Source organism: Phocoena sinus, chromosome 8 (genome assembly GCF_008692025.1).
Source record: "Phocoena sinus isolate mPhoSin1 chromosome 8, mPhoSin1.pri, whole genome shotgun sequence".
NCBI lineage: Eukaryota > Metazoa > Chordata > Mammalia > Artiodactyla > Phocoenidae > Phocoena > Phocoena sinus.
In genome coordinates, this window is record NC_045770.1 from 96,025,798 (window position 1) to 96,087,066 (window position 61,269).

General features: G+C 50.5%; 2 protein-coding genes across 4 annotated transcripts; both read left to right on the top strand.

Moving 5' to 3' along the window:
• Positions 1-7,591: 7,591 nt before the first annotated feature.
• Positions 7,592-14,870, top strand: SLC35C1 (solute carrier family 35 member C1). Of its 2 annotated transcripts, none has more exons than XM_032641871.1 (3): positions 7,592-7,688; positions 9,307-9,833; positions 13,080-14,870. In XM_032641871.1, the coding sequence occupies exons 1-3, from the start codon at positions 7,657-7,659 to the stop codon at positions 13,637-13,639; spliced, it is 1,119 nt and encodes a 372-aa protein (XP_032497762.1). In that variant the 5' UTR covers positions 7,592-7,656; the 3' UTR covers positions 13,640-14,870. The 2 variants fall into 2 exon arrangements, with proteins under 2 accessions (XP_032497762.1, XP_032497764.1); XM_032641873.1 differs by lacking the exon at positions 7,592-7,688 and adding an exon at positions 7,940-8,059.
• Positions 14,871-26,462: 11,592 nt separating this feature from the next.
• On the top strand, positions 26,463-60,076 carry CRY2 (cryptochrome circadian regulator 2). 2 transcript variants are annotated; one of them, XM_032640158.1, is made up of 13 exons: positions 26,487-26,707; positions 34,361-34,469; positions 36,845-36,987; positions 38,586-38,770; positions 39,517-39,605; positions 46,027-46,167; positions 46,675-46,809; positions 47,306-47,617; positions 47,834-47,985; positions 48,108-48,310; positions 48,631-48,723; positions 49,875-50,016; positions 57,852-60,076. In XM_032640158.1, the coding sequence occupies exons 1-12, from the start codon at positions 26,493-26,495 to the stop codon at positions 50,012-50,014; spliced, it is 1,917 nt and encodes a 638-aa protein (XP_032496049.1). In that variant the 5' UTR covers positions 26,487-26,492; the 3' UTR covers positions 50,015-50,016; positions 57,852-60,076. The 2 variants fall into 2 exon arrangements, with proteins under 2 accessions (XP_032496050.1, XP_032496049.1); XM_032640159.1 differs by lacking the exon at positions 46,675-46,809 and having other exon boundaries at positions 26,463-26,707.
• The last annotated feature ends 1,193 nt before the right edge of the window (positions 60,077-61,269 follow it).

Sequence of the window (61,269 nt, forward strand, 5' to 3'; positions counted from 1 at the left end):
TTATCTTAAAGACCAGCAAGCCAGACTCTCCTCCCATTTTACTGATGGGAAAACTGAGGTCCAGAGAGGTGGAGAGAATTATCCAAAGTCTAAAGATTGTAGTCACCAGGCCAAAAACTAGAAGTCTAGGGAGCTTTTCACTATGCCTTGATGTCTCTCCAGGAAGATCAGTACCATCTGCTGAGGGCGTTAAGGATTCAATTAGCTGCTGGTACCCTCTCTCCCATCACCCCCAGCCGAGACTGAGAAAAAGCTGTTGCTATCATGAGATTTATCAGTCAAGCAAGAGTTTTTGGTTTTGTTTTTCACAAACCTACCATATTAATTTCCTAGAGCTGTCACAACGAATTATCACAAACTCAAGTGGCTCAAAACAATGCAGATTTATTCTCTCACAGTTCAGGAAGCCAGAAGTCCACCATCAAGGTGTCAAAGGTTGGTTCCTCCTGGAAGCTCTGAAGGACAATCTGTTCCATGCTCCTCTCCTAGCTTCTGGTGCTTTGGCTGGAGAAAAGCAAGCAGTGCATTGATGGCCCCCAGAGACTGCAAGAGCCAAGGAGCGGGCTCTCCCAAAGGGAGATGAAGACGTTCTTACCCAAAAAGGAATAGATGCCTCCTGTGTGTACTCTCTTCACACCTCGTCAACAAAGGGAAGCAGCCGGAGTGCACATCAGGGAGACCTCCAACACCCACCAGTCTTGGAGTTTCTTGACTGGTAGCTACATGACTCCAACCTCTCCAACCTCTACCTCCGTCTTCACATGGCCTTCTTCCCTGTGTGTCACCTCTGTCTCCAAATCTCCCTCCTTATAAGGACACCAGTCATAGGATTTAGAGTCCAACTTAATCCAGTATGAACTCATTTTAACTTAACGAAATACATCTGCAAAAACCCTATTTCCAAATAAGTTCACGTTCTGAGGTTCTGGGGATGAGTTTGAGGGTTGAACGCTATTCAACCGAGTACACTTACTACATGCCAAGCATCATGCTACATGCCTTGAGGGATAACTGGGATGAAATGGTGTGTCTAATAATAACACACACACCAGACTCATGTTCATTTTTGTCTCTCTACCTATTTTATTTTTTTAATTAATTTTTATTGGAGTATAGCTGCTTTTCGTGTTCATTTATTTTTTTATACAATTTTTAAAGGTTACACTCCATTTACAGTTATTACAAAATATTGGCTATACTTCCCGTGTACAATACATCCTTGTAGCCTATCTTTTTTTATACATATAAATTTATTTATTTTATTTTATTTTTGGCTGCGTTGGGTTTTCCTTGCTGCACACGGGCTTTTCTCTGGTTGCGGAGCACGGGGGCTACTCTTTGTTGCTTCTCATTGCAGTGGCTTCTCTTGTGGAGCATGGGCTCTAGGCGCGGGCTTCAGTAGTTGTGGCACATGGGCTCAGTAGTTGTGACGTGTGGGCTTAGCTGCTACACAGCATGTGGGATCTTCCTGGACCAGGACTCGAACCCGTGTCCCCTGCATTGGCAGGTGGATTCTTAACCACTGCACCACCAGGGAAGCACTTGTAGCCTATCTTACACGGAATAGTTTGTACCTCCCACTCTTCCACCTCTATCTTACCCTCCCCCCACTAGTTCGTTCTCTATATCTGCGAGTCTGCTTCTTTTTTGTTATATTCACTAGTTTGTTGTATTTTTAGAGTCCATATATAAGTGATATCATACAGTATTTGTCTTTCTCTGTCTGACTTATTCACTTAACATAATGCCCTCCAAATCCATCCATGTTGCTGCAAATGGCAAAATTTCATTCTTTTTTATGGCTGAGTAGTATTCCATTGTATATATATACATCCTCTTCTTTATCCATTCATCTTTTGATGGACACTTAGGTTGCTTCCATGTCTTGGCTATTGTAAATACAGCTATTACGAACATTGTGGGTTCATGGATCTTTTCAAATTAGTGTATTTGTTTTTTTCAGATGTATACTGAGGAATGGAATTCCTGGCTCATACAGTAGTTCTATTTTTAGTTTTTTTGAGAAATCTTTGTACAGTTTTCCACAGTGGCTGCTCCAATTTCCATTCCCACCGAAGTGTCCAGTGGTTCCCTTTTCTCCACATCCTCACCAATGCTTGTTATTTGTGTTCTTTTTGGTGATAGTCATTCGGACAGGTGTGAGGTGACATATCATCATGGTTTTGATTTGCATTTCCCCAATAATTAGCAATGTTGATCACCTTAGACTCACATTAATTTAACACACACTCCCTGAGCACCTACTGTGTGTGAGGCTCTGTGTTAGGTGCTGAAGAGCTAAACATGCCAATGGCATAGCCCCTGTGCTCACGGAGCTCCAGTCCAGGGAAGGAGCTTGGCATGTGCAGGGCTGTCAGCATCTAGGAGAGCGGAGTTCCAGTCCTGTCTCACTTTTTCATAAACTGCCCCTCTCTGGACCTGTTTTCTTTTCTTTAACGTGAGGGGTTTAGAATAGACAATCTCTAACATACTGTTAAGCCCTGGTGTTCTGAAAACTTTTTTTAAATGTGTTTGAAAATGCCTTGTAAACTGCGAAGTGCTGTACACAAAAAGAGAGGCAGAAAAAAGTTAATAGTTAAGTAAGTCAGTCGACCGGGGTTCAAATCCCAGCTCAGCCACTTACAAGCCTCTATGACCTTAGGCGACTTACTTTATCTCTCTGGACCTTGGTTTCCTCTTCCATAAAATGGGATAATAAGATAGCATCTCAAAGAGTTATTATGAGCTTAGAGGAATTAGACCATGCGGTATTGAGGCCAAGGCATGACACAGAGCAGTGCCTGATAACGATTAGCTGCCATATAACTGTTAGCTACACCCTCTCTGCCACCAGGAGTTTACAGTTCATGTGGGAGATGAAACTAATAGGTGAAAAAGTTAGAGAAAAAGATCAGATAGTGGATCAGCCAGAGGGCTCTCGAGTGACAGTGTGGAGAGTTCCCTGGGGATTGGGACAATGCAGCCCGAGGCACATATCTGCCCTCCAACAAACCGCGGGACAGAGGGCAGCAATGCCAGGGTCACTCCATAGGACCAGTGTCCTAGGAGACCAATCAGGAAACCGGGCTCGGGAGGAGATGAACTCATGGAACAGGACAAACTTCAGCTCAGCAGACAAACTGGTCTGGGTTCAAATCTGGCTCTCACCTCCTCACTGGGTGGCCTTGGGCTAGTGACCCAATATGTCTGGGGTCTCACTTTCCTCATCTGTAAATTAGAGATTAGAACAAGAGACTATCCCTCACAGTGTTGTTGCGAGGACTGCGAGTTGTATACGGAAAACCCCGGCATGGAGCCACCTCCAATAAGTGTTAAGTGTTAGTAAAACACCCTCCACCAGGAGGGACTGGCTCTGTCACTCACTCCCCAAGGGTTAGCTGCTAAGCTGGGGAAAACATCACTCTTGCTTGGAGATTATCCAGGTGCATGTTACAGGAGCTTTGGGGAGTAATGCTTTTGGCTATCCTAGACCTCAGAAAAACCAAAAAGGCCCGCACCATCCTAAGCTAGGTGCTTCCCGGAAGCCAGCACCGGGCATAGAGGGGATGTCCTCGGTAGACGTTATTGTTAAAGAGAGCCAGCTCTTTGCTAATCCTCTGCAGTTTTCCCGTTCTTTCATGCAGAACCCCCTCCCCCATGTTGGGACTCCTTTGTGAACAGTCCCTGGCCACGCATCTCATGCTTTGGAAATTGCCCATGCTGACGTGGGCTCTGCCACCCGAGCCCTGCCTTTGGAATGCTCCACTCTGCCTCCAGCTCTGCAGCTTGCATTCAATCCCAGATAATTGTATCCCCTCCCTTGCTGCCTCAGACCCAGTACCACCCAATCCCGGGCCTTCCTGGAACCTTAGACGTGAGTTCCAGCAACAATTAATTACACAGTATAGTGGACCGTGCTCTAATGGTACACTGACAAGGTCTTATTCATCTCCTGCAATAAGGAGTAGGCAGCCCAGAGCTGGATGGCAGCTCACCCAAGCTCTAAGGGACTCAGGCAAGCCCTCTCCCTGCTTCTGCTCTGCCATCCTTTGCTTTCCTCCTATCTTTTGTCTCATGGTTACAAGATGGCTGCTGCCCTTCCAGACCTCAAGTCTGCATTACAGACAGAACATATAAGAACAAGAAGCAACAAAGGCTGTACCTATATCAAGAAAGCAAAGGCCTCCCCAGAAATCCTCAGCTTGTAACTCATTAGCCAAAAGTATGTCACATGGCCACATCTAGCTGTAAGGAGGTCTGGGGAATAAGTATTTTTAGGTGGACACATTGACATACAAACAATATATGGGTAGTGTTAGTAAGAAAGAAGGTTAAGTTAATAGAGGGTGAACCAGGGGTCAGCAAACTACACCAGCAAACCAAATCCAGCCCATGGCCTATCTTTATAAAGTTTATTTATTTATTTATTTATTTTTGGCTGCGTGTGTCTTCATTGCAGCACGTGGTCTTTTTCTAGTTGTGGCGAGTGGGGGCTACTCTTCGTTGTGGTGTGCAGGCTTCTCATCGCGGTGGCTTCTCTTCTTGTGGAGTACGGGCTCTAGGCACGGGCTTCAGTAGTTATGGCACATGGGCTCAGTAGTTGTGGCGTGCGGGCTTAGTTGCTACACAGCATGTGGGATCTTCCTGGACCAGGGCTCGAACCCGTGTCCCCTGCATTGGCAGGAGGATTCTTAACCACTGTGCCACCAGGGAAGTCCCTATAAAGTTTTATTGAAACACAGCAGCGCCCATTTGTTACAACACTACAACAGCAGAGTTGAGTAGTTGTGACAACGACCATATGGCCCACAGAGTCTAAAATATTTATTCTCTGGTCCTTTACAGAAAATGTTTGCCAACTCCTGGGGTAGGCAATTCTTACTGTCTGCCACAAGTACCAGCAAAGGAAAGTCATAATTTTTTTTTTTCCTGGAAAGAATATACTATTTTCCAAAGAATATTCCAATCACCATGAGAAAAACAGAACATTTTTTCCTCTCCTTACATTTATTTTACAGTTTAGTATTAATTTTTATTTTGAATCACATATAGGGCGAATGAGGAGACTTATAAGCTTTTCAGGGTATAGGGCCAATAAAGGTCTTAAATCAGCCTTGATTTTCAGGTACTCCTAGTTGTGGTGTGACTTTCATTCATTCCACAAAGAGGTACTGAGCAGCTTTTGTGGCAGGAATAGTGCCAGGTCCTGGATAGGAACAGGATGAATGAATGAATGGATAGATAGATAGATAATGAACTGAGGGAGAGAAAAAGCAAGAGAGAGAGGGATCAGACTAACAACGTCATGCCTTCTTAATTTTGCCTAGAGAATACCTATATGTTCTAGGAGAAGGGAATATAGACTACGATGGGTATTGTGGGTAAAGGCCTAACTGCTGTAACAAAGAGACCACTTCATAACTGCAGAGGTGTATATAGCATGCAAGTTGATTCCCCTCTCATAGAACGACTGTTCTCAAGGTAGGCAGGGCAGGTTGGCGGGTGGCTCTACTCCACACAGAGATCCTGGCTCTTTCCATCATCTTGCTCCCACAGCCCCTAAAAATTGACCTCGTCTCCATGGTAACAGCTGTGTTATAGGCACATTTGGGTTGCAGGTTATAGGAAGAGGAGGAGAGAACACGGAAGAGCGCCCACCTAACGTTTAAGGCCTAGACCTGGAAAGTACAACACATCACCTCCGTTCCCCAGCCATGGAGTCATGGGGTTCACCTACCCACAAGGGAGGCTAGGAACTGTGCTCTCTGGCTGGGCAACCATTCAATTATCTTGGACAAACGGGGGGGATGAATTTTGGTAGAAAACAGTGATGTCCACTAGATGGAGTAGGCTCAGGAGTCCTTGCTGAACTCAGGGGTGAGAGAGTCAATACCTGCGTGTTCCCAGGAGCTCTCAGGCCCTTCTGCTACCGATCCACTGTCCCGCACACCTGGGAGGTTAGTTCTGTTCACCCTGTCGGGTAGACATCGTCTTCTTCTGACGTCATCAGTGGCTCCCAGCCATGGCAAGAAAATAGGACCACACCCAAAAAGGGCCCAACTGCCACACTAATGACCTTATGTTCTGCCACATACCAAGTTCACACCCTGGGTAATTACTCTTGACAAGACCTAAAACATCACCCTTTATGAATGGTTTAAACAATTAACATTCCTTAAGCAGGTTGTACAAAGTGCACAACTCCTGAGGCCTTAGACCCCTAAAAAACATCCCCACTTTCTCTTCCCTTCATATAAAAAGACAAAAGGATTGGGATCTATGAGATTTACTGTAATGGCCTATTACAACCTTAATCCAAGGGAGTGAAGCTAATGGTGGAATTTCAGGTACAACATAAGGGGAGGGATTGGACACAGGGATGCACCTTGGTCTCCTGGCACATGGGGAGCCCAGACTGTGCCCCAAACATCCAGTGTGGACTGTCCCTGGGTCTCTCTTGGTGAAGTGCATCTGGCCTATATACAGTATATATCTCTGCCCTAGGGGATCCGGGTGACAGCATATTCTTCAGATATATTAATTCCTGTTAACGTGCCAAGGAGAAGGGCCCTTCCAGGAAACCAGGGCCTCTCAGTGGCAAGTTTGCCCTGTTTGCCATTAAAGTGTTTGTCACAGTGAAATATCAGGCCTAAGAGAGAAGAGCACCTAGGGGCTGCTCTTAATAAACTGAAACCCACAACCTTTAAAGTTTGACCCTGTAATGAGACTCTCCAAGTAGGGGTCAGAGGACCAGCTCAGTCCCTCTAAGTCTTTCCTTCCCCCAAAGGGTAATTTGATTCAAAAGTGACAAGGTGATCAGATGGCATCCTCCACCTGGAGACCAGCCCATAACTAGGAAGCAGGAAGTCCCATTTCTAGAGGAAGGGGCAGTGCAGGTATTACAGAGCAAGAGCCAGAGCTGTTGGAAGAGGACAGGCCTGGGGCAAAACTCACCCTCCGGAGGCTGTACCTGCCCTGGGGCTGTTGGTTGGTGCTCATTTCCCTGTAACCCTTCCAGTTCCCATAGCCCACCAAGGGCTGTGTTAAACTGGGGCGAGGGTTCATGCAGTTAGCAAGTGAGACTTTAAATGTACTCCATAAGCTTTACCTTTTTCTTATGGAAATTTTCAAATGTACACAGAAGTAAGGAGACTCCTATACCCTCCATGTTTCCATGCCTAACTTTAACAATTGCCTATCTTGTTTTATCTATCAACTTTTGGGGATATTTTGGGGGGTGGGGGTGAGTATTTTGAGTATTTCGAAGCAAATCTCAGACATCTCACCCATAAATCAAATGGTACTAATTAAATGGTATTTGACATCCTACACACAAATAGTCGTCTCTACTTTCAACCATATCAGCTAGGGTTTTGAGCAAGGAGGTTGAGGCCCACTGGTATGGTCCAGACCCCTAGTTTTAATGACGATAACTCCGGAGAACTGAGCTACCCAACGTTGGTGCCAGAGCGGGTACCAGGAAGAAGTCGGTCCTCCCGGCTATCTGGTGAGTGACGGCCCAGGCTGGTGACCATTTCCCAGCCCCGTCCCTGGGAGGGGGAGGGGGACTCCACTAACTGCTGGCAGGAAGAATCCCGGCTGTTCCCCGAACACACTTCTGGAAGCACAGACCGGTTGCGCGGCAGCGGACCACGAATGCAGCCGGGTACTGGGACGTGCAAGCCGCGGTAACTGGAGCCGGGGATCCTGGGCGGTATACCCGGGTCTGGGGTGGCCTTGTAAAGAGAAGGGGGCCTGCTCCCACGACCGGTGGGATAACCCGGGGCCAAGGTCAGGCTGCGGCCCTGGTCGCTCCGCCGCCACCCCGGGTCCACGTGGGGAGCAAGCCGGCGAGGCTGGCGCGGCGCTCACACCCGGAGCTGGGATCAGGAAGTAGTCTCCCGCGGGCGCGACCCTGGGCGCGGCGCTGCAGGTGCGGCTCAATGTAGCGCGGGACGGCGGCCGCTGCAGAGGAGGGGTTAAGAGCGGGGTCGCCTTCGCGGCCAGGGAACGCCAGCCCCGGGGGTCGGAGCTTGCGGCTGAGCCCGGCCTGGAGAAGGTGTTTGGGGTTGGGGTGCTGACTTGAGGCTCGGATCCGGCCGCCGGAAGGGTCTCGAATCGAGGGTGGGGTGGTGTGGGGTGGGGGCGCTGTTGGGGGCCTCCGGCTCGGGAGAGGGATGGGGGCGGTGAAAGTAGGGGGAAGGAGACTGCAACAAGGTTTTGGAAGTGTGAGCGGGACTAGGTAGAGGGACGCGGGGTAGGTTGGGGGCGGGGGTTCTCTAGACGCCGGGGAACGCGGGGTGTTCCTAAGGCTCTGGGGACGCAGTCCTGCCCGGGGATGAGGGGCAACGTGAACCTGCAGAGGAGCCGAGTCGAGGGGCGTTAAGCCTCTAGAGGATGTGGAGCAGGGGCGGAGGAGGGGGACTGGGGGGAGGAAGTGGGCCGAGGCTCTAGCACCCACAGGCACCTCCCGCGGCTACCGATATCTAACACCAGCACCACCATCTGCGGGCAGGGAGCGCACAAGGGCTGCCAGGGACGCGACGCGAGGCTGACTCCGAAGGCCATTTCTCTGAGGCTGTGGCTTTAAGGGAGACGCTGGGCTTACGGGCTCTTTAAGGAGGCGGTTGGGGGCGTGTCAGGAAATGAATCCTGGGCCCGCCTCGCCGGCGGGAGCGGCCTCGGAAGTCCGGAGCTTGCTGGGCGGAGCGAGGGCCGGCACCTGGGAAGACTGCGCGCCTTGGGCTTGTACCGGCACCTGGGCCGTGAGCGCCTCTGACCTCGCCTGCACCCTCTTTCCAACCACCCCCCCGCACGCTCTCCTTTCAGCTCCTTGCATGCCTCCCCCTCTCACCCTGCAAACCTTTCTCTCCCATAGCAGCCCATGACTGTCTCTCTCAGCACTTCTTCACCGCGCTGTCCCCCGCCCTTTTCTAACACCTCCGCCTTGCATTTCTCCCCCTTTTCCTTCCATATCTCTCCCCCGCCACCCCGCTTCCTGCGAATCCTCCTTGCTAGGTCCCAGCCCCTTCTCCCCTGACCTGTCATCTCTGTCCAACCTTAGCCCGTCCCTCACCTCTTCCCTGTGTCTTGTCTCATGAACCCCCTCGGGGTGGCAGCGGGTTGTGGGACTCACCCCAGAGCAGAACCTCTCCATCCAGGAGAAGGGTGGGAGGCCTCCAGGCCACCCACCATGTGACAGTCGAGGACTTCAGCTTGCAGAAAGCAGAAGTGAGCTCACTGCTCCGTACTCCAGGGAATCAGTCTGGCTGTAGGGTGACCCAGCTCCTCTGCTACCATGAACAGGGCCTCTCTGAAGCGGTCAAAGATCCTGCACATGGCACTGATGGGGACTTCCGACCCCTCCGGAGAGGCAGAGGCCAGCCACGAGAAGCCCTTTGTGCTGCGGGCACTGCAGATCGCTCTGGTAGTCTCTCTCTACTGGGTCACGTCCATCTCCATGGTGTTCCTTAACAAGTACCTACTGGATAGCCCCTCCCTACAGCTGGACACCCCCATCTTCGTCACCTTCTACCAGTGCCTGGTGACCGCGCTGCTATGCAAGGGCCTCAGCTCACTGGCCACCTGCTGCCCTGGTACCATGGACTTCCCCACCCTGCGCCTGGACCTCAGGGTGGCCCGAAGCATCCTGCCCCTGTCGGTGGTCTTCATCGGCATGATCACCTTCAATAACCTCTCCCTCAAGTATGTGGGTGTGGCCTTCTACAACGTGGGTCGCTCACTCACCACCGTCTTCAATGTGCTGCTCTCCTACCTGCTGCTCAAGCAAACCACCTCCTTCTATGCCCTGCTCACCTGCAGCATCATCATTGGTGAGTGGCCAGCCAGGGCCACGGGGAATGGCTGTGGGCGGTGGGGGAAGATGGGGACCAAAACCCTAAAGAATAACCCTGTCAACCACCTTTGACTTTATCTGTCCCAGCTCCCTTGTCATGACAGTCATATGAGGAAGAGCCTGGGGTCCAGAGAAAGCAAGTAACTTTCTGGAGGTCACCTAGCAAGTTAGGGGCCCAATCAGGCCCCTTCAAACAAGATGGGATTCTAATATACATTTCACAGAGGGAAAACCAAGGCACAGAGAGGTTAAGTAATTTGTCAAAGATCACTCAGCTAAGTGGCAGAGGTGGGATCTGATCTCAAGCAATCTGGCTCCTTACACTTGACCACTACTATACTCTCTTGCTTCTCAAGACTTCAAGTGTCCTGACACCCCATCCAGTGCTCTTTCTAGAGGACATGGCATCTTGTAATAAATATACCATCACCGTCTGACCTTGCAGGCTTACAATAATGCCTGAGTCAGTGGCAAGAGATATGCTTTGAGATAACTTAGCCATCTTCCCAGACTTGACCCTCAGAAAATAAAAATTATTGATGGGGACATTGTGCTAATCATTTGCATACAGCATCTCCTGTGTTCCCCAGATATCCCCTGGGTGGTAGCATCACCATGATCAACTCTACACAAACAAGGAAACTGACACTCAGAGAGGTTAAGTCACTTACCCAGAGCCCCACAGCTAGGAAGTAGCCATGCTGGGATGCAAACTCAGGTTGGCCGGACCCCCAGGCCTGTGTTTCTAACCACTCTGCTCTGTTCTTGTCCCCTAGAGGTTAGAACTGCGCTATCCGGTTCAGCAGCCACTGACCACATGTGTCTATTACAGTTAAAATTGAGTGAAATTTTTTAAATTCAGTTATTCGGTTGCAGGTGTTGTTACCAGATTCTGTAGCCACATTTCAAGTGCTTAGTTGCCATGTGTAGCCAGTGGCTACTGTATTGGACAGCACAGATGACAGAACATTTCCATCATCACAAAATGTTTTATTGCAGCCCATTAGGTCAGAGCACCCCCAGCTTCCCACCCCCTCAGAGCCTTCCTGGGGCTCAGTCATCCAGGAATGAGATCTTTCTTTGAACCTGTTCAGGTTCTTCCTGGTGCTGCAAATTTCATCTTGGTTGACCTACATATTCTCAGTTGGTGTCTCAGAGTCTCAGGCTGTGTTGCACTGGTTGCTGGGGAGAGGCCTCTCCCAGGCCACCTGTCCTAGAAAATGTTCCCCTCACTGAGCCACTTCGGGGCCTAGGGCTGCCCAGTCTAGGTCCAAGGTGGGAGCGGGAGCAGGGCAGAGGTTGGAGTTGGGGGGAGCTGCTAAGACCCCTGGCACATCGGGCTCGCTGCTTCCACTTTCTCCCCAAGGGGCTGGTATGGGCTCCCAGGCCTCACTTAGCCAAATGCCCCAGGGATTTCCACTTCAGCCTTGCTGACCCTATAAGGGGTGGAGTGGGAGGGACCTCCTGGTTGGCAAATTTGCATGGCGACCAATGAAGTCATTAGGGAAACTAGGCCCAAGTCCCAAAAAGTAATCGAAGTAGCAGATGGTGAGATAGCTTCTGGGAAAGTGCATTCGCTGGCCAGCCTGAAGGGGCAGGCGCCCTGGAGGCTGGTGCTCTGTGCTGGCCCAGCACCTGGCTTCCTCTCCGCAGTGTTTCCCCTTCCTTCCTTACTCCTCGAGGGGGAAGATGGGTCTCAGGTGACTCTCCAGGCCTCCTGGGATTGAGACACAAAAGGTGCTGTGGAAACCCTGGTGGGGAGTGGGGAGGGAGGAATCTAAGCAGGCATTCCAGAGAAAGTACTAGATGGGTATAAGGAAGGAGTGAGGAGAGAATGTTCTAGTCAGTAGAAAAAACATGTGCATTTCTGCATGGCTGGGCCAGAGCAAGATGCACCCATGAGGCTGCCCAAGTTAAGTGAGTCTGGACTGTTTCCTGAGGGCAGTGGGGAGGCACAGAGGGGCTTTAAGCCAGGACAGGACCTGAGCAGGTCTGTACTGTAGGAAGATCATTCTGTTTGCAAGGCGGAGAGTAGATTGATTGGAGTGGGAGGGTCAAGAACGTGACCCAGATCTCTACAGCTGAAGGAAATGGGAGCTCAGAGAAGTTAAGTAAACTGTCCCCAGGCCACCCAGCCTCTAAATAGCAGAGCCTGATCAGAGCCCAAATCTCGCTGGCACCAAAACCACATCACAGGCTGCTGTGGCGGGAGATAAAACATGTGTAAGATTCAGCTCCTGCCTTCTGGGAAGGTGGGGTCTAGCTAAAGAGACTGTACTGTCCCCACGGGCAAGTGTCTAGCAGCCCAGGGCAGGCAAAGGTCTTGAAGGAGAGCACAGCAGGAGGAGGCCAGGAAGAGGTCTGGGTGCTGGGGATATCAGGAAAGACTTCAGCCCTGGAGAGACTTGGCTTTGACCCTGAAGAAGAGTGGAATCTCCCAGGAAGGCGGAGGGTGTTTCTGGTGCAGTAAATGATCAAGGACACTGAGCTCTGGTGTGAGAAGCAGGGAGATGAGAGGGGACTCGGGGTGATCGTGACATAGAGACACAGATCGTGGCAAGGGCGTGGGAAGCCCCACATGCCAGGCTGAGACTCCTTGCAGACTTGGGGGGCAGTGGGGTGCCATGGAGGCTCTGTGAGCAGGAGATGTCACAACATGAGAGTCTCAGAAAGAGTGACTATCCCCAAAGACCTCAGGCCACAAGTGCTTCTAACTGTTGTAGGCTCCCATTTTACAGACCAGGAAGCCGAGGCTCCGAGACCTTAAGTCGCTTTGCCAAGGTCACCTTAACCACTAAGTGCTGTATCTGTGCTCACCCTTCAGAGCTCATTTCAAATGTTGCTTTCCAGGTGCCCCAGGCCAGCACAGTCGCCCAGTTATGGGCTCTCACAGCACCCTGTTAGTTTTATGGACCTCATTACAATTGTAATTAAGGAAGTAATTGGGAGATTACTTCTTTAAAATTACTTCTTTAATCATTTTAATGTCTCTCTCTTCTGCCGGAATGTGAGCTCCGTAAGGAAGGGTTCATGTCCTGAGCTACTTCCCCAGCCCTGAGTGGTGCTTAGCATATAGTGGAGACTTTGCACATGTTTCTTGCAGGAAGAGCAGGGAGGATGGGATGATGGGGACAGCATTACACAGTCTGTGAACTTTTGGTGGCAAAATTCTCTGTCCTTCCTCCTGCCCCCGCTCACCCTTCTCCTCCTCTCCCTACTGTAGGTGGCTTCTGGCTTGGTGTGGACCAGGAGGGCGCAGAGGGTACCCTGTCTTGGACGGGCACCCTTTTTGGCGTGCTCGCAAGCCTCTGCGTCTCACTCAATGCCATCTACACCAAGAAGGTGCTCCCGGCGGTGGACGGCAGCATCTGGCGTCTGACCTTCTACAACAACGTCAATGCCTGCGTCCTCTTTCTGCCCCTGCTCCTGCTGCTGGGGGAGCTCCCAGCCCTCTACAACTTCCCCCAGCTGGGCAGCGCCCACTTCTGGGGCATGATGACGCTGGGCGGCCTGCTTGGCTTCGCCATCGGCTATGTGACAGGACTGCAGATCAAGTTCACCAGTCCCCTGACCCACAACGTGTCCGGCACAGCCAAAGCCTGTGCCCAGACGGTGCTGGCCGTCCTCTACTACGAGGAGACGAAGAGCTTCCTCTGGTGGGTGAGCAACATGATGGTGCTGGGCGGCTCCTCCGCCTACACCTGGGTCAGGGGCTGGGAGATGAAAAAGACTGAGGAGGAGCCCCGCCCCAAGGAGGACGAGAAGAGTAACGTGGAGGTGTGAGCTCCTCCGGAGAGCCTGCCATGGCCGGCCCAGCCCAGGGAGAATGCCCATGGATGAAGTGAAGGTGTCTCTCTGGACCCAGAGACGGTGGCCTTACAGACCTCATGGGAATCTGGTGGCTGAAATGGAACCCGTGTTTCCAAGTGATGTCAGAAAGTTGCCGAACCTGTCTCGACCCCCTCTCCTATTTCTGGGTTTTTGTCCTCCCCTAGGGAGGAGGGAACCCCCATGGGAAGAGCCAGTTAGGTTCTCTGGAAGAGCACCAGCTCTCTGGGAGTAGGAGAGGGACAGCACCCCTTCCTGTCCCCCTGCCAGGGCCTCCTACCTCCACATGACCTTTGGGGTTGGGGACAGGCCACAACCTTTAAGGGACAGTATTGGCAAAGCCATTACGTCTTCACTTGGACTCAGGGGAGGTGGGGGTGTGACCCCACCACAAGCTTAGGATTTGGGAAACCTCACACCTCTGTGCCCCGGTGTGAGGCCCACCCCAAACCAGCTGCCTTTTGGAGGAAAGTGTAGGCTGGGCTGAGGGAGGAAATGAACAAGCATTCTCTCTTCTCTGCATTGAGACCAGCAGCCCCCGTGCAAGGGGGTGAAGGATCGGGGGTACCAAGCCTGGCCCAGGCCCCTGCTCATTAACACCCTCCCGCAGTCGCTAACACCAGTTTTGCCCGCCTCACTCCCCTGCCCCTGAGGGGCAGCTGCCACCTGGCACAAACAGCTACCTGGCTCAGGTAACAGCCCCCCAGAAGTGGAGGCAGGGAGCCGCTTTGGCTTCTCCCAACTCTGCCTCTCCAGGGAATGCTGATGGAGCCAGGGTCAGCTCAGAGCCTTCCACCTAAGCTGTGCTGGGCCCCCCAAGATCCAGGTCCCTGCAGGGCAGGTGTTGTAACCTGATCTTGATGAAGGTGTTAAGCTAACAATTACAAACTTCCCTGAGTTTGGGATGGAAAGAATCTTCCCTTCCCCTCACCACACCCTCTGGGCTTGAGGGTGGCTTTCACAACTCCTGTTCCTTCTGTTGGGTGTTTTGTTCCACCAAGTGGAACGAAACTCCGTGGGGTAACTCCTGATGTCTTCAGCACCTGTAACGAAAGGCTGGGGAGAGTGGAACTTCTCACGACTACTCTCTTCGCGTCCCCGCACAATCCCAGGTGGTTTCTAATGCAGTTGGTGGGGCCTGATGCCCTGAATTGTGTGTGATTTAATTAAAAATCAGAGTAAGACATCCTGTGTGTGTGCAGCGAGAAGAGACAGGCAGGGTCTGGCTGGGATTTATGAACGAAGGCTCATCCCTGCCATCGCCAAGCCTGGGTTCTAGCAGGACAACCCTTCTAAGAATCTGTTCTCCCTCCAGGCAAGGGGTTGATTCAAATACCAAGACTCCTTCCAGACCTCAGGTTTCATATTGGTGCTTGTTGCCATTTACTGGGCACTTGCTGGAGGCAAGACACTGCTGAGTCCTCTATTCCATCATTCATCTCCACAACCCTCCCACGCGCCTTGAAGTGGGCACCATCGCCGATCCCCCATTTTACAGATGAGAACACTGAGGCTCAAGGAGGAGCACAGGAAGGAAGAGGCAGCAGTAGGATTCGGACGGAGGTCTCTGCCTTCAGAGCACGGGTAGCCAGCATTTTTTGAGCATCTACTACATGCCAGGCACTGTGGTAGAACATACTGGTATGAAGACCCAAATCTGCTTCAAGGGTCTCGAATATAAACACACATCAAATAACAGATGCAGTATTGCCCTGAGGTCTCAGAAGATGGAGAGACCAAGTCTTCACAAGGGCCAAGATGTTTGAACTGAATATTACTGGGCAAGTAGGGGGTTCCAGGAGCAAGGGTAGACTGGCCCAGGAAACAAGGTTAAGCTGAGGAAAGAGCGCATGGGGGGTGGTGAGAGGTTTTTTTTGGGGGGGGGAGGGTGAATAGAAAAGGAGGGTGGGCCATGGCATGAACAGCCTTGAATGCAGTGGTCAATCTGGACTTGATTCTAAACGATTTTAAAGCCATCACCAGGTCCCTTAAACAGAGAAGGGACATAATCGGTTCTGCACCCTTTGTATGATCAGAAAATTGAGATAACATTCTTAATGTTAGTTGCACTTTCTTGAACAAGATTCAAGGAAAACCTAAATAGTTTGAAAAAAATTCAGGCAGCCTTAAGTCTCAGGACACAACAGCCTACTGTGCAAGACCCCCACACAGAAAAGCACAAAGATGTGCAGTGCCAGCATCCCAGCCTCTCCCGCAGTCAGCACCATCGCCCCCAGCTCATCTCTATGGTATTTAAAGGAGCTAAGACCGCCTCCAGGAATGTTTCCCCTGCAAGCAGCAGAAGAGGTGCTCCTTCCCCTGCAAACCCACTGTTCCCCTTCTCTCTTGTCCCTTTTTTTTGAACAAATTGTCTTTTGTTCGTGACATACAAATACAACCAATGGAAAAAGAAATCACTTTCTCCCTTTGATTCCAGTGATAACAAGTTGCTAAAGAAAAAATATATCTATCAAGAAGGAGTTTCTCTTCAAAGTTTCCTCTAAAATAAAAAGCCAGGAAGGGTTAAAAAGAACCATATAAACGTCATATACACATCTGACATCAACAAAGATAACCTGAAATAGGGTGGATACAACTAAAAAAAAAAAAAACTCAAAATATATTTTAACTTGCCAAAATATATTTTAACAAACAATAAAAAAAAAAAAAAGCCTGGTACAAAAGACAGGGATGTGAAAGTCAGCCTGCCCAGCAAAAAAAATTGGTGGATGAAGATGGAGAATTTAGGAACAGTGAGCTGGGCCAACGCTGCCACACACCTCTGCTTCAGAATGCGTCGCTCTTCACTTTTGTTTTTTGTTGTTTTTTTTTTTCCAGTACGTGGACCTCTCACTGTTGCGGCCTCTCCCGCTGTGGAGCACAGGCTCCGGACGCACAGGCTCAGCGGCCATGGCTCACGGGCCCAGCCGCTCTGCGGCATGTGGGATCTTCCCAGACTGGGGCACGAACCCGTGTCCCCTGCATCAGCAGGCGGACTCTCAACCACTGCGCCACCAGGGAAGCCCTTCATTTCTGTTTTTGAAGAGCACTTGACCAGGAGTCAGGAGACCTGGGTTCCACTTCTTAAAAGCTAGGGGGCCTCAGGCAAGTCCCCTAACCTTTCCAGGCCTCACTTTTCCTATCTGAGATATGGGGATAATCCTTGTCCCTCCTGCCACACAAAATGATTGTGAATTAATGCTCAGCATCATTCTGGAAATACAGTGAGCTATTGTTCTTACCAACATCAACAAACAACAATCTCTTGGAGTATTACTATGCATCAGGCACTAGGGAGACAAATAGTGGACAAGACACTAAAAACAAGTAAACAAATACAGCATGTTGGGGACAATGAAGAAAAGAAGCCAAAATGGAGAATATCAGAGGGGACCCTTCTCTAGAAAAAAGAATCAGAGAAGGCCTCTCCCTGAGCACATTTAACCTCAGACCCAAATGATGGGAAGCAGCCAGCCATAGGAAGAGCTAAAGAAAGGGCATCCCAGGCAGAGGTTACAGCCCATGCAAAGGCCCTGAGGAAGGAAGAGTTGGGTGTGGTCCAGAACCAGAGAGAAGTCCAGGCGGGTACGAGCAGAGTTGGGGAACCAGCTATTCCCAGGGGACAAAAGTACCAGGAATAAGGACTTCCCTCGTGGCACAATGGTTAAGAATCTGCCTGCCAATGCAGGAGACACAGGTTCAAGCCCTGGTCCGGGAAGATCCCACATGCCACGGAGCAACTAAGCCTGTGCACTACAACCACTGAGCCTGCACTCTAGAGCCCGCAAACCACAACTACTGAGCCCATGTGCCACAACTACTGAAGCCCACGTGCCTAGAGCCCGTGGTCCACAAGAGAAGCCACCACAATGAGAAGCCCACGCACCACAACGAAGAGTAGCCCCCGCTCGCCACAGCTAAAGAAAGCCTGCGTGCAGCAACAAAGACCCAATGCAGCCAAAAATAAAAATAAATAAATTTGTATTAAAAAAAAAAATCCCGGGGCTTCCCTGGTGGCGCAGTGGTTGAGAGTCCACCTGCTGATGCAGGGGACGCAGGTTCGTGCCCCGTTCCAGGAGGATCCCACATGCCACGGAGCGGCTGGACCCGTGAGCCATGGCCGCTGAGCCTGTGCATCCGGAGCCTGTGCTCCACGACGGGAGAGGCCGTGAGAGTGAGAGGTCCGTGTACCCAAAAAAAAAAAAAAAAAAAAAAAATCCCAGGAATAGGAAAGGTGCAAGGGACAGACTTGGCAACTTTCTGACATTACTTGGAAACACTGGCTCCTTTTGGTTCCACTCACCATGGGGTGGAAAGAGAGGAGGTCAGAGACCAAGTTCCAGCCAGGGAGCACCCTACTGACCACAGCAAGGAGGTTAGATTTATTCTCAGTGCCTGGGGAAGCCACGGGGAGTGCCATGACTGGTTTATAGCTTAAAAAGTTCCCTCTAGCTGCTGTGAGGAGAATGAATTAGATAAATCACTTAACCTCTCTGATCCTTTTCCTCATATGAAAGAAAAGAAAGTTGTTCTAATTAAGAGATAATATGTTGATTTAAGGAGTCAACATACATGAAATTTAGTTACTAGATGAGAAAACTGAGGCCCCAAAGGGTCAAATGACTAGTCCGGGACACTAATGACAAAACAGAGTGTGGTACTCAGCCCTGCTGGCCCCCCTGTCTGATTTGCTTCCCACAGCTGCCTCACCAGATGCAGCCCTCGCGCAGCCCATCCCCCCGCCCCCAAACCTTGGCTAAATTTAGGACCTGAAACCAGCTGAAATGGGACAGCAGAGCCTGCTGCACTGAAGCACCTGGTCCAGGTGTGCTGGGAGCTTGGGTGAAGGAAGGCTATGGGTGGTGTGGGGCAGGGAGGGGTGGTTAGCAGCGTGGGGACGACAGCAGGATGTCCGGCACCTGTTGAGCACAGGTGGGGAATTTATAACGTGAGAGCCAGGAATGCGTTGGGAAATCAGAGTCCAGCCCCAGATTCCACAGACAAGCCCGAGGCTCAGAATGCATGACAGGCTTGCCCAAGGCCACAGTGCGATGGAACCCAGACCCCTCCTCCCGGGCCAGTGCCCTTTCTACTAAGCATCCCCCTCCTCCTCTTTTTAGAAATAATAATCATCACCATGACTATTATTACTGCTAGCAATTGTTAGATACTCACCCCATTGCCAGGTGCTATTCTAAGCACTTGACCCGGGTACTATTAACATCCCCCTTTCACAGATGAGGTGAGGGAACCAAGACACAAAGAAATTAGCAACGCGACCCAGATCACAGAGCTAGGTTCCCTCTCTGCACAGTGAGACTGAACATACAAACGGACATTGGCCAAGCCATATATGGCAATAGAACTCTGACCCACAGCTTCAGCAGCGATCAGCTCTGGAACCCAAACCAATATCTCCACAGACGTGAGCCCAGGACAGTCAGGATCTGGGGAATGACTGCCTGTTTCCCTATTTTGGCCCGCACCCACTACTTCCAACTAAGGACCAACCAGTCACATAAGGCGCCCTGGCCCCTTGTAGTTAGCCCACCTCCAGCTTCCCCATCAGTTTAACAGCCTCCTGAAGACTTCCCTTTTCTCACTGTAAAGCTTTCCCATTCCTCTGCCTGCCTTCAAATCTTTGCCACATTACAAGTGATGGTGGCTGACTGCCCCGCTATAGCAGGCTCCAGATAAATAGCCTGTTTGTTCTCATTTGGATGAGCTTTGTTTATTTCTACAACTGCCACTCCCCATCAGCTTTCTGTCCAGGTACAGGCTGGCTTGGGAGGAGGAAATAGTCTCAGGTGAGCCCCAGCCAGGTGGAAGGAGGCTGTGGTGTGAGGGTGGGGCTCGTTGGGGGTGCCTGCATTTCTACCAGTCCTGCAGTCTCGTTTCCAGGCTGCTCTGTAGCCCCAGAAGGCTTATATGATTTTCCATCCAGCTAGCGAGCCTCTCTGTGCTTCCTCCCCAGGTCACTATGCACAGGGTCCCTGCCTTACCTCATTTTTCATTCCCCTGGTCCTTAGTGAGTGCCCGCTATATGCAGGGCCTGAGCTAGTCTCTTTACACCTTCATCTCAGGTAATCCTAAACCCCCTTTAATAACCCTGATTTAAAGCAGGATCACTTTGCACTGAATCTCAGTTAGAAAGAAATGACTTAAAATCAATTCAACCACCACCCCAGTGAACCAGTGGATCCTAAAGCCAACTCAATCTATCCAACAAAACTTGGGCTCTGGAACAGCATCATGGTCATGGAGCTGAACCCGAACCCAAACCATATCTCATCGATCTCAGCTTTCAACTCCCATGAAACCTGGTGGGATGGGGTCAACAGAGACAAACACAGACCTCCAGCTCTGTCCTGGGACCAAGAGCTCATATTCACTTGAGTCGGACTCTGTGGGAAGGTGAGGGGGCATAAAAAAAACATGAAGGTTCTCACCTTCTCCAGAGACCAGGCAAATAACAGGCAAGGGGAGAGGCCAGGGTGTGAGTCAACAGGGATTAGTGGAGCCTATAGCAAACTGGGAGCCAGTGAACCCAGCAGAAGGCCCCAAATTCCTAATTTCCAAAACTAGTTTGCCCCTCTGGCCACCAGTTTTCAACTTCTAGGCAATTGGACCTTAGTTGGAATCCTAGCTCTGCCATGTGCTGGCTGGGCGTCTTTGCGTGAGTCAGATGACATTTCTGCAGACTCAGTTTCTTGGCCACTTCCTAGCTGTGTGGCCATAAGCAAATGACTTGATGTCTCTGAGCCTCAGTTGCCTGATATGTAGAGAGAGGATGATGATAGTTCCTACACCAGAAGGCAGTGCAGTGACTGGATGAGATAATGCAGCAGCTGTGATTCTTAGATGGAAGCTCACGGCAGAAAAAACGGTAGGACTTTGTCCCCTCTGCCACACGGGCCCTGTGGATTCAGCTCTGAGACCTGCCCAGAGCAGCCTTCCAGCCCGCTGGGTGGGAAGGATCTGCCCTGGCAGGAGCTGGAGACGCCAGGGCTCTGTCGCTGCATCCATCCCTGCCGCCTTCATTTGCCTTCTCTGCTCCCTCCCTCCCGCTGCAATCACAGGGGAGGTGAGCACTTATTTATCACGGGAGTGAACTCCTGATATAAAGACAGCAATGGGGACCACCAGTAATGCAAATGAGGAAGGTGAGCTGGATGGGAGCTGTGGTGAAATGGACAGTTTCAAACAGGGGAGACACGACTGAGTTCTTTTCATCTTTTGCCACTTGGGCCTATATTGCCAGAACTTCTACTTTTGCAAGAGAAGCTGGAAATCTGAATCTTTAAGTGCAACCTCCTGATTTCTTTTAAACAGCGACTCAGATTTATAAAATACTGTGTGGGCTGCGTGGCACACACACGGACCAGATTCAGCCTCAGGCCACCATTTCACGCCCTTTTTCTTAGAATATAACTTCTTTGGCAGCCTCATCACATCTGTGAGAGGTTGAGTAGGACACAGAACCGGGAGGCAAAGGTGGCAGCAACTCTATGAACCAGAGCTGACAGGATTGTCTCTCTTGGCTTTGCCAGCTAAAGCACCCTTCTTTTGCCACCTCCCCAGAAGAGAAGCTCCCTGAAGGGGGTCACTCTGGTTGTTTCCACCATTTTCCAGCAGCAATGAGTAGACACAACATTTACAGGCCCTTTAGAGTGTGTGAAAAGCTTTACTGCCCCTCTTCACACTGTCCTTGAAATGCGCAGGGATGCAGGAGAGGACCTGGGGGGCTTCTGTGATCAATTTTGCTACTGCAAATACTAAGAATAGTTAACATAGCAGCATAATAACAAAGCTTTCTATTATTGTAAGGAATATTTGCATATGGCTTCACAGTTTATTTTGGGGGGGTGAAAGAGTGAATGCTATCCCATCAACCTCCTCCAAAAATTCCTCAGGGCTTTTAATCATGTTAATAGAAGGTGCAAATGGCAGCCACTGCTGGTTGTTCACCAATAACCCCCTCTTCTGGACCAAAGAGCTCCCATTTTGTTCAAGTGTCAGGTGAACTCTTGCTTCCCTGAGGCCAGCTCCATCCAAACCCCGGGGGTGAATTGTGATAGGTCTAAATCATATCAGATTGGCCTGGGCAAGGCCATGTGTGCAATCCTGGCCAATGAGACCTGAGGAGAGGTCTGACGGGGTGCTTCCCTAAAGACTTTCCTCTGTCTTACAAAGGAAGCATTCTGTAGGTGGGTGGAGCTGCTGTAGCCATTTTGCCACCTTGAGGGAAGCAGCCAACACCTGAGGACAGATGAGCGGAAGGATAGAGGGAACCTGGGTGCTTGACCTGGGGTTTATTTCATTTAGCATCTAGTCTTTAACTCTTCTAGTGCTTAATGCTCCTACCCACCTCAGGACCTTTGTACATGCTGTTTTCTTTACCCACAGCACTGTTTTTCCCTTCTCCACATAGTTGCACCTGCTAGCCCCTCAGATCTCAGCGCAAACATTGTCCAATAAAAACAAATCTGGACGTAGATAGGGAGACACGTTCATTAGAAAGAAAGGCCACTGCAATAGAGAGAACACACCAGTCTCAGAAATCTTTGAGCATCTCAAAATCAAGAAGAGAAAGGTTTTTCTCTTTTAGGATAAAAGAGGAGGCAAGCAGAATCTATGGAGGGGAGACAGACAAGCAATGGGAAGTGACAAATGGGATCTGATAGGAAAAACATCTGGCTTTAGTCAGCCAGTAACCAGGAGAAGCTGATAAGGGGAGGCACATTCTACTTTTTCGGTGCTTGCTCAGGCTTGGGGCAAGCGGAGTCCAGGGGCGTGTAGGAAAGTGAGAAGCCTGACTAAAGTTTGGTCGAGACAGAGAAGATGGTAAGAAGGGGGCAACTGTGAACACCTGGACAACACCAATTCCTCAGAGAAGCCCTCCTTTATTCACCCAACTTGGACCCTAGAGCCAGACTGCCTGGATTTAAATTCCAGCTCTGCCACCGACTAGCTGTGCAACCTTGCATGGGTTCCTTAACCTTTCTGTGCCTTGGTTTCCTCACCTGCAAAATAGTGACAAGAAAATGACGTATCTCACAAATTGTCATGGGGATCAAACGAGTTGAGCAGGTCCCTGGCACACGGTAAGTGCTTCACAGACATTAGCTATGGCAATAAGATCCCACCCCTGGGCATTTCCTCCATAGCACTGTCTCCCCCACTGGACTGTAAAGTCCTTGACAGCAGGAATGGGGACTCTCTTGCTCACAACTGAATCCTCAGTACTGGTAAAGAGGCTATTGCAGAGAAGGCTCTTAATAAATTTTTTTAAACGTCTTTTATTGAGCTATAATTCACACACCAACGAACTTACTCGTTCGAAGCATACAATTCAATGAGTCAAATATTTTTAAAATGCATTCTAGCATGCAAAGAGGTGATGGCATTGGGGGAGAAAGGTGAGAGAGCATGAAGCCTTTAGCCTGCAGATGGGCAGTGACAGGCAGAACCCCTGCCCCAGACAGTGCTTTCACTGTTCTTCCACAGGGAAGGCGACGCAGTTTCTGTACACGCCTCTCGCCTGTAGTTTTCAGTACGTTGTTCGGGGCCCTAGTGGCCAGTGTTAAGGTCGTTTCTTCTGCTGAGCAGGTCTGTCTCCTGCTCCCAGGCAATGAGGGTTTTTTCCCTGCACTGTGTTTCTTTGCTTTCCTTGACCTGGGGTTCTTGGCATCAATTTCTCCTCATTTTGTTCTTTTTCTTTGGGTGCCTTTATAAGTCTGGATGCTAGAAAACCCAACTTAAAGAGCCTAAATCGGGCTTCCCTGGTGGCGCAGTGGTTGAGAGTCCGCCTGCCGATGCAGGGGACACGGGTTCGTGCCCCGGTCTGGGAAGATCCCACATGCCGCGGAGCGGCTAGGCCCGTGAGCCATGGCCACTGAGCCTGCGCGTCCGGAGCCTGTGCTCCGCAACGGGAGAGGCCACAACAGTGAGAGGCCCGCATACCGCAAAAAAAAAAAAAAAAAATAGAAAGAAACAAGTTGATATCTTGTGTCTGCTCCCCAATGAAAGTTCATTTGTAAGGTATCCTTGTTCAAAAAAAAAAAATCCTGAATTCTTATGAAGCTCTGGAGCTAACTCCCAATTAACAGGAAGTATAGGATTAGAGATTGGTATGTTAAATGATTCTCAGAGATGCAATGAATGAGAACAACCCAGAATGTGGGGCTCTCTGCAGGGAAAATGACCCTATTTCCTCAACAAATAAATTGCCAAGAGAAAAAAAGGGAGAACGAAGAGGAACCTATAGTTTAAAATAAACTTGCAAGACATGTCAACCAAAAAAAATAGAAAGAGATAAATGACAATCACTCAGCAACTATTTATTGAGCACCTACTACATGTCAGGTACCAAACTAGGTTCTGGGAATACACTGATGAGCAAGATAAACACAGTCCCTGCCCTCATGTAGCTCATGGTCTATAGAGAAAGCATCGTGGGAGTTCAGAGGAGAAAAAGAGAAGAATACCCATCTTTGAGGCTATAGGGAAGAACGATCTCCTTCCACTCTCTGTTCCATTCCTAGTAGAGCATCAACCTTATGGAGAAAAAAGGGGGAAGGGGACTTCCATGGTGGCGCAGTGGTTAAGAGTCCACCTGCCAATGCAGGGGACACGGATTCGAGCCCTGGTCTGGGAAGATCCCACCTGCCTCGGAGCAACAAAGCCTGTGTGCCACAACTACTGAGCCTGCTCTCTAGAGCCCATGAGCCACAACTACTGAGCCCGTGTGCCACAACTACTGAGCCCGCGTGCCACAACTGCTGCAACTGCGTGCCACAACTACTGCAGCCCGTGTGCCGAGAGCCTGTGCTCCGCAACAAGGAGAAGCCACCGCAATGAGAAGCCCGCGCACCGCAAGTAGAGAAAGCCCTTGCACAGCAACAAAGACCCAACGCAGCCAAAAAAAACAAACAAATAAATAAATAAATTTATTTTTTTAAAATGGGGGGGGTAGGAGAGAGGAACACAAAATCTCAAAAGAAATGATCAACTGTACCTCAATTTAAATAAATTTTTTTTAAAAAAGAAAAGTAATGAAGGGTGGCATCTCTTCGTTCAGCAAGCATTTGGAGAGGGGATTCAAAAATAACGACAGGATCCAGACTGGGATAGACCATTAAGGTTCCTGGCAATCTGAGATTCTAGTCCCTGTCCAACTTTTACTAAATAATCCTCGAGCATAAAGTGCCGAGCACTGAGCTAGACCCTGGAAATACAGCTGTAAATGAGCCACATTCCTTGCCCTCCAGTAATTTATAGGCTAATGAGGCAGACAGACAAGTAAGAAATTCCCGTACCATGTACTAAGACCAGTGATAAGAAGAAGCACAGAACGAGATGGGTCACTAGGTAGGCTGGGACCAGATGGCAAGTGACATCTACACTGAGCAGTGACACAGGACAAAGTGGAGTCAGAAAGGGGCTGGAGTGTGGCATGTGATCCAGGTTTGAGGGAACAGTTTGTACAAAGCCCTGGCAATGAGAGACCCTAGGATTGCAACAACACTGGTTTAAGAGTTGTGCCAATCAACACCACTAAATTGCTAGCTATATTGCTAAATTCCTCACTGCTCATTCCCAAGTTCAGGAAGGGTTCTGAGCATGGGCACAACCTAGGGACAAACTGAGATTGACTCTTCATTTGATAACCCCCAGAGCTCCAATCTGACTAGGCTAGCTTAGTCCATCAACAACACTTCACTGTGGGTATTTATATGCTTCTCCTGTCACTGATTCTGTCAATCAGCAAGCCCTGTGCTAGACTCCAGAAGGAGAAGAGGGCTCCACCTGGCTCCCCTGGGAGGAATGGGGAGTGTCCTCCACATCTCTGAATCCCACACAGACTCCAGTTCAGTGCTTTGCATACAGAGGTACCACTGAGTCTACTCAACATAGAAGTAAAAGCAAAACTCATCCGATGGCATAATTACTATCTCAACCCACGTCCTCTACATTTCCAGCCCCTACTCCCAAACCTTCTACTGATGCACATCAGGGCACTTCTCCCCACTCTTTGAACTCTACCGCTTGTAAACGCCACGTTGCTCAGCGCAGACGCAAGTATAGCTTTGTAGGTAAAAGCAGAAGCTTCGGATTCACAATAATGGGGGTAGAATCCTTTTATTAGCGTTATGATACTGAGCAAGTCACTCACCCTGCGGCAGCCTCAGTTTTTTGTCCGTAAAATGAGAATAATAACAGCTCTTTCACTAGGGTTCGTTGAATGAATGCAACTGGGCTGAACTGAGTAGTAAACGGCACAATGTAAGGGTATTATCATGTTGCTTGGCATATATAATGCACTCAATAAATGGCGGCTGTAGTAGAATGTTTTAATGATGTATAGAGTGAGGTAGATGATGATGATATTGATGACGATGACGATGTAGGACGGCCGGTTGTTCGTCGTGTAATTCACTTTCTGGAGTCACAGCAACCCCGCCGCCCACACAGCTTCCAGCGGCAAGCCTGGGATCCACAGTACCTCCGGACTCGGTCCAAGCCCAGACCTCTCTGGGGAGCGCCAGCCTGCGTCACCCGCCTAGCCCTCCGACTCCTCCCCAGCGAGCCCACACAAGGTGGGAACGTGAGGGGACGGGGCCAGACTGGGCGCCTCAGAGCCAATCGCCGGGCGAGAGGCGCCCAGCCAATAGAAGATGGGATCCAGGTCCCGGGGGCGGGGACCCAGAGAGGAACGGAAGTGTCATAGGTCACTGGGCGGGCTGGGGGCGGAGCCCGCGGTGTCTATGGGGGCGGAGCAGCGGTGGCCAGAGCAGTCAGGGCGGTGATGGCGGCGGCTGTGGCTACCTCGGCAGTGGCGGCCCCGGCGCCAGCGGCCCGCGCGGAAGGCGCCTCCTCAGTGCACTGGTTCCGCAAGGGGCTGCGGCTCCATGATAACCCGGCGCTGCAGGCGGCCGTGCGCGGGGCGCACTGTATGCGCTGCGTTTACATCCTCGACCCTTGGTTCGCGGCCTCCTCCTCAGTCGGGATCAACCGGTGGAGGTGAGGGGGCCCGGGGCGGGTTCGCGGGCCCGGGGGACGCAGCCTAGCCTCTGGGGCACCCATCCTCGAAAAGGGAGGCTCTGGCCCCAGTCCCCTCTGCCGAAAGACCCCGGCCTGAAGGAGGTGGGGCAGGGGGACGGAGCCAAGTCTCCAGAGGGGAGAAGTCGGGAAGAGGGAAGCAATTAGTCCCCGTAGTAATAGCCTGGGTGGACCAGGGCTCAGCTTCTGACACCGCGCGCTCGCACTGCGTGTTACCCTCTTTGGTCCTCACGACATTCCTGTGGGACAGATCGTGATCCCCATTGTACAGATGAGACTCTTGAGCCCTAGAGACACAAAGTTGACGTGCTCAGGGAGTTGCAGCCAGTGAGAGGCAGAACAGGGACTCCTTGTCTAAGGCTCTTAGGGGTGTACTGGGGGCGGGGGGAGGGGGAGGACAGGAACTATTGTGGTGTGAGGGCAGGGATGGGTTTCTGAATTGATAGCACGGCAGATGCCTGCATTCTTCAAGTAAAGAGCGCATTGCTGTGCTCCTGAAGGTCATCTGTAAGCCTGTGGTTTGTCTGAATCCATTTTTTCAACCATCCTGCCTTCCCTCCACCAAGATCATTCTGTTCCTGGAGGCGTCTAGAGACTCTGGCTTAGCATTAGATAGGGCAAGTGCCGTCTCCCCTTCATTATAGATGAAGACCCCAAGGGCATGTTCAGTTAGAGGCACTTTGTGTCCGGAGCTGGAGAGCAGAGAGCAGTACTTAATCCATTTTGGAGAATTCCCTCAGCAGCTATGGGCTTGCTAGAGGAAAAAAAAAAAAAAAGGAACCAAAGTGTCCCTTCCTCCTCTTCTCATGAGATTGTTTTTAAAGGACGGTTGAGCCATTATAGATTAGATGTTTATCAACTGATGTACTAACATTAGGGACCAGGAAAGCTGTGATATCAAGGGTCCCTCTTTGATGATTCCCAGGAGATGGAGTGGACAGGATCATGGGAGAAGATTAACAGATAGGCAGTTGATGGGTTTTCTCTTTAACGAGTGTTTAAAACCAAGGAGTTCTGAGACCTTGTGTCCCCATCTCTCTTTAACACGCCCCTTGGTAGTCCTTTGGTTCGTTTGCATCGTTTTGGAGCATGTTTGCTTGTGACCTTGTTGCTCGAGAGGCAGGGTTATTCCCAGGATATGCTGGCTCTCCACCATTCTTTCCTCACCAAGGCGTGTGTGCCCTGCTAGGAGAGTGAATGCCCCTAGCAGTGGATCTATTAAATGCCCCCCTCCTGACCCATTTATATTGAGGGAACAACTAAAGATAGTCCTGTGGAGAGCCTGCCCACACAATTTTCAGCTGTTCTATTGCTCTGCCTCTGCTTCAGTTTCTATAGATAGGAGGTTGGGTTTGACAAACATCCTCAAATGACCGGCCATCCCTAGCATGGACTAAGCCTGAGACTTTGCCCCTCTCCCAGTGGCAGTGTGCCAGTCAGAGCAGAGTAAATAGAATGCAGGCTGCTTGCTTGCTGCGTTGTCACGGAGTTTCTCCTTTTGGGGGGTTTTGGAGGACATTGCATGGACTGCCTACTCCTTTGTGGTAGTGGAAATTACAGATCAACAACAAAAACTCCGTTGCTGATTAAACTCAGATTCGCTAGAAACTAGGAGTTTTGTGGGTCACCCTTTTGTGATTGTGCTTTTGAGTGAGTGAGAGAGAAAAGGAATGTGGCAGTTCAGATGCCTGTGTCAAATCCTGAAGTCAGAGACTGTGTAGGAATGCAGATGTTAATTGAGCAATTATTTAAGGAGTGCCTAATATCTGCCAGCCACACTGCTAGGTGCTGCTAGGGAAATAGCAGTGAACAAGCAGATGTGGTGTTCAGAGCTCCTGGAACCTACATTTGCATGGCGCAAGACAAGTAAACAACCTTAATTTAGTAGAACTAATGCCATGAAGTAAATAAAATAGGGGGACAGACTAGAGCAGTGGTTCTTAACCTTGCTGCACATGGGAATCATTTAAGGATCTTTAAAAGATGTCTGGGCCCCCTTCTCTCCCAATTCTGATTTTATTGTTCTGGGTTATGGTCTGGGCATTAGGGTCTTTAAAGGTGTGATGTGCAGCAAAGCCAGAGAAGCACTGGACTAGAGACCCCCAGACCTGAGCCCGACAGCTTGGGATATGTATTGCAGTGCATTGGCAAGAAGTCTGATTTGTTTTGGCATCAGAAGAAAGAGGTGAAATCACACAAAGCAGATCAAATACGATACCTGCTCCTGGAGCTGGGCACAGACACATTCGTACCACCCCCGCCATATTCTTTGCTCCCAGGTTCAGAGCGAGGGCAGAACTGCAGGCTGTTTTGTGCACTCGGTTGGGTGTTGGGGGCGCGATGGAGCCAGCTGTACCTCTGTGTAACTACAACATGTGTAATCTTCCAGTGGCTGTTTCTGGACCTGGAAGTGACCTGGGAGAATTGTGCTGCAACGTAACATTCTAGCTCTGTAAATCTTTCAGGTGCTGCCTCTGAGAAGCCTCCCTCAGAAGAGTGGGCCCTGGGCCATCTGCAAGAGGTGGGGGGAACCAAAATCTGTATCTCTGTTATCCTCCTGCACTTCCTACACTGACTCCCACACAGCGTTTTTCAGCAGAAAAATCAGATTAAAATAACCATGAATGGCCCTTCCTAAGAGTCAAAGTGGACAGAGAAAGGCAACCAAGAACATGTACATTTATTAGCATAGGAGAAGGGCTTGCATACTCCTTGCCTTGGTGGTAGTGGGAAGTTTATAGGCTAATTGTAGCATTTGAGCCTCAGGACTTTTTTTTGCCAAGCACTAGTTAGCTAAACCCTTTGCCGTTTTCCCCAGCCCCACCTTCCCCAGATTTACTGTGTCTAGAAGGAAGTACTGTAGTGAGAACCATAAAAAAAAAGAGGGGATGTGAGCCCCTTCTAGATTGAAAAATGGCCCTTGCAGTTTTTCATTACCTTTCTCTCCCTACTGCAACCCAGATGGGTCTTGGCAACAATTCACCTCACCCTTTATTTATGTCATTTTCTCCTTGGCTCTGTGCTACACCTGTATTCAGGAACTCGGGGGCAGAAGGAGTTGGTAGAAATAAAATATCAGCCCAAATCACTCAGAACTAGTGAATGAGATGACCTGGGAACTCCCCAGCATGCCTGGTGAGAACAAGTGTGTCTCTCTTCCCAACGCCGGGAGCTAAACATTGGTGGACTGTCCAAGTTGGGGGGTTCTTCCCTGGAACTTGGTCAGCAAGAAGGTCTACAGGCAGGGAAATTTGAGTTCCTCTGAGTTGTTCACACTGGTACCCAAGAGTCACTTTATTGTTCTGCTGCTGAGGAAATGTTTCCATTTGCCTAAAAGGGATGAAAACTTTCACATTCATCTTTCTCTTTGAAATTAGGAAAGAATAAACATATTTTTAGCCAAGTAATACGTAGAGATCAATCCCTGCTATGGATTGTGGGTTTGGGTTATCCTTTTCCATGGGGCTTAAAGCGCTCTTAATTACTTAGGAGAAATTAATTTATATTAATAGCCTATGTAGCCAGTCTGGGCTGGCCAATGATATCATCATTACAGTTAACCTTGGCTTGAAGCAGAGAAACTTGGTCAAGGGCGATCTAGACCCAAAAAGAGAGTTCACTATCATTTTCCCTCTTCCTATTAATAACAAACAAAATATTTCTCAACACAGAATCTGCCTTCTCTAGAGAAGTCCTTCCCTAAAAGATCTGCGTGTCTTTTATTTTAAAGGGCTAGTTCCATGGAGTCCCTGAATTACTGAGTCCTTTTAGTATTTTTTGAAATCCCAATTTGATTTCTTCCAGTTCTGTCTGCTTCTGGCTCCAGAGCACTTACATAATGCAACTAAGCTGCACATGTTGTCTAATCCAAAGGGTGAGCTTGAACTCTCACCCAGGACGGTGTGCTCTGAATTTCAGCCATGTGAGCTCAGCTTGGAGCTGCCAAGGGTGAGCTGCCTGCCCGAACACTGCCACCTCCAATGCCCAGGCCAGTTTTCTTTAGAGTCCCCCCTCATTGGAGTAAAGAGAAACTGGCCATGTGGAGACGAGGGCTCTAGGGGAGTACAAAGGCCCAAGGGTCTCTCTGGTGAAGGAATGCGCCCGCTGGCCCCAGTGAGCCTTTGCCCAGGGCCAGCACTGCTCCGCTGCCCCCTGTCCCTTCTTGGCAGTCCTCACAGGTGGTGCCCTAGCAGTGGCTATTCGTTCTCTGTCTGCTTGGAGGCTGGGGCTCCTGGGGGTCATCATGAGGCCTCCCTTCCTGGAGGAGCCCTGCAGAGCTTGACTGGGGAGGCGGGGAGTTGGAAGTAACAGCATTTCTAGAGGGCCAAAGGGGAGGCAGAAACCAGGCTCTCAAAGAGAGGAAGTTCAGTGAAAACAAGCTAGAAGCAAAGAAAGGCAACTTGTAAATAGAAGCTAGAAGTAAAATTCAGTTTTCTGGGACAGTGCTTCTGAACCTTTGATGTGCAAAGGAGTCACCAGGGGATCTTGCTAAAATGTGGATTCGGTTTCTGGAGGTCTGGGATGGAGCCTGAGATCCTGCATTTAAGCAAGCTTCTGGGTGATTCACAGCTGTTGATCCCCGGAGGAGCAAGGATTTGGTAGCAAAGGTGTTGGCCTACGAGTAGAGCTGTGCTGCTCTCTGATGGCTGAGTCCCTGGCGGCACAGCCTCGGTGCTCAGGGGGTAAGTCCTGGTTGAGAGGCAGTGGAGCCTGGTGGTTAAGAATAAAGACGCCAAGCCACACTGTCCAGGTTTGAATTCTGGCCACCTGTTAATTGAATGATGTTACGCAGATTACTTAATCTCTCTGTACCTGAGTTTTCCTCATCTGTAAAATGAGAATTAAAGGAGGTGATATATGTAAAACAAGTGGGATAGTACTTGGCTTATTGTAAATGCTCATTAAATGTTAGTTGTTGCTGTTACTGTTATTATCCTCTGGTTGCTGAGTCCAGAGTCGTGCCTTCCGCTCACTGCCTCGGCTATAGACTTCTCTTGTCAAAGAAGAAAAGGGTTCTCACGAGGTTATCTGTACTACAGACATGCTGCAAGGAATCTCTCCTTTTAATAAATGAGGTCTAGAAATAAAGTCTACAGAAGGCAGCTGGAACCTAGCTTTCATGTGCATGCCAGTCCTATTTGTAGCTTCCAATCAAAGTCCTGGGCAGCATGGTGGACTATGAAGGCTGAGGCCCCCAAAGTGCATGGCAGGGACATTCCTGGGAGCCGCAGGACCCCCTGTCCTGGGCTTGCAGAATCTAAGTCACCAGTTCTCTCTAGGCATTCTGCCTGGCAGGGCCCAGGTTTCAAGTGGCACAGAGGCAGTTTACACTGGTCTCTCGTCTTTTCCTCCTGAGAAGAGGGTGAGGCCTGGGAGGAGGCCAGAGCAAGTGCAAGTGCGTCACTCTGTCTCAGCTTTCCTTTTCTGAGGGTGACAGTGTTTCAGAAACAGGAATTTGCAGAGGTGGAGCTTTGGCTTTGCATAAAGCAGCATTCAGCCTGTCAGTCTCCCATCGCGACCCCTTGGAGAGTCTCTGCCTGCTTGTGAGCTAGCCTGATGCTTCGGGCTGAGCCCAGGACTCAGCTCGTGCTGGAATGTGGGTCTGTGGCATTCTCCGCCTGGCAGTGTCAGGTTATCGACGTCAGAGGTGGCAGCAGGGACTGGTTCCAGTTGGCAGCCTGGGAACAGTCGCTGCTTCTCTAAGCCTCCCATAGTCGAGGGAGCGTGATGTGCTGCATAGGAGCCACCAGGTTTCGTTGTGCTCAAAATAAAATCCGGTGATTCCCATCGTTGACAGGCCTGGGTGGGAGACCCCAGCATAGATAGCAGGAGGTGTCCATGAACGAGGCTCACCTGCCAGGGCATCGTTCCTGAGGAAGAAGAGCAGAATGTCAGTGGATTACCTGGAGTCACGTTTGTGTTTGCCGCAAACACATGAGATCCTGCGGGAATCTCAGCCCCTGGAGCAGTGTTTGATGTGCCACTGAAAGGCTTAAGAAATGCGGCACAGAGAAGAAAACATGGTTTGAGTCTGACCAAGAGTCGGATAGTTTGTTATCCCAGCTTTGTCACTCAATAGCTGTAATCTTTGGCAAATTAATTCTCCTCTCTGTATCTCATTTTCCTCATCTATAAAAAGAGGATAGTATTTTCCTTCAAAATGTGTTGAGAGGGCTTCCCTGGTGGCACAGTGGTTGAGAGTCCGCCTGCCGATGCAGGGGACACGGGTTCATGCCCCGGTCCGGGAAGATCCCACATGCCGCGGAGCGGCTGGACCCGTGAGCCATGGCCGCTGAGCCTGCGCGTCGGAGCCTGTGCTCCGCAATGGGAGAGGCCACAACAGTGAGAGGCCCACATACCGCAAAAAAAAAAAAATGTGTTGAGAGAATTCAAAAGAAAACGCACTTAAAAAGCATAACAGGCATATAATAACATTGATAACATTAGTTGTCTCTGGAGAGGGGGATGGATTAAATTCCTTGGGGAAGCAGGAGGAGGAGACTTTTTACTGTGTACCCTTTTGTAACTTGAATTTTGAACCACATGAAGAGTTAATCTGTTTAAAATGTTAAAGATAAAACACATAATCTGTTTAAAATGTTAAAGTTAAAACACATATCATAAAATATATTGGTGGAATTTCTCAGAAAGGTGATTATGCCTAACTGAACAGGTGATAAATTTTTGTGGTCCTATGAAGTAAATAAATAAAACACTGAGGGCTCTCAGGCAGTGTTAATTTCCTTTCCCTTTCCCATGGTGATCCAGCTCGCAGGCTAGGTCTCATAAGTTTCTGGAGTCTCCCACACCTCAACTCCCACCCCGGAAAGCATGGGAGGATATCTTACAGAGAAGTGCCTCCTCCCTCTTGGGACAAAAACCTGGTGGCCAGAGCCCTGGAGAAGCCTGGAGAATGAGCTACCTGCCAAATGAAACCCTGGCAACTGGGGACTCAGCCCAGGCTGTGGGACCATGGGACCGTGACGGTAGACATCCGTGCAGCCCAAAGCATGTGTGCGGAAAGACAAGGGAGTCTGTGGGACCAGGGTAGGTGAGACTTTCCAGGGCTCTTGCAGTCTTGTTCCTCTGCTAATAGGACCTCAGGCCTCCATACCACGGTACTGCACTTGTCTTTCAGATGGCTTTCCCATCTGTCCTCCCTTTTGATTCTCACAACCACCTAGTGGTGGGAAGATATTTACCCCCAGGGCCTGAGGCCAAGAGAGAATAAGTGACTTGCCTGTAATCACAGAGGAACAACACGAGTAGGAGCAGCTCACACTTATCGCAGATTTCCTACATGCCAGGCTCTGTGCTAAATGTTCTTCGTGCATTATTTGGCTTTCTTAACAATTCTGTGAGATAGGTACCAACCCCAACTCCATATCACAGATTAGCAGGGGGGAAAAAGCTAAAGTCACACAGCTAGTAATGACAAAGGCAGGATTTCAGCGGAGGTGGCACTGATCCTCTACCATATCACACGTCAGCCAGAACTCAGTAGAACCATGCTACTTGTTTGGCATAAACAGTGTACCAGCTTCTCCCTGCTTTGTTAGGGAAGAGTAACTCTTTGTTGTGTTACCACCAACAAGGGCTGTGTGGGTTCTGCAGGTTCCTACTTCAGTCTCTGGAAGATTTGGACACAAGTTTAAGGAAACTGAACTCCCGCCTGTTTGTAGTCCGGGGACAGCCGGCTGACGTGTTTCCAAGGCTGTTCAAGGTAAGTGTGCAAAGTCCAAGAAAAGATAGTGAGAGTCTGCTCCAGGGTTTCCCCGCAGACTGAACGAGACAGTATTCTGACTGAGGAAATGGAAATGGTCGGGGATGGTCTGACCACTGCTGCTAGGGAAGTTGGGAGCAAATGCAGCCAGTCAGCTGCCAACAGAATGGAAACTGCGTTAAGGAAAAATTCTGTGAATCCAGTGTCTTGTTGGAAAGTTCCCATCTCAGTCCAGACATGGGATGTGGCAAGGTATTCCACCCCGGATGCCACTGGCTTCCTTGGATGTTTTCTTGGCTCAAGCCAGCAAGATTTATTAGGGCTCTTCCTACGCCAGGAGTTTGAGGGTGAGGTTTCCTATTGAGCAATGGGCGTTTCCCATCTTGCTTTGCTTTGCTTATTGGAAAAAAAAGTCAGCCTCTCTGAGGAAACATCCCTACTTCCTCTGTGAATGATTGATAAAATCTTCATTTAGGTACCATATAGGCCTCTGTTTGCTATACCAGGTAGCCAGCCCACTTTTCCCCCCAACCCCTTTATAAAACACAGTTTTTAAGGCCCAAACAGAGACGAAAGTGCTCGTGGACAGAGGGCTCTAGGACGTTCTCCCCTCATCCTCAGCGGCACACAGTTGTTTTTCTGCCTCTCTCCACCCCAGCTTCCTTCCCTACTCTTCCTGGAGGAAAAGGCAAGAGCAAAGACTTAATGTCAAGGCCATAGCTTAGTAAACACTTCATCATTCACCTTACGTCCCCGCACAAATGCCACGGTGCTGATAATAGCCAGCATTCATTGAGGGCTGACTATGAGTCAAACACTGTTCTAGGTAAGTGCTTCACATACATTAATTCACGTACTCCTCACAGCGGCCCTCAGAGGTGGGTGCTGCTGTCCCTTTTCTGCAGATGAGGAAACAGTATCTTGGGAAGCTAAGGGTGATGGTCTAGGATTTGCGCCCAGGCTCCGACTCCAGGACTGTGTTCTTAACCACCGCACCGTTAAATACATTTGCCTCTCTTCTGCCTCTGCATTGTCCCCTCTCTCCCAGCACCTCAGAGGCCAACCCGCTAACAGCCCAGAGATACAGATAGATCATTCATTCACTGTATGTTATTAAGCTTCTACTGTGTACTAGGCCCCATACTAGGTCCTAGGGTAATGAAGAATAAGCATGATTTCTGCTATGAGCATTCACACTAATGGAGGAAACAGGCAAGTAATGGGAAGCTTCATTGCCATATGATAACTGCTGTGATGGAAAACGGGCACGGTTCGGGAGAATCATACTGAGGGAGAAGGCCTAGGAGGCTTCTTGGAAAAGGTGTCATCTAATAATATTTTTATTATTATTCACAGGGTTATGAGTCTTTAACAGTGTAATCTGTATGAACTGCTAAGCATGGTACTTGGCTCATAGTAAGTGCTCAATAAATGTTTAGTGCTGCTGTCCTTGAACGAGGGATAAGCAACCCTGCTCAGGACTCACATGCAGCAGGGCTGAGTCAGGACCAGGCTGGCCTGTGCACGGCCAGGACATTTGCCACGGGGATTCAGAGTTTTAAGGGACCATGACCAGAGACTTTGGTTGGAATGTGGTTTCCTTCTAGCTAGTTGCATGCTCTAGGGCTTTTTGTGGGTTTTCTGTACAACTTTTCACTGGGCCACTTTCTCCCAGCTTTGCTAGGAAATCTAGAAATTTCTACCAGACATGACTAAAGACTTGGAAAAGAATTCCCTTCTTTTTAAATATGTGGCCTCTCTGGTCTGATTTCTCTGACCTCTGGGCTAAGGGCTGCTCCTCCTTTCCCAGCTCTCTGAGACCTGGAGCCTATTAGCTGTGTTTCCTACTGGCCTCAGGAGTGTTGCTGTGGAAACCATCAACACACTTCACACAGCACAAGTCTGCCAAGAAAACTAGGCCAGAAGTTTTCAGGGCCTTGAGGAGCTCTGGGAAAGGCTTGCCAAGCAGGCGGAACATGGCGATCCTGTCCCCCGCCATCTTTACCAGTGAGTCAGTGCCTTTCTGGGATTGGAGGCTCCCCTGGGAGCATGTATTTATATCCTCCTGCTGCATTCTCCTACCACAAGGACACAGCAAGTGCACAGAGCTTCCCACCTCTCTCCTGATTCCACAGAGACCACTAGCCTCGGGCTCCACTGTTGTAGGCTGCTGGCCTCACCTCAAAGGTCTGCCCTCCTCAAACCTTGTGGATCTCAGATTTTCGGTTTTCCAGTTCAAGTCATTGTCCCTAGTTTGTTCTGCAGCCCATTCTGTCAGGTCTCTAGACTTGCTCTGTACCCTCCCAGGAGAGAGCTGAGTGCCCAGCTTCTTTCTCCCCAAACAGTGTTGAGCATTACAGATTCTCTCCCCACAGGAATGGGGGGTGACCCGCTTGACCTTTGAATATGACTCTGAACCCTTTGGGAAAGAACGGGATGCAGCCATCATGAAGATGGCCAAGGAGGCTGGTGTGGAGGTGGTGACTGAGAACTCTCATACTCTCTATGACCTGGACAAGTAAGAGATGGGCCCCAGGGGTCAGGTTGCCAATTGTGGGAGTTGATGATTTGGGCCCCTGCTGAGTGGAACTCAGGGAGATTCAGCAATAGGGCCCCCTGTCACATGAAGTATGGCGTTTTCTAGAAGCTGGAAGAGAATAGGTCAGAGTTGGGGCCTGTAGAGCAGCTCAAAGAGCTTACCCAAAAAAAAAAAAAAAAAAAAAAAAAAAAAGAGCTTACCCGATTTGGGTGCAAAGAGGCTTATTAGGCCCAAGGGACAGAAGCAGTGAGGCTCCCCACCCAGGATCTTCATAGATCTGCTCCTAACACGCTCCAGTCCCATCTACGCCACACACTCCCGCTTCTGTCCTGCTGCTCAGAAACTGCCCTCTGACCTCAGTGGGCCCTGTCTGTCGCCCCTCCCAGCAGATCTCTGTCCTCATAGACACAACTTCTGTTCCTGAGATGCGTTCCCTGGGCTCCCCTGGCTATCTGGGTTTCCCGGCCATGCATTTAGATGTTGCTCCTGAGGCTCTAGAGATCCCTGCAGGGCCTCTGTGCTTTCAGAGGGGCTAGGAGGAAACCCTCTCCTCCCCTTCCCTGCAAGAGCTGTCACCCTCCTGCTGCTGCTGCCACTGCTGCCAAGCCCTGCTCTCTGTCCCTCTCCCCACAACCAGTGGCGGGGGTCACACAGCTCTGCATGTGAGCTGGGCTCAGCTCAGGGAAGCGCTGGGTGTGGAGCTCCTCCTCTTGCCATGTGCCGGAGGAGGGGTGAGGTACTGCAGGGGCAGCAGCCAACCTTCTGTCTCCACTAACGGAAGGGAGGAGAAAGGAACTGAGATTTAAACTCGCCCAGCAAGCCCGGCTTGCGTAAGCTGCTGCTTGGCCAACAAGAGCCCGGGGAGTCTAGATGCAGCCCATCCCAGTTCATCCTTATAAAAACAGCCTCAGTTCTCCTCTAAACTCTCCTATATCTTTTCTTCCTGTCTCAGTGCAGCTGTGTTTCCCTTGCTCATGAAAAAATCCTTTTGTAAATTGCAAAAAAGAAAAAACCCTTGAAGTATTAGTTGTTACTATTAACCCCAGGCCCAGCCTCCGATTTAGGGAGGACAGGCTGTTCTCCACCTCTCTGTTCTAGTAATTGGGGTGCAACAAGGGAATGATTTTCCAACCAAGGAACATATTTGCAGCTCTTATCGAAGAACTTCCTCGAGGCTTACGCTAGGATAGAGAGGGAGGCCCACGGGACTCCCTGTGGCTTGGACAGGCAAACCAAGGACCAAGAAGGCCAGTGGGGACTTTTCTGTGATTAGAGAGATGGTCAGTCTCTGTCTTTAGGCGGCTCCACATCGGCACCAGGGAACCTGGAATTGAGCCCTAGCTTTGGCCCTGACTTGCTCCAGGCACCTGCTCCGGCAATCTAGGCTTCATATTCCCTCTCGGTAAAACGGAGACGTAGCCCCCCTTGTCCCCTCCTTTCCACTTAGGAGTGGGACCCATGAGCGGATGAGGAAAGCCACCCTCCAAGCCTTCGAAGTCTGGGCTCTTTTCTGGGTGGGCAGGGACCTGAGATGAAGGGTCTTATGAGTGACGTCCGGTGTGCTTTGGGATTCCCAGGATTATTGAGCTGAATGGGCAGAAGCCGCCCCTTACCTACAAGCGCTTTCAGGCCATCATCAGCCGCATGGAGCTGCCCAAAAAGCCTGTGGGCTCTGTGACCAGCCAGCAGATGGAGGGCTGCAGGGCCGAGATCCAGGAGAACCACGATGAGACCTATGGCGTGCCCTCCCTGGAGGAGCTGGGTGCGTACTTCCTGCCCCAAGCCTCTCATGCCAGCACCTCCTTTTTTGTAAAAGAATTTGCCGTTTTTTCTTTTCTGTCAAAGTAATGCAGTTACTGTAGACACTTTAGAAAATACGGAGACATGAAAATGGAAATAACTCTATTACCCACCACCCAGAGAAAACCAGCCTTAATTTTGCAGTAGTCCTTCTGCAGTCTTTTTTCTGTTCGCATTTATGTATGTAATCTTCTGTTTCTAGTTCATGCCTCTATTTTATTTTTGTACTTTTCCCTCTCAGATATAGGCACAGCCTGGTGCTGGCATCAGTGGGCTTCTCAATACCAACATAACTAGTGTTGTTTCTGATGAAAGGGGGTATGTCGGCCTCTCGGGTTACTGACTACACCCTCTCTCCCCTTCCCGTTCCCCTTCCTCCCCACCATCCATTGTTTTGATCTGAACAGTTAGCCTTTCTCACCGAGTAGTCAGCTAACCTGACAGTGCCAGCTGTACAGGACTGTTCACCTGTCCAGAGTGAAGCCTGGGGGAGGTGAGAGAAAGGAGAGGAAAGGTCACGGTGGAAAGAGAACCAACGTGACTTAGAAAACATGGACCCATTAAGGATTATCTCAGCCCCACTAGCACCAGAAACACAGTGGTTCAGTTCCCACGAAGCTCAAAGAGCAGCCCAGCCTGGGAGGACTTGCCGAGCCGTCACTGAAATGGCCTGACCTCCAGTCCTGTGACTTGCTCCTCCCCGTGTAGGATTCCCCACTGAAGGACTCGGCCCAGCTGTTTGGCAAGGAGGAGAGACGGAAGCTCTGGCCCGCCTGGATAAGCACCTGGAACGGAAGGTACGGCCCCGTTTCTGAGACACAGAACTTCAGATGCTGACACCCATGCTGCAGGGAAGATGGAGCCAGGTTCATGTCCCTTAGGGCCTCTTAGCTCAAGCTGCTTGAAAAATGGAAAGTCTTCCTTATGGCAATAGCAACAATAATTATAGCAGTTACCATTTAATGAGTGCTTACCATGGGCTGGTCACTGGGCTGAGCATTTCTGGGTTTAGCACCTGCTTGCACTATATCCTTTCATCTTTCCAACAGCCCTACAAGGACAGCATTAAGCTCTCCATTTTACAGATTAGGAAACTAAGGCTTAGAGTGGTTAAGTAACTTGCCTGAGGTCACACAGTAAGTAGTAGAGTGAGATCTTGTTCTATGTGATTCTAAAACTTAGGCTAGATTGCTTTTCTTTCATCTGTGTGTCCCCTTACTAAGAGGGTATCTGGTCAGTAAAGTCCATAAGATTAATTATTTTGTGTATATGTGTCCCCCACCTTTTGCTGGGTCTCCTCCAAGGGTTTGATTTCCATTTGCTTGTCACAGAGAACAAATGACCCACCTCCCAGTAAAGTGGGAATTGGTAAGAGGAAGGAAAGAGGCCAAGGCCCCAGAGGCACCCCTCATAGTGTCACATGCCCCCACCTCCCTGAGACTAGAGAAGCAGAGGAGGTTCTCATGAACAGTCAGCTCCTATTTCCTGCCCCCCTGCAGATGGTTTATAGACTGGGTCCCTAAAATCACAACTTGTTCTATTCCTGCTCAGATGGCTGGGCATTTGGCCCAGCATCCAGGTGATAACAATGCAAGAAGGAGGCTAAGATAGCAGACTTGGAAAGAATGCTTCCCAGCCCTGGAGGTACCTCGCCAGCAGTGAAAGCACACCATGGGCCTAGCCTCCCCAGGGCCCAGCAGCCTTGATGTCCCTATTTGGGTGTTACCATCAGACAGGGCCGAAAGCAAGCCCCAGCAATTTAAAAGGATAAGAACTGATGTCCAAGGGCATGGGGGAACCAGCTGTCTTTGTCCACGTCAGCTTTACCAAGAGGTTCTTACGGTCAGTCTGGAGACAAAGGCTGGGCCAAGGAGGCAGAAAGGCGCAGATGATTTTGGAAAAGAGGCAGACAGCTTCCTCTGGTGATGCTAAGCAGATTGAAAATAAGCTGCTGGTGACCAGCCTTGCCACTGCTCAAGGAAAGCCTGCCTGAGAATGAAATAATACAGAGGAAAGCAGAGCTGAGATGGTGAATGCATTCCAAGTAGCACTAGTTGGACACCTAGATCCAGCTGTGCCTGAAGGCTACATCTTGGACTCTTAGTTATATGAGTTAAAAAAATCCCTTTTTCAAAGGCCACCCCAGAAATGGGGTGGCAGGAGTACAATGAGACTTAAAAGTGTAAAGAGCTAACCTATAGCTTGGGGATTATTATCCCCTTAAAAGCATTTTGGGGCTTCCCTGGTGGCACAGTGGTTGAGAGTCCGCCTGCCAATGCAGGGGGCGCGGGTTCGTGCCCCGGTCTGGGAGGATACCACGTGCCGCGGAGCGGCTACGCCCGTGAGCCATGGCTGCTGAGCCTGCGCGTTCGGAGCCTGTGCTCCGCAACAGGAGAGGCCACAGCAGTGAGAGGCCCGCGTACAGCAAAAAAAAAAAAAAAAAAAAAAAAAAAAAACACACCAAGTCAGGGACTTCTTTTCCAGACACCCCTGGAGGGCCTCTTTTGTAGTGGGGCCTTATGTCAGGGCCCTTCAGACTCAGTGGTAGCCCGAGGGAATACGGTATTTTACACATCAGGGAGAACAAAAGGTACCTGATGGGCGGGAGTTTAACCATTTCAGGAGGTTTATTTTAACTTCTTCAATTCTCCAAATCTGAAGCGAGTATCTTCTTATGTCAGAATGGTCTAGCTGCTAGAAAGCCTGCCTAAAAAGACAGGCATAGTGTCTGTCTCCAGAAACACAGTCTATAGGAGATGATAGACATGAAACAAGTAATTACAGTATGCTTAGGGTTAGGAAAGGAGTAGTTCAGAGGGTTATGGGAATGAAAGAGCAAGAGGATTATATTAATCAGTTCTTGTTTGCAAGTTGGCCTTTGAAAAAGGGATTTTTTTAACTCGTATAACCAAGAGTCCAAGATGTAGCCTTCAGGCACAGCTGGATCTAGGTGTCCAACTAGTGCTACTTGGAATGCATTCACCATCTCAGCTCTGCTTTCCTCTGTATTATTTCATTCTCAGGCAGGCTTTCCTTGAGCAGTGGCAAGGCTGGTCACCAGCAGCTTATTTTCAATCCGCTTAGCACCACCAGAGGACGTTGTCTGCCTCTTTTCCAAAAGCTTCAGAAAAAGTCCCAAGGAGTGTTTTCATTGGTCTGGCTTGGGCCATGTGACTCTCCCTGACTCTGTCACTGTGGCCAGGGAAGGGGGCGCTTTCTCTGGCCAGACTTGAATCTGGAAGTGAGCCCACTCCCAGAGTCAGAGGTGGCTTAGCTTTACTTTCCCACCTTGAACTGAGATTAGGGAAGGGTTGGGTCACCACAAGAAAATTAGGTGCTGCTACCAAAAAGGGGGAGGCAAACAGTATGATCTTTACCACTGGGTTACCCAGTAGTAGCTGAGGACAAGCATCTCTCCATAAAGGTGTCCCAATTAAATGAAAAAGGGATGATGGAATCTTGCAGCCCCTAGTGAGGACCCATGATGCATTAATGACCTCTAACACCAAGGAGAGTGACGGTCAGGCATGTACCCCCTGTAGTCTTGCCAAGGAGATCAGACCTGAGTCCAAGCCAGTCTCTGGTACCAGCCACCGATTTGCAGGCAGCACACAGGACAGAGGGATGTGTTGAACTGCCCCGTAAGTACACAGGGAAATTTGGACTGTGGGAATTAGTACAAGTCAAACGGCTTGGATTCTTTGGCAGAAAATATAAAAGGAAAAGAAGGAAATGGCAGGAAATGCATAGAGTTAAAGAAACTTAAATAACACATCAAAGTATAATGAGAACATACTGTATAGTACAAGGAACTCTACTCAGTGCTCTGTGGTGACCTAAATGGGAAGGAAATCCAAAAGAGGGGACATATGTATACATATAGCTGATTCACTTTGCTGTACAGCAGAAACTAACACAACATTGTAAAGAAACTATACTCCAATAAAAAAAAAACACTTCAAAGTCTTTTACATAGCCAAGACTAAACTATAGTGCCTAGGGATGCACATTTGGGTGAAAACAAGAAAAAAACACTTTAAAATGCGAGAAATAACTGAAAAGATAAAGTCCTCCCTTCCGAATGTGCTTTGCAAAAACAGGAAAATGTAAACATTTTTATTTATTTATTTTTTAAATTTATTTATTTTACTTATTTATTTTTGGCCGCGTTGGGTCTTTGATGCTGCGCGCGGGCTTTCTCTAGTTGTGGCAAGCGGGGGCTACTCTTTGTTGCGGTGCGCGGGCTTCTCATTGCAGTGGCTGTTCTTGTTGCGGAGCATGGGCTCTAGGTGCACGGGCCTCAGTAGTTGCAGCACGTGGGCTCAGTAGTTGTGGCTTGTGGGCTCTAGAGCACAGGCTCAGTAGTTGTGATGCACGGGCTTAGTTGCTCCACGGCATGGGGGATCTTCCTGGACCAGGGCTCGAACCCGTGTCCCCTGCCTTGGCAGACGGATTCTTAACCACTGTGCCACCAGGGAAGTCCCAGGAAAGTGATTATTATAAAAGTTGGGCAAGTGGTCACTTACGGGGCAGGGAAGGGACCGTGACTGGGATGAGCACATAGATGGGCTTCTGGGGTGGCCGGCAAAGTACTGATTCTTGAACTTTGGTGGTGTTTGCACAGGTGTTTGCCTTAGAATAATTTGTTAAGCACACATCTGTGTGATTTCTGTATCTGTGTTTCACTTAAAATAAAAAGATTTTCAAAGAGAGGTGGGCCAAGGATATGAGCAGGTAAATATACCTCGCGTCTGTTAGAGGTACTTAACCAATACCTGAGGGATCACCTGCCGAGGAGGTGGCCTTTAGGTTAAGACTTGAAGGAAGAGTCAAAATTAACCAAGGAAAGGGGAGTGGAAAGGAAGGCAGCACTCCAGCCAAGGGAGCTGCATGTGTAAAGGCTAGTAAGAGCATGGTGCTTAAAGAAGAGTGGTGAGGAAGGAAGCTAGAAAGATGGGGCCACTGTGGGGTGCTTGTAAGCCATGTTTAGGATTTGGGACTCTAGCCTAAGAACACCAGGAAGCCCAGTGCATGTGTTGTCCTCAGGGACAGGCATTTTAAAGAATCACTGTGCTCCCACTGTGGAGGGTGGATTAGGGGGGACAAGAATTGATGCAGAGAGGTCAGTTAGGAGGCTGTCACAGTTGTGCAGTATAGATACAATCTTAGCCTAAACCAGGTTGGTGGCAATAGGGAATGGAAAGAAAAGGACAGAGTAGAGAAACACTTGGACAGTAGGATTGACAGGACCTGGTGAGCAGGGAGTCAAAGGTGACGGCCAGGCTTTTGGCTTGGGCAACGAGGTGGATGACAGTGCAGTTTTTGAGATAGGGAATGCCAATGGAAGGGTGGTTTAAAGAAAAGAACCTGCTACCCTTGAGGTGCCTGAAAGGCAATCAAGTAGAGCTCTCTGGCAGGGAGTTGGGTGGAGTGACTTGGGAGTCTAGGTGAGCAGTCTGGGCCAGAGCTACAGACATGGTGATCGTCTGCAAAGAAATTGTCTCAGGAGCCGTGGGACTGGATGAACTCAGGCAGGAACACAGTTGAGTAGAAGGGACCTAGGACAGAGCCCTGGGGTGCCAACACTTAAGGAGTTGGGAGGGGTGGTGGACCTGGTGAAACACCAAGAACAGCCAACCAGCTGATGGCAGCCAGGAGCCAACAGAATGGCAGGTGTGGAGACAGGGAGCAGTCAGCAGCGTGAAGTGCTGCGAGGGAGTCCAAAAATATAGGGACAGAAAACGCCCACAGGATCCGGTGGCATGGACATCTCAGAGACTCTGGCGGGAGTGCTGAAGGCAGAAGTGGAGGTGGGCATGAGGAAATGGAGAAAGGCTGGCTGCGAAGGGAGGAAAGAGGACCCAAGGGGAGAAATCCGCAGGGTGACTAGAAGTTCTTTTTGTTTTGTTTTGTTTTGTTTGCAACGAAACAAGATCATTTTCCCAATGTCCTTGGAGTGAACAGGGAAGAGAGGGAGAGATGGAATGTGCAAAAGAAGGAAGAGGGGAGGGCTCCAGAGCCAGGTGGAGGCCTTAGCCTTGGGCAGGGTCACAGGAGGGACAGGGAGTAGATGGGGATGCAGGTGAGTTTCTAGATTTGGTGGCTAAAAGTTGAGGTGTTTTCTACCTGATGGCTTCCATTTCCTTATCAAAAGGAAGGAAGGTCGGTCATCTGCTGAAGGGTGGTGGGAAAGTGTGGAATAGGAGGTCTAAAGAGGGTGTAAATGACTTCCCTGGTGATCCAGTGGTTAAGACTCCACACTCCCACTGCAGGGGCTGTGGGTTTGATCCCTGATTGGGGAAGTTCCACATGCCAAGCAGTGCGGCCAAAGAAAGAATAAAGAGGGCGTGAAGTTTGTGAAATAGTCATCACGAAGAGAAAGAGGGCATTAGGAGTCGAGAAAGAGAACATGGTTATTAGAGGTAGTGGAAAAAGACTGGAATCTGGAGTCAGTCCCTCCAGCTCTGTCTCTTACCACCTCTGTAACCTCAGAAGAGTCACGTAACACTTTGAGCTTCCTTTCCTCGTTTTCGAAAGGAGGTAATGACAAATGCTGCCTCAGACCATTGTTAAGATCGAATGAGAGAACACAGGTGTCAGTGAGTTGTGGAGATAAAGCACTCTGCCAGCAGCAACTGATGATAAAAACAAGACCAATGATACTATATGACAAGTGGCCCAGCAATGAATGACTCTGTGGGTTTCCAGGAATGGGTTTCTCGGCGCTGTTGAACAGTGGGGAGAAGTGCTTGGGTAGCCACCGTGTAGCAGCAGCCTCAGGGCCCCTGGGACAGAGCAGGGACTGAAGGAGGGATATCTTCCTCTGTAATGTAGACGCCCTTTTTCCTTTCTTCTGTAGAATCACAGACCCTTCAGTGCTTTCAGAAACTTTCATTTTCATCATCTTATTTCATCCCTAGGAGGTGGGAAATTTTGTTCTCATTTAGTAAACAAGTAGCTGAGGGACTAAATAACTTATGCTCATAGCACAAATTAAACAGAGTCAGGACAAGAACTTGGGCCTCATTGTTTGATCGGTGGTGGTTCCATCAAAAATTCTGCCAGCGTGAAGTAGCAGGACGTGCACAGGGTCTCATCCTGGCTCTTTGGCTTTCTGGTCTGCGACCTTAGGCAGATTCCTTAACTAGCTGGTGCCTCAGGTTTTTTCCTCTGAAGCCTCCAGGTCTGTCCTTTCTTTGCCTTCTCTTTCTGCTGCAGGCCTGGGTTGCCAACTATGAGAGACCCCGCATGAATGCCAACTCCCTGCTGGCCAGCCCCACGGGCCTCAGCCCCTACCTGCGCTTCGGCTGCCTCTCCTGCCGCCTCTTCTACTACCGCCTGTGGGACCTGTACAAAAAGGTAAGGGGCAGTGAGGGCGGCAGAGCCCGCCCCCGGTTGCAGCCCAGAGGACACCAGGGCTTTCTGGGCCGGTCAGTTACCCTGAAGAGAGGCCTTCCCTCTGGCTTAAGTGTGCGTACTGTCCAGAGAAGGTGAGGAGGAAGCCACGTCCAAGAGGGGCCAGAGCCAAGCACAGCGCAAACTGCTGATCTAAACAAATCCAGATTCTCAAGTGGACCAGAACAGGCAGGAAAGCCGACCTCGGGGTGACCCCGGAGGTGGCATTTCTGCCGGCAGCAGGTGGATGGGGGCCAAGCAGTCAGGGCGGGAGGCAGGGAGGCTGAGGCTGCTGCCAGTTCTAAGGTGAAGAGCACAGCAGCCCCCTATGGGGCTGTGTCCAGAGCATTTAAAGGGGAGCCTAGGAGCAGCAGTTGCCCATCAGTGATGAGGAAATGACCCGGAGGGCTGAATGCAGGGCTGGACACGGACAATAGGTGGATAGCCCTGTACTAATGCACCCACCCCCAGGAGGAGAGAGGACAACACATCCAGCTGTTCAGATTCATCAGATCCATCCTTGCGTCTGCATCGTTTCACGTTGTTTCCTCATTCTTGCCAATATCTGGATTTTGTGGCATGGCATGCGGTAACTTTGCCCGCTTGGTGGGTAATCTTGTGATTTTAGGAAGATTATTATTTGCTTGGCAGTCTTCTGATGTCTTAATTCTTTCATGGCCCCAGATCCAGGCTGTTGGGCATAACTTATTTAACCAAAATCTAGACTGAGCATTTTTTACGTGTGCTGATGAGAAAACTTACTTTGATGTTTTAGAAAGTGGAGCCCAACAGGAACTCTCGAGGGCAAGGATCATGACCAGTCTTTGGGAGTTTGGTTCCCAGTGCAGAGTCCAGCAGCGCTATCCCTTTCCACTGCCTGCTGCTCCGCAGCCATCCTCAGGGCTCTGAGCAGTAGTGGGCACAGCCAGGGCCCAGGATTCACCCTGCCGCTTCTCCTGGGACAGGGTCCCTCCACGCATCTAGGGGCTTTGGAGCCACCAAGTTCATGGCAGCTCCAGATTCCTTTGTGGGGAAGTTCTGAGTGGCACGGCGCTGATAGCTGGGCAAGCGTTTGTATCCACGTGCTGTCCCACCCCACCAGGTGAAGCGGAGCAGCACACCCCCGCTCTCCCTGTTTGGGCAACTCCTGTGGCGAGAGTTCTTTTACACGGCGGCCACCAACAACCCCAGGTTTGACCGCATGGAGGGGAACCCCATCTGCATCCAGATCCCCTGGGATCGCAACCCCGAGGCCCTGGCCAAGTGGGCCGAGGGCAAGACAGGCTTCCCTTGGATTGACGCCATCATGACCCAACTGAGGCAGGAGGGCTGGATCCACCATCTGGCCCGGCACGCTGTGGCCTGCTTCCTCACGCGCGGGGACCTCTGGGTCAGCTGGGAGAGCGGGGTCCGGGTGAGTCCTCTCTCAGCGGGCAGCCCAGGGCAGCCCCCTTTTGGGCTGGGGGATGGGCTGGGACCCCTGGGTCCAGGAGATTCCCTCCAGATCCTTCTTGGCTTGCCCTCAGCAGAAGGCTTTGGCTCCCTTCTCCGCAGGGTGTGTGGTGACTTGGGGGGAACCATGGCCGTAGGTCCCCAAGGAGGCTGATTGTGCCACCCTCCCTGCATCTAGGTATTTGATGAGCTGCTCCTGGATGCAGATTTCAGCGTGAACGCAGGCAGCTGGATGTGGCTGTCCTGCAGTGCTTTCTTCCAACAGTTCTTCCACTGCTACTGCCCGGTGGGCTTTGGCCGCCGCACGGACCCCAGTGGAGACTACATCAGGTGCGGGTGCAGACCAGGCTCTCTGGTTTCTGGCCACTTTGGCCTCCTCCTAGGGTGGGACGTGCTTGGCCTTTGAAGGAGACTCCAGCATGCTGATGGGTCCTCTGGTGTGTCTGTTTCAGGCGATACCTGCCCAAATTGAAAGGGTTCCCCTCTCGATACATCTATGAGCCCTGGAATGCCCCAGAGTCGATTCAGAAGGCAGCCAAGTGCATCATTGGTGTGGACTACCCACGGCCCATCGTCAACCACGCCGAGACCAGCCGGCTCAACATTGAGCGGATGAAGCAGATTTACCAGCAGCTCTCCCGCTACCGGGGACTCTGTAAGGAGCCCCTACTCTGACTGCCACCCCCTAGTTCCCCGAAGGGAAGGACAACACCTACAGGCTTGGGGCGTAGACATTCCCAGATGTTTGCAAAGGGAGGCCGCCGAGCACTGTCTTCCAGGCTGTTGACTTGACTTCCTGGGCACAGGCCACACAGGCTGGGCTGGATCAGGCCTCTCTGAATTAGTTGTGGCCAGTGGGAAGCGATGGAACCTTGATGTCATGGCCCAGCACCCCCTGCCTTGTACCTACCTGCCCTGGGGCCCTGTACAGTCCTGTGAGATTGCATTCTGATTATCCCCCTACCTCTTTCCCAGGTCTGCTGGCGTCTGTCCCTTCCTGTATGGAAGACCTCAGCAATCCAGTGGCAGAGCCCAGCTCGAGCCAGGCTGGGGGCATGAGCAGTGCAGGTGAGTACAGCCAGCCTCCCGTAGCCTGTGCCCACCCCAAGGGCACTGCAGAGCTACTCCCACTTCAGTCACTGAGGGCTGAGGATGGAGGCCAGAACCAAGTTATGCCCTGATAGAACTTGTATTCCACCTGGGGAGACAGATGGTAAAGGAGCTGTGCAGGATCATGTCAGATAACAAGTGCTTTGGGGGAAAATAAAATCAAGTGACCTGATAAAAGAGGGCTGGGGAAGGGGGTTACTTTAGATGGAGTACCAGCAGGGCCGCATGCAGTGAGCAGAGCCAGCCTTCTAAGAACAGGGGGAAGAGCATTCCAGGCAAAGGGAAGAGCAGGAAAAGACCCAGAGATGGAAACAAGCTTACCCATTCCAGGAACGAGAGGAGGGAGGCCAGTGGGGCTGGTGTGTTCTGAGTGAGGAGCTGGAACGAGAGGAGGACGGACACAGTACGAGTAGCAGCGTGTAGACTCGGCGTCCACGAGGAGGATTAGGGTTCCGTCGTCAGGGCAGGGAGAAGGCACTGACGGGGGTCAGCAGGGCAGAGGCGTGACCTGGTTTATGTTTTAGAAAGCTCACTCTGCCTGCTGTGTGGCGGGCACAGTGTGGGCAAGAGCCCCCGAGTATCGGAGGCTGGAAAGGAGGCGACTGTAGTTGTCCAGGCAGGTGGAGGGAGAGAGGAGTAGATGGCCTTGCTGCGTTCGTAACCTCTGCCCTTCGGCTCCGGGACGAAGGTCAGCAAGCTCAGACCAGCAAGAACGTCAGGGCTTTTTCTAGTTTCTAGTTTGCCCAGCCAGGTTGGCTCCCCGGGTTAGGGCACTGCTCATTCTGGCTTCAGGAGGCCAGTTACGGAGGGAATGCCTCACCTTCAGCGCGAGGATGGCAGACAGGCCAAATCAGTCTCTGGCCTGGAGCCCATGGGATTTGAGGCCCAAAAGCTGGCTGTACTGCCAGCAGGCCTGGTTATGCTCTCCTTGGATATTTCCAGGCAGAGTCGCTGCTGAAAGGAAGGCCAAGGGGCAGGTCTGAGAAGCAGCGTGCTGGTTGCATTGATGAGCAGGCTCCCTGCCCCCTAAAGAGCTGCTTCTACACGGTTGAGCGTCATCTTGGCTCCACACACAAGTCTGTGTGACACTTTGACCTGCTTCCCTACAGGCCCAAGACCACTACCCAGTGGCCCAGCGTCCCCCAAACGCAAGCTGGGAGCAGCGGAGGAGCCACCTGGTGAAGAACTCAGCAAACGGGCCAGGGTGGCAGGGTTGCCCCCCTCAGAGCTGCTGAGCAAGGATGTCTGAGAGTGAGTGACAGCTGCTGAGAGTCAGCTTCAGGGACGGGCGTGGGAGAGAGGTGGGGTGAGTGTGGAGAACTGCCCTGCCAGCTGAAGGTTAAAACCCACAAACTAGATTAAAACCTAGGGGCCGGGGGCTTTTCTAGGGTTTCAGCTCAAATTCTACCATCCTGACTTCTATACCTTCTAATACTAAAAAGAGAATTTAAAGATAAAGCCTTGTTCTTTCTTTGCCAGCTAAGGGAAAAAAAAATTGACTCTTGCTACCTATCAAAGTGAGCCAAATCCAGAAAAAGAAAGCAGAGACCCGATTGAAGCTGTGGGAGAAAGAGTCCCAGGGCAGGGTCTGGGGGTGCTCCAGGCCCCTCTGCCATCGCCCCGACAGGCTGTGTCCTGTAGGCTGGCCAGCAGAGGGCAGCACTTACCTTCAGAATTCAGGCTTAGGGATGTTTGGAGGCTCACTTAGCCCAGCCCCACCTGAGGGCCAGAAGACCCAGGCTCCCTATCGCCTGTGCCTCTTACAGCCACTCTTCCGTTCGTGCCTTTCTTGTGGCTTCAGCTCTGCACTTCCCTGGCAGTGCTCATCCTGAAAGCCCCCTGAATGTCTCAAAAAACAAAAACAAAAACCTGGCTCTTCCTTCCCCAGAGCAAGAAGGGCCTTTTGCGCCTTTCTGGGGGAGATATAAATTACTGTCCCCTTTGAGTCATCATCTCGGGCTGTTCCTTATGTGCCGTCTGCATCATTAGGTTGGAGGGTGATTTTCTCCACGGAGCCAATTCTTTTTTCTAAACCCTTCTACTTCAAGCCAGGTGAGGCCAACTGGTTTGCACATCTAGACTTGAACGCCAGTGAGACGGCGAGTGTTTGATGCCCGTGCCCTTTTCTTTACTAGGCTCTTCGTCTTAGACATTGCAGATGGACAGATTTGTTATCTTGTTCTGGGAGTACCAGCAACCTTAGGTACTGTTCTCTTAGTTACCTCTTAACTCTGTGGTACTGAGCATAGTTCATTCTGTCTTACAAACCTGGAACTTTCCAGGGTGATACTCTGACTTTCAGGTGAGAAGATTAAAGAACAGAGAGGTTAAATGTCTGGGTCATGGTTCCTCAGAGGTAATGGCATCCAATTCAGCTTGAAACTGTTGCCAGCAAGTGTGTGAGGAAGGGGAGCATAAGACATAGAAAATGTGATACGAGGCTTCCCTGGTGGCGCAGTGGTTGAGGGTCCGCCTGCCGATGCAGGGGGCGCGGGTTCGTGCCCCGGTCTGGGAGGATCCCGCGTGCCGCGGAGCGGCTGGGCCCGTGAGCCATGACCACTGGGCCTGCGCGTCCGGAGCCTGTGCTCCGCAACGGGAGAGGACGCAGCAGTGAGAGGCCCGCGTACCGCAAAAAAAAAAAAAAAAAAAATGTGACATGATGCCCATCCACAAGGGTTAAATAGTCTGCTTAGATAAACAAGACAAATAACCTGTAATTCCTAGACAAGTGATACAGATTCTACCAGCTTATCACGAGACAGTTATTGGTGGGCCAGAGTGATCAGGGAGTACAACACAGAAGGTTACCCTAGGGGACCCAAAAGATGAATTGGATTTAGACAGCAAGGAGAGCATTTCCAACAAGAAAAACAGCTTAATGATTACATGATCTTGTACAAATTACTTAACCGCTCTGAGACTCAGTTTCCTCACCAAAAATTAGGTTCTTGTTGCAAGGATTAAATGATGAAATGTATGTGTCAGGGATGTGTGGGGCTGCTAGTTGCAGAAAACCTGACTACTGTGTCTAAAACAAAGAGGGATTTGGTTTTCTTACTGAACAAAAGGCCCAGAGCTGGGTGCTGCTAGTTTTGGTTTGGTGGCTCAACAGTGTCAGAGCCAGTTTTTCTGAGATTCTCTTGTTTCCTGGCCTCAAGGTGGCTGCCACAGCTTCAGCCATCAACTCCTTGTTCAAAGCAAGAAAGAGAAGGAAACGCAGAGACAGCTGCACTCATTCATACAATAAACATATGTCAAGTGATCGCGATTTGCCAGACACCGTTGTAGGCACTGGATATAGTCTTGTGAACAAGACTAACAAAGTCGTCCCTTCCCTCTTGGGTATATCTTTGTGGGAGGAGACAGACAGTAAACAGATAGATACATCATGTGTCAAGAAGCCCTAAGTGGTATGAAGAAAAAAGAAAGTCGAATGAGAAGGTAGAAAGCTTGGGGCACAGTGGAGGTTGCAGTTTTATATTATGAGGGTTGTCAGGGGATGCCTCTCTTCCTTTTCCATCAAGAAAATAAAAGCTTTCCCAGGATACCCCTTCCCCAGCTTTTCACGTTGGCCTCGTGAGCCAGAACTGAGTCACAAAGCCTCCCCAAAGCTGGGAAATAGGGATGTGGATTGTCAGGATTGGTTAGACCACTGATTTCCAACCTGAGTGAGCAGTGGAATTCCCTAGAGGATTTGTTAAGCCTCAGATGGCTGGGCCCCACCCCCAGAGGTTCGGATCCGGTGGGTCTGGGGTGGGACCTGAGAATTTGCATTTCTAACAAGTTCGCAGCAGTTTGATGATGCTGCTGTTCTGGGACTGTACTTTGAGAATCACTGTCTGGGCCACGTCCATGACCCACTGAGCAAAATTCAGATTCTGTTAGCTAGGAAGTGTAGGTACTGGTCGATAACTGTCTACGATATACAGGGCACTTAGCCCAGTGCCTGCCTTATAAGTTCATAAATAAAATGGTAGCTATTATTATTATTATGGCTATTGTTATTGTTACTTTTTTAGAAGAACATAAGGTTACAGTTGGGTCTGATCATGGAGGCTCTTTAATGTCAGGCAGATGGGGTCCTTGGTGTACTCTCTGGGAACTAAGGAGCATTTTGGAACAGGAGAGTGAATGATCAAATTGGCATTTTTGGAAGATTAACCAGGCATTGGGCTGGGACCTAAGAAGAAATGGTGGGAGGAGAGAGCCAGCTGAGAGTCTGTGGTGGTGATTCCAAGTGGACGTTACAAGGGTGCAGAGGTCAGCACTGGTCTCTTGCCTTGTAGTCCAGGAGATATCCATCAGCCTGTTGGGATCGTAAGGACTGATTCTCAAGGTTTAGCCCTTAATCATGGCTGATTGATTGGAAGGGAGGACCAGGAGGTCAGAGGACGGGACAGATACTCATGTTCTTTGGAAACCCTGAGAGAAGAGTGTTTCTTAGTGAAACTTGTGCTTCTCTGTGTGCTGGTGGTAGCACCCGGGCCTAAAGATGTTGCGCATCCTCAGTAAAACAGTGATGATAGCATCTTGTCACCTGCCCTCCCATCGAGCATACACACTGGGGAAAGAAAATGAAAAACCATATGTGAAAAGCCTTGAATGAGTAAAATGCGCCACGCAGGGAATCACTTACCACCTTTGCATGTGCTTCTCAGGGTGTCCTTGACCGTGTTCCTGCTACTTCGGTCAGGGCCAGCACGCTGAGCTGGATGGGCCACAGGGCCTGTGTTGATACAGTCGTATTGACCCTTCCCCCTCTCCTCTCTGTCAGTTTTAGTTCTGTGACTTAGGGCAGGATTCATAACCTTTCTGAGATGCTTTAGCTATAAAGTGTGAATAATCATTCTTTACCAGCCTGAAGGCTCCATCATGGACATTTTGAGGCCATGTTTAGCTCCAGCCTCTATAGTTTTGTGATTCTGTTATTTCTAATGCCTCAGGCCTGCGCCAGACAATGATGTAAACTGATCTTGTGGGAAAACATACCCTGATATCCGTCGGTTCCGTGTTTACCTCAAACCCACATCAGTATCTGTTCTGTATTTGGTTATCGTACAATGTTCACTAAACTGAAAACTAAGCCAGCGCCAAATAGCTCTCATTTCAGCTGCTTCCCCGTAATCCCCAAAGCTGCTGACTGCTCAGGACTCCAGCAGGCTCCAATTGTGTACAGAGTTTTCTTATTGGTCTAATTATTTTAACAGTTCGCGTGATCCATTCGTCCTTCTGCTGGTACATGGTGATCTGTTGAGAGAAGCCCACTGAATATAAAGGGTTCATGGCAAGGATCACCTCTTCCCCTCCTCCGCCAAAGTTCACCCAAGCTCGGTTAGCCCTGGGGCTTCGCTGAGGAAAACCTGATTTCGGGAATCTCTTCATCGTCTTTTTGACATCTGTTCCGTGTATATCCTTCCTCACGTGAAATAATGTGTGTGAAAGGCACTGGGCGATCTGCAAAATGCTGCCCAGTGGAAGCGGAGGCCGTGTGGTGGTCAGAAACCCCATCGTGCTGCTCGCTGCCCCGGGGGCCTTCGCACAGGTTCTTCTCACCTCTCTGTCTCTCAGTTCCTGAAACAAGAAGTTAGTTGGGACTTGGTGTCCCCTCACACTTTCCCTGGCACTTACTAAGAAGCTGTCGACTAATGGACGTCCCCTCCCCTTTGCCATGTGATTTCTGTGGTGCAGGAAGGGCAGGCATGTAGTTGACATGAGGAATGAGACTGAGCTAAGAGCCCAGCTTTGTACCCCATCCGGGCCCAGCTGCACCTCTGGCCTTCCCTGCTCCTAACTGGGAGCTGGCAGCAAACCCTCTGCCCCTCTCGAGCTCTTGGGCACTGTGACTCACCCCGTGTGGTGGCGAGGGGTGACCTCTGAGACCTAGTTACAGGCTCCAAACAAAGTTTCTTCCCGACCTTGAGCCGTCGTGTCTCCTCTGCTGACACACGCTCACGCGTGCACGGTATCCACACACCCCTCCTGGGCTGGGAGCTGAGGAAGGATGGACTTGCAGATTTGGGTTTCTTGTTAGCATCCAGTGGGTGGGAAGGGGTGTGAGGGCACAGGTACCCAGGGGGGCCGTCCTAACTGACATCGGCACACTGAAGGAGGCGCTCGTTAACTTATTCTACGTTCCAGCCACTTCTGCTTCTTGTATTAATGACAGGTTGAAAGAGTTGGACAATCGTGAGATTGATTTTTTTTTTAGTGCGTGTTTTATGAGTTGATTTTTCCCTAGTGCCTCTCCCCTAGCTGTTCTTCCCTTTCTTTTAGTGCTGCTGTCATCATTTTCCTGCAAGGCCTCATCTGATTTCCCCAGCCCCCTTTTTCTGCAGACTTATGCCCTAGCTTGAGAACAAGAGCACAGGGACCATCTAATTATCTGCAGATGGAGCAACTTGAGTAACTAGTTGAACAGGCCTCTGACTAGCTTTGTAGACAAGGGTAAGCTGGTTCTTCCAAACCTTGGTTTTCTGTTTGGGTTTGTTTTTTGTTTTTTTGGTTTTGTTTTTTTTTTTTGCAGTACTCAGGCCTCTCACTGTTGTGGCCTCTCCCGTTGCGGAGCACAGGCTCCGGACGCGCAGGCTCAGTGGCCATGGCTCACGGGCCCAGCCACTCCGCGGCATGTGGGATCTTCCCAGACCTGGGCACGAACCCGCGTCCCCTGCATCGGCAGGCGGACTCTCAACCACTGCACCACCAGGGAAGCCCCCTGTTTGGGGTTTTGAACCCATCATAGAGGGTCGTGGGTCACTGGGGCTTATCTGAGGCCAGGACACTGCCACCTCCCTTCATGAGTCTGCCCCATACCTAGACCACACCCAAGTCAGCGTAGGTCCGAATGAATTGTTGTTACTATTATAGCCACCTGACTGCTCCTCACCCCCATATCTTCTAAGCTTAGGCATCAGTTCTTAAACCCTCTTTGGGTTACCCATGCTTTGAAGAGTCTGATGAAGGATGGAGCCTCTTCCCAGAAAATTGTACGTCTTTGCACACACAGAGAAATGTACACATTTCTCTTCCTGGTCTTCGTGGACTGCCCCTTAAGCCTATCCTTGGACCCCTTAAGGATCCAGGAATCCCCAGAGTAAGAGCCCTTGTTCTAAGGAATCTTAAAGCACTCTTTATCTTCCCTCATTCCTGAAGGTGGAGAAAATACAAGAAATGGAAGTAGTAGGTAGGAGGACCTGTTGTGTATACTCTTCAAGCCTGAAATTTTCAGTTTCAAAAGAATAGTCATCTCTTTGGCTTAACAATATGGGCCAGAGAGAGATCTATGTATAAAATAGATATCACAATCAGCATGTTTCAATAAACATATGTACACTTTACATTTAACAAATATATTCATTCATAGTGAAAAAATATGGCTAGGTTATTATAGTACAAGCTTAAAGGAAAAATTGTTGAAAATATTTTAAAGAGACACTCAGTACTGACCCCTACAGGTACCCACCCACTCCTACGTTTGCTCTTGATTTTTCCCAGCTTCTAGATAAATTATCACCATCCAGTTAAAATCTTCTTCAGATTTAACATTTGTCTGAAAAGGGTCGCATGTGTCAGAAGACTGATTTTGAATCCCTGACTCCAGTGTCTTGGACTCTTGAGAGCATTTCCCCTTTTCTGTTAATGTCTGAACCTCCATTTATGTTGCTTGGATATTAGTCTTCATGCCATCATGTTGATTTCTTTTTATATCCTCTAAAAGTCTTAACGAGCAATACTATAATATAGAGATTACTTAGTGATAAAAATACAGGTTTTGGAATCAGACAGACCTCGGTTTCCTGTCTTGGCTCCGCCACTTCTGAATGCTCTAGTCTTGGGCAATTTACTTACCCTCTCTGGCTTCCGTTTTCTCATCTGTACAACTGGAAGCCATATCTTCAGGGTTCATGGGATCGCAAGCTGTATTAGTCTGCTTGGGTTCCCACAACAGAGTGCCACAGACTGGGTGACTTAAACAATAGAAATTTATTCTCTCACAGTTCTGGAGGCTAGAAGTCTGAGATCAAGTTGACCGCAGGGTTGGTTTCTTTTGAGGCCTCTCTCCTTGGCCTGTAGATTGCTGCCATCTCCCTTTGTCTTCACATGGTCTCACCTCTGTGCGTGTCTGTGTCCTAATCTTTTCTTATAAGGACGCCAGTCATTTGGGATCAGGGCCCACCCTAAGCACCTTATTTTAACTTAATTACCTCTTTAAAGACCTTCTCTCCAAAATCAGTCACATTCTGAGGGGGTTAGGACTTCAGTGTATGAATTTGGGGGGACACAGTTCAGCCATAACACAAGTGTATAGTGCCTGGCCCATAGTAGGCTCAGTAAGCCTCCTTGTTATTATCTGTCTGACCGTCATTTAAAAGGTACAAACTTTTAACGGAGCCCTGCATGTCTCTTTACTCTCTCAGACACACTAGACCTATTTCAGCAGGCAACCCAGCATTATGATGGGCTTACTTACCCTGTCCTCTGTTATCAGACATGAGGCCTTTTCTTCCCTCTGCCCCAGATTCAGGATGTTATAAATCTTTAAAATGAGTCACCCTTGCGTCTCCTCTCCCCGCCCCGCCCCTCAGTCTTCTAGCACAGTGCCAGGGTTCTCTTATCTCTGTGTGGAAATTTGCTCACCGGCTGATTGTGAACTCAGGCATTGCCTTCACCTTCAAGATGACTGGTCCCGGCTGGCTTCTGTTCCAGCCATTTTTATCTGATTCTCCATCTCTGGCAGCGGCCCGCTGTGCCTTGATTCAGAAACTGCCCTTGTCATATCTGAGCAAGTGTTACCCAAGGCCTCAGGTGACTGTCTGTGGCCTTCTCCCCCTCCTCTGCTGCTCTCAGGCAAGGGGCAGAGGAGGCCCAGAGGGTCCGCGGGGGACAGCTTGTCCACGTCAGCACCCCAGAGGGCCAGTGTTCGGGCACCCGCTGGCATCCCAGCAACAACCTTGTCCCCAGGTACCGTGGCCCGTTCAGTTTGCTCTGGGCTCTTCCCAGTTCCCCAGAGAAGCAGCTGGAGGAGCTGTGTCCCTGGGCAGCTGAGAGCCTCCTGAACGCTCCCTTTTGCCCTTGTTTTTCTCTTTCAGCTGCAGTGCCGTGACTCTGAGCAAAGCCTGTGTGCCCGAGCAGCCACCGTGCCAGCAGAGTGCAACCTGCAGAACAGCTGATCACCTCCAGAGATGGAGCAAGCGTGTGCGTGTGTGTGTGCGTGCGTGTGTGCGCGCGTGTGCCGAGGAAGGAGTGCCCGCCTGTTTGCGTGTGCATGTGTCTGTTTACACTCTCGTGGTTCCGAACACTGCCTGGGCTGGAGGAGTACCTGTAGCAGCTTACCTCAGCCTCTGGACACCAGGCTAGAGGTCATGGCAGTGACTTTCACCCCAGACCTGTCCCTGTGAGCCAGCTGCCTTGTCTGAATATTAGAGTGGTGGGACCTTAGCTGGGATCCTGGCATCTGCCCCCCCAGCCCTCCCTCCCTCCCTCCCTCCCTCCCTCCTCATGTCAGACTGCCAAGCAGGGGAAGCATTTCTGGCTCTTGTCCAGAGGGTGGGACTCTAGCGGCAGCTAGGGTTCTGCTGAGTTCCTGGGCGGGCTGGAGGGGACGGGTGTGTCCAGACATAGTCACCTGGCCTGGCTTCTTATTTTAAAATTCCCTGCCACTGGGTTCTCCGGACTCTTCCTTGGGGAGCTGGGACTGAGCAGGCGGCCGTAGGCAGGTCTGGAAACTGCGCCACCGTGCGCGGAAGTAGAGCCAGGCGCCTGACTGGAGTGCTGCATGCACAGCATCGCAGATGATAGCTGAGAAGGACATCTCCCTCTGCGGGCTGGAAACCTGAGGTTAGAGGTGGAAGGCCGGCTCTCACTACTGTTCCCCAGAAGCTGAGAGCCGGCCCCAAAGCTGACTGGAGGCTCAGGTGCCTCCACCGGGAGGAGGCCAGGTTCCTGCTGGTAGAAAGCCCCATGGCGCCTCTCGCCACACTCCATGGCATCTCGGTGCTGCCACCGAGCTCAGCTGACACCAGCCAGGGAAGCCATTCTGGTCTGCGCTCTGAAGGATTCCACAGCCTGCCCGGGGCTGGTCAGCACCCAAGCTGCCGCACCAGCTCTCCCAGTAGCTGGACATCAAAGACCCAGGCAGGTGGACTGCCGGGGACAGTTGGGAAAGACCCAAGCTGAGATCCCACCCAGCGCACCAAGCCTTCCGGAAGCAGCAGGTGGGAGGTTTGACCCAGAGAAGCCAAGGCTTTGCATTCTAGAGGCAGCCTGTGCCTCCCACCTCAGCCTTCCACGGTCGGGGCTGTGCTGAGAAAGACACCATGAAAAGGAGGGCTGTGCGGTCAGCTGGAGCAAGTCTTCCTTCCACCCATGGCCTGCACTTGAGCCACAGCGTGTGTGTGTGTGTGCGTGCGTGCGTGTGTAGCTGAGAGGCCAGTTCCTCTTGGGATCGTTGTCCTCACACGTAACATTAAGCTGGCCTCTGGGCCTTCTCCTCTCTACCTCCCCTGTGACCTTCGCCGGCCTCAGAGCTGTTCATTCCCTTGGCCCCAGCCCCGCCCTTCACTGTCCTCTGTCCTGGGACCAGAACCCTGGGTCAGGCCCCTGCCTCCTACATCTGTCCAGCACATCGACAGGCTTCTTCCTGAGACGTCCTCAGGCTTTCTCAGCCAGAGAGCTGCCTTTAGAGTCCAACTGTTGTATGTATGTCACCCTCACTAGAAATGTCCCATAATCATGTGGGGAGAACAGGGCACCAGTGATGGTTTTTTCTGCAGCATTGGGTTGGGGGCTTCACTGTTCCCTTAGCCCCAGCCAAGAGGAAAGAGAATCGGGGGCTATTGTCAGAAGGAGAGTAGAGCAAGCCTGGAAGGGCTAGTCTGAGAAACTGAGGCGGCCAGAGGGCTTAGGGCCAGAGTCAGTATTTATTTAGCAGCACCTTCACATGTCAGGACGATTCCCTTTTCCTGCCCATTTAAGGATGGTTCTCTTCCCTAAGGTACAAGTTGGCAGGACCACCTCCCCCTACATCTCCATCATCCCTGGCATGCGTCCACTCCGGAGCTGGGAGGGGCAGGGTGAAGAGAGGGTGCATCCAGTGGCCTGGAGCTCCACAATCGCTTCGCGCCTCCCGTCTCCTGGCCCAGGTGTCCCTGGGGGCTCTTGCAGAGCATTGCCCCAAATCCTGATCCAAGGACCAGCATGGGGAGGAGATGGTCGCAGGCCAAATGCACTTTATACAGAGATTTTCTATTGCTGGGAAGGTGTGTTTCTCCCACAGTTTGTGAATATTCATGTGTTCCATAAATGTCTGAGCAGAGTTGTGCTGTTGTCAGTTTTGCGGGAGGTCTGGGGACTGGGAGGCAGTGGGGCTTAGCCTGCGTGAAGCCTTAGGTCAGACCGTCTTGGTTCTGCTGAACCAGGAGCCTCTCACCCACTTTGGAGGTGGCAGGGAGGAGTGGATGGGAGATGGAGGATCGGGGAGGCTCCTAGTTGAGCAACTGGAGCACCTAGTGGTGTAAACTCCAGAGCTTGGTCAGAGTTGGAGGTCAGTCGGCCATGATGGTACAGAGCATGCCAGGGCCAGGATGCGGTTCCTGAGTGCTGTTCTGCAGTGACCCAGCCTCTCGGCCCACTTAAACACCCCCAGGCTGGGGATCCGTCAATGGCAGGGCCCCCTCCAGGCCCTCAATCCATTCTTTACCTCAACTCAGCCACGTAAGCTGCAACTGCTTGGTGCAGAGGGGCTGCTACGTGGCTCTGGCCACGTAGTCAGATCTGCCCACAGACAAGCCCAGAGCCTGGATGCTGACTTTGTCTCGTGCCATCTGGCCAGAGCGGCCCCTCTCTACGGTGTGCATGGGCTTTCCTGTGAGGGTGTCTAGTCTTGGACCCCTGGACATGAGAGCTTTGTTAGCCCACACCCCAAATTCCTGTGGGGTGGGGTTCGGGCCAGGCCAAGAAAATCACAAGCTGCCTCGCACAGAGTGAGAAAGGGGAAAAGGAGGAACTTGACCCTGGGACGCGTCTCATTCTCAGCTCTGCTTTGAAGATCCTGATGGCCCCCTTCCCATTGACACCTGGGCCTGGCCTTCCCTCTCTCCCTTCTCCTGGTTTCTCTCTAATGTGGCTTTGGTTTGGCCACGGAAGCTAAGATATCTTTGTTCCTGAGCAAGAGATTCTGGAAGATGGAGTTTTCCTACACACACACACACACACACACAGACCTGCGCACGCGCGCGCGCACGCTCCTGACATGAGGAGGCTCCCTCGTAGAGAAGCACACCCTCTAAGGAACAATTATCAGCCACTATGACAAAATTGCTTCCCTGGGAGGAAAAGTCAGCACCACAGCAGCAGGTGGTTACCATTCGGGTGTAGTGAAAGGAGCCTGAGCCAAGACAGGAAAGGTAAAGTGTCCCCTCTGGGCCCAGGGGCAGCGAGAAGAGAGGCAGCAAGGCCTTCGGCTCTAAGTATTGAAATGTTCTCAGGGCTGGAGCTCGGGGGCTGCTT

What these genes read in the sequence shown, in the direction of transcription:
- SLC35C1 (XM_032641871.1), top strand. Translation starts at nt 7,657, where the DNA reads ATGCAGCCGGGTACTGGGACGTGCAAGCCGCG. An exon ending in ACTGGGACGTGCAAGCCGCG is followed by an intron (nt 7,689 to 9,306) that starts GTAACTGGAGCC and finishes TACCATGAACAG; the next exon opens with GGCCTCTCTGAAGCGGTCAA. An exon ending in CACCTGCAGCATCATCATTG is followed by an intron (nt 9,834 to 13,079) that starts GTGAGTGGCCAG and finishes TCCCTACTGTAG; the next exon opens with GTGGCTTCTGGCTTGGTGTG.
- CRY2 (XM_032640158.1), top strand. Translation starts at nt 26,493, where the DNA reads ATGGCGGCGGCTGTGGCTACCTCGGCAGTGGCGGCCCCGGCGCCAGCG. An exon ending in TGTTTCCAAGGCTGTTCAAG is followed by an intron (nt 34,470 to 36,844) that starts GTAAGTGTGCAA and finishes CTCTCCCCACAG; the next exon opens with GAATGGGGGGTGACCCGCTT. An exon ending in TGTGGGACCTGTACAAAAAG is followed by an intron (nt 46,168 to 46,674) that starts GTAAGGGGCAGT and finishes ACCCACCCCCAG; the next exon opens with GAGGAGAGAGGACAACACAT.